Source organism: Nelusetta ayraudi, unplaced genomic scaffold (genome assembly GCF_046127955.1).
Source record: "Nelusetta ayraudi isolate G7.1 ecotype Tasmania unplaced genomic scaffold, CSIRO-AGI_Nayr_v1 ptg000050l, whole genome shotgun sequence".
Classification (NCBI taxonomy): Eukaryota; Metazoa; Chordata; class Actinopteri; order Tetraodontiformes; family Monacanthidae; genus Nelusetta; species Nelusetta ayraudi.
This window is the reverse complement of record NW_027466100.1, coordinates 6,950,630-7,022,718: the sequence shown is the minus strand read 5'-3', so window position 1 is coordinate 7,022,718 and position 72,089 is coordinate 6,950,630.

Genomic DNA, 72,089 nt, shown 5'->3' with positions numbered 1-72,089 from the left:
ACAACTTAACCGGTGGGCAGCAAAGGCTTCAGGGTGGGCCCAGGCCAAAATAATAAACCAAACTCCAACTAGCTCGCCTTAAGAACTAACTAAAGAAAGAAAGAGAACCCAAATACAGAAAGGCTAACCTCCCTACATACTTAATAAACAGGAGAGAAGAGGGGACAAAGAAAATGGCAGCCCACCCCTACGGCTGTGTGCTCTAACACCATTTCAGAAGTGACTAACTGCAGAGTTGGGAGCGGAGGAGGGATGACCGTCAGGTTGGCTCGACTGCTCCTCCTTCTCAGCCGTGGCGCGTCCAATCAGCAGCCGACATCCAGGACCGCACCTGCAAGGCGTCATCCAATCTCTCACACACAGACACACACACACACACACACACAGACACAAAGATAGAGGCACCTAGACCCACCTGTGGGTCATAACACCCCCTCCCTGAAGAACTAAACCCTATTAACATACCTACAAATAAAAATAAACAAGAAAAACCTCACTTCCCCCGAAATAAGAATTCCGCAGCTAGTCCACATGTACACGTGATAATGCACTTGCCAACACATTATCAACCCGCCTTCCTGTGGCAAATCTGGAGATTGAAGGCTTGCAGGGGCAAAGACCACCACATCTTCGAGGGCATTATGGTCTGTAAAAACCTGACCCCAAACATCAAGATGGGCACTGTCAGAAAGAGAGCCAAAGCTTCTTTCTGAACTTCCCAATATTGACTCTGTGTGCGTGCTGCTTACTTGTGGCATGTCCCTCTACTTTATGTCATGGTGCAAAACTGACGTACGGCGGGGGTGGTCAGAAAACAATAGTGGGTGGCTCTCAATTAATTTAACAATATCATGACGGGCTGATGCAGGCAAATGGGACAAAAACGAGCTTAAATTATTCATAATTTCAGAGTTTCCCAGGCGCGCCGAAAGAACACCGATTTTTTTTTTTTTTTTTTTTTCAATGAGCCCTCCCTCCGCCAATGGGCACGGAGGGGGCGGAGGCTCAGGCGACACATTTTTCCGAGTAACGCACTGGACGGGGAAGCACCACGAAGCGCCGAGCGCTTCCATTCGGCGCCCATGTTAATCAATGTAGTAGTTCACACCAGACGCGAACAGGCGCGCGGCTCCCCTCGCGGATCGCGCCATGCATTTAACGTCAGTTCACTGGACGTGGAAGCGAAGCGCCGCCGAGCGCTTCCATTCGGCGCCCATGTTAATCAATGTAGTAGTTCACACCAGACGCGAACAGGCGCGCGGCTCCCCTCGCGGATCGCGCCATGCATTTAACGTCAGTTCACTGGACGTGGAAGCGAAGCGCCGCCGAGCGCTTCCATTCGGCGCCCACGTTAATCAATGTGGTGGTTCACAGTAGACGCGAACAGGCACGCGGCTCGCGGCATGCATTTGTTGTTTCGGCGTCTGCTCTATTTCGTGCGTGAGCCGCGAGCGATCCTCGTCTACAGTACAGGAAGTCGCTCAATAAAAACGAGAAAATCCGGTGAATTTTCAAAATGAACTAATTTCAAAATAAAAACCGAATGACAAATTCGATCATATATCATATTTCTATGTTATATTTGTCAGTACATTGTATCAGAGTGCGAGAGAGATTAAACACACACACACACACACACACACACACACACACACACACACACACACAGGAAGACTTGATCAAAATACGTCTGTTTGATCCTAGAGATGCCAGTCAATGATCATTATGAAAGAGGTCTTGTCTTGAGATGGACACCTGAGTGCGTGTTTCTATTTATTTACACACACACACACACACACAAAAGTAAGCTACGGGCTGGCTACGGGGCGAGGGGGGGCGAAGAAAAAAAAAAGAAGCTCAAGTGGGAGTGAAAAAAAGACTGCAGCTGAGCAGAAGCGCTTGTCGACCGTCGCGGAGCTGTTCGCGTCTGGTATGAACCAGTTGGAGCCTCGCTCGCGAAATTCGTCGGCGCTCCGCTTCACGGCGCTTCCGCTTCCATTGAAATGAATGGCACGAGCCGCGCGCCTGTTCGCATCTGGTCTGAACCACTACATTCAGTGCCTTTACATGGCACGAGAGAAAATCGAATTATTGCCTTAGTCCGATTATGATCGGAGAACTCACGTGCGTGTAAACACCTTACTCCGATTATGATTGGAGTTTGAGAACTCTGATTGGAATCGCAGAACTCCGATTGAGACACCCAGATAATGCGATTGGAATTCGAATTTCTCGGCCATGTATACGCCTTAATCGGACTATTAACTGGACAATGCGAGTGCGCATGCGCCACGCCTCGCTCTCGCAACTCATGACCGCACAACTACGTCGTCTAACAAAACAGACGGCGCGAAACAACCTGGCAAACGTAAATAAGAATGTTGACATTTGGAGAGAGGATGAGACCGGGGCGATGCTTTCTCTTCTAAAAGAGATGGACATATTAAAATAACGCGCAACGGAGACCTTTTTAAAAAGGGTAGCACAGCAAATGCAGGGCTCCGGCTTTGCGCACCCCTGAACAAATACGTATTCCTTCGTATTTATATTTCTACCTTTTCGTTCACATTTTTTGTAAGTTAGAAGAATTTTAACTTCGTAAATAAAAGCACAGCAAAGACATGTTTTTCTGATTTGTTTTTATTTTGGTAATTTCGCTGTTATTCTGCTGGAAACGGCGTGCAGCGGCACAAGCTTCCTCCACGGTCGGCACTTTAATGAGCGTGTGTATAACTGAAGACACCGTTCCTTTGCAAAACACAAACTCTCCCACCAGTCTGCTCCGAACCCGAATCCAACAAGAACGAGAGTTTGGGGTCCGTAGCGACGGCACAAAGCGTAGCATCGAAGTGTTGTTGTAGCCCTCCAACAGCAAACAACGTTCTTGTCTGCCTTTTAAAATAACCAGGAGCACAAGAAATAGGGTACACCTTATCTGCAAAGCAAGTAACACGTACATTATGAACTATCGTTCCATATCACAATAGATTTAATATGTCAACCGAAAGCAGCTGACTATATATATACATATATATATATATATATATATATATATATATACACACATATATATATATGTATATATATATATATATATATATATTTGTGTGTGTGTGTGTATATATATATATATATATATATATATATATATATATATATATATATATGTATATATATATATATATATATATATTTATATATATATTTTTTTTTTTTTTTTTTTTTTTAATTAACCTCTGTCATTGAACTCCAAAACATACATGGTCAATATCCATATTATTAATATGTTGTTGTTTTTTTTTAAATGCTCATACAAAACAAAAAAAAAGTGTGACATCCACATGTAGTGCATTATTTTTGCCAGCAAGCTTCTCATGTTACGACTGACTAACTAAATTGACCCATATTTTCCATATACTCACCTGAATCAGATGCCCTGCAGATCCCCTGCAAGGGCCCCGAGGGGTGACGCACAACCAGCACGTGACCTCTACCATGTGCTTCCACCCACGGAAGTGCCATAGGAGGACACAGCTTAAATAGTATGGCTTGTCCACTAGAAGGCTGTATTATGGTGTACATAATATAAAACTTCGGCCCACTTCTGCTTGTATTGCAATGGTTGCTGTTCCTGAAGTTTCATTTTCCCCTTTTCACTTTTTCTTTTTTACATCCATGTTTGTGATGAAATAGTATTGTGAATCGCTAGCTCGCATTGCATGCTGGGAAACAGCGTCAATCAAGGAAGTTTTGGCTTCGCTGACACGGTCCTGAAGGGAAGTGGGTTTTAGTGCACTGGAACGGGATGAATGTGTTCAATCAAGCAGTACAAACCTGATTAATTGTCTTAATACTTCACTTCGAATGGCCATATTGTTTAGGATTAGAATTAGATGACAACTTCTTCACAATATTTGCAACTATTCAATTTGACCAGCAGGTGTCAGTAGAGGACGAAATTTCATGTTGACTATTTCCGAATGGAAGTGCTCTCTTTACGTTGGATTTTTCTCATAATTATTTGAAGTGTAGGCCTGTAGTTGATGAGGAATCACGGTGTGCTAACGCTACTCAAACAGCTTAGATGAAAAAAAGGGAGTGTGATTTGGGTTTGTGGTACATTATGACAATCTTGGACTTGCAAGACTGAGGCGACGGTTCAATTCCCATCAATGTGTATTATATATGTGTTATTTAGCTCATCTATTCTACATTTTAAATAGATCACATTTGACATCTGACCCACTGAACACTTACTATTGAACATATCTTTAAACTATGGGCTATTTAGTCTTGTTTTAGGATATAATATAATTCATTGCACAAACTGTCAGGCTAAGTATAAGAGCTATAGTCTACTACAATCAGTCGTGCCAAAAAAGAGACATTGTCTTTATTTTTCATTTTTATTTTATTGTGTCAGCATTGAACCATACAAGCATGTAGTGTTGTCCAACAAAAATGCATGGCGAATCAAATCCCAAACAATCTATGAAACAATGAACACGTTTCCATTGCACTTCATTTTATTGAGCACTAGATGACCTCCTCGAGCACTGTGTCATTGAAGCCTCGAGTAATGAACCATTTTTTGAAACAAGTGTCGAAGCTTCAACAAAGCCTCGATCGGCCATCACTACCTACGGCTGCGTGCTCTAACACCATTTCAGAAGTGACTAACTGCAGAGTTGGGAGCGGAGGAGGGATGACCTTCAGGCTGGCTCGACTGCTCCTCCTTGTCAGCCGTGGCGCATCCAATCAGCAGCCGACATCCAGGACCGCACCTGCAAGGCGTCATCCACTGTCAGACACACACACAGACACAAAGATAGAGGCACCTAGACCCACCCGTGGGTCATAACACTCCGTGTGGATCTTTTCACTCTGGCATTGAAAGGGGGTGCTAGCGCTAGCCGTTTGCTAAGCTATGTACAGACAGCACCACCGCTTGCCGAACCACATAGTCACACCGTTTATATACAACAACTCGTCATCAATATCTCTAAAGTAGAAGTCAAGAACTGTTTTCAAAAACGATAACTAACTCAAACTTTTTTGTGTGTTTATAAAAACAAACTAAAACAAACTTAAATTGAAGTCATATTTCACTTCGTTTACGTCTGTCAAATGAATATTTGCCCAGGAAAATCTTTTAGTTTTACGCAGCAGCACCTAAATGCACGTCGCGTTCTGTGACGTCACCCCTCTTTCACAGCAGTATGTTGACGAGCGACTCGCGGCGGGAAAGTCCGATATGCCACTTTTTCCCAATACGACGAAGAGAGTGACAAAAGCCAATGTCTTGTGGTGGAAAGACACAAAATATGTGGCTTGCTTCTAAAAAGGGAAAAACCCAGACAAACCTCCATTTAAGAAGCAGCAGTGGTGAACATGTTTATTGAGACTGGAAAGTAGACACGACAGTTTGACTCAGTTTGACTCAAATATCCTGTGGCGATGAGAGTGGTTATGGCTATCTGATAAAGCAAGATTTAATATTGGGAATTTAACAAAATGAAAAGGAACTGACAACGCCACCCTGGGAATTTCACCCCAGTTCTACTAAACACAAAAGTAATAATTAGGCACACAGGTAAGTTCTACGAGGAAAGAGTAGGAGACGTGGTTCAGAATGTTTAAAATATCAAACCAACTTTTATTCAACATTTAAAAATAAAAGGAACAAACAGACCAACACTTAAAACGGAGCTACTGAGCTCCTTATTCTTGGTGTAGAAACTGAGGCTAACCGATGAGGGGGCCAAACGGGGGAGGAACCAAAGAAAACAAGGAACACCCCACTCACACGTGACACACCTGCAAAGAAAGTGAAGTGCAAAAAAAAAGAAGAAAACAACCACAATCCCGGGTCACAGCATGCGAAGAGGCCCACCACCCGGGACACCGCCACAACCAGCAGCTCTCAGCGACTACAAAAGAAAAGATAAACAGTTGGTTACTAAAAGTTCCCTAAAATCTGTCACATGTACTGAAATAGCAAGAAAAACAAACAAACAATGCAATTACACACACACACACACACACACACACACACACACACACACACACACACACACACACACACACACACACACACACACACACACACACACACACACACACGTTCCCACCAACCACGCACACGCATACACGCACACACACCACTGTGGCTGGACCGGCGACTTGATAGTGTAACGTCTGCTGTCTGAGGGTCAGCAGTGGCGACGTAAGCAAACGAAGAAAAACACAACGAGAACGGAAAAACAACAAGTAAAACCAAGGCGGGACGGAAGCAACATGCACCGTCCACCGTCTGTACGGGGCGGCTAGCACAATCAAGTGCGGGCGAAGCGGCAGTGTTCCTGCACTTATCTTATAGGACCGAGTTTTGGGCCACAGGTCTTGATCACCAAGCGTCCTCCAGGTGAGGAGAACAACGAGGAGGCTCTGCGCAGCTTTGTGCTCGCAGGCGGCTGTAGGGTGCCGGTGAGGTGTTCAGGAAGCACTGTAAAAAGAACGGACAGGTGAGGTACTACGTACCTATGCTAATAAGCCATAATAATTTAAATGCTAAAATGTCCGCACCTGATCCTCTTACAACTCGGGCACACAAAGCGGATGTTCAGTGTCCCATTGACCACAATGGACCACTAAACAAAGCTTTTAAGAAAAATGCGAAATGAAGCCACTGAGAGCTAAAACAACATGCAAACAATGCCACAGTGCAGCTTTTCTCAAACGGGTCAATTTTGAAATCATTTTAATCAACTCTGTCTTCATTGATCAGAAGCTTTTTGCAGATTTGGAATTAAAAAATTTTAACTGCAGGAATCATAAAATCGTCTCATCAGTGACGTTTATAGAGCCATTAAAAAATTGAATATGTGCTGAACAGACAAACGGAGGTGTAAGAGGCCTGTGTGACCAGCAGGGGGCAGCAGAGGACCGACAGCCGCAAGTTCCTCCTCAGAGAGGCCTGAGAAGGTTCTGCACCTTCAGCTCCTCCAGGAGGTCCTCAGCAAAGTGTCAGAGTTTGTTGGTTTTTTACCTCGGTCGGCAGAGTCACAGTATGAAACTTGTAGCCAGGGGGCGCTGCAGCTCACTCAACACCTACAAGGTTTGAAAAGGAAATTGAGTGGAATTCATCTGGAATAAAAAGAAAAGCACAACTACAGCAGAAAAACTGAACACAAGGACGCACAAAGTTTGAACTACACACTGATTTTCTTCTTCTGTTGATTCAAATGAATTTGACAGAAATAATATCTGAAAAAATAGAAACCAAATGTTAAATTTCGACATTTAAAAAATGGACAGATTCATTTACACCCAGTAAGATAAGAAGATATTTAGCTCTCAGCCAATTAGAGCTGCTGCTCCTGTGTGTGTGTGTGTGCGTGCGTGCGTGCGTGCGTGCGTGCGTGCGTGCGTGCGTGCGTGCGTGCGTGCGTGCGTGCGTGTGTGTGTGTGTGGATGTGGTGGTGTGTGTACCTGAATGTGGGAGTGGGTGTGTTTAAGTACGTCACTGGAAGTAGGCTGCCAATTAGTGCGGCCTCCGAGGCCGCAACCGCCCCATGCCAGCGACGAGCCCAGGGCGGGGGGGCCCGGACACGGCACACCCGCCGCAATGCCGGCCAGGAAGAGGCCCGGAGCAGCAGGCCCCCGGACCGGAGGGCACCCGCCCCACGAGCCAGGGCAAGATGACAGGGAGGCAGATACCCCAAGGAGAAGGGACACCACCCGGGGCGAACAGACAGCAGAGCCCGTCCTCCGGACGGGGCCGCCCCAGGGCAAGCGAGACCGGACTCATCCCCATGACAGGACCCAGCCCCTTCACCCACCGGGAGGATCGGTACCCAAGGCAGGCCCGGGCACCCACATGCCCCCCCCCCTACGGACCCAGTATGGCGCATCGCCGCAAGTGGCGAGGTCCCCATAGGCCCAGCCGGTCTCGCACCCCAGGGGCACCGGACTGCACAGGGCCCATCCAGAGTGGGAAAGATACCGGATCCCGCCCCCGCTAGCAGGCCGACCCCACTGTGTGTAGGGGTGTCAGTGTGTGTATATGTGCACTTGCTGGTGTGTTGAACTATGGTGCGTTTAAAATGGAGGGGTGGTAAGGCCCTGGGGCAACCACACTGCTGCTGAGCAGGGCGGCGGCCGCAGTGCACGAACAACCCCCCAGGCCCTAAGTGTCTATAATGCTATTAAGATTGGAGAGGGTCTTAAGGCCAGAAGGCCGGGCAGCGACCAACCAAGACACAAATCCCCCGAAACAGAAGAAAATAAATAAATAAATTAAAAATTTAGGGGAAAAAAACATTTAAAAACCACCTATTATGTGACCAGGGGGGACTCCCGGTCAGGGCGCCCCCTCAGCGACATCGGGGCCGGGGACACCACAGGGATCCAGGAGCCAAAGGGGGCCCGCCCCCCACCGCACCGCACCACCCGGGCACACAGGAGCGGTAGCCGGCGAACGCGCAGCCCCACCCCAGGCATGCGACCCCACCGCGTACGATCCAGCGCCAGTCCCCAGACACAGGGACGGACCAGCCCTCCCACCAACAAGGGGGCCCCCAGACCAGAGCCAGGGACCCCCCCCCCCCGGAGCACCACCCCCGGAGCACCACCCACCCAACCCGCAAAGCAGCCGAACCTCCCACGGCCCCCCCCACCCAGACCGCACCCGGCCCGCGGCAGCACGACCACGGCTGCCCACATCAACCAGCAGCCTCAGCTATTGATTGATTACTAGTTAGTTATAGGATGAAGCAGACATTCCTACCAAGGAGGTGTGGTCTAACAGTAAGTTCCTATATTGTGCAATGTGCAGGTGTTGTTTTGTTTTCCAGTTTGTGAGGATTGTTTTCTTAGCGATAGATAAGGAGGTGATCAGCATGCGAGATTCTGCCTTATCTGATGTGATATCACTGAGGTCCCCTATGAGACAAAAAGAAGGAGTGGCTGTGATGTTGTAACCAACCTGTGCTGATAGATCATTGCATACTACGTGCCAGAATTTATTTACTGGTGGGCAATGCCATACAGCGTGTAGGTAATTATCTGGGACATTAACTGTGCAGTGTGAGCAGGTAGAGGCGGTCATGCCCATCTGAAACAACCACTGTCCAGTGTAGTGGATCCTGTGGAGTACTTTAAAATGTATTAATTGTAGAATAGGTTGTTTTATCAGTGAAAAGGTGTTCAGGCAAATTGTTCTCCAGAAATTAGAGTGAGGCTGGAGAGACAGGTCTCTTTCCCACTTAACAATTGGGATAGAAATTGTGCAATCTGTATTTGTAAGCAACTCACTCCAATAGAACTGCACTTGTCCTTCTCTCACATTACATTGGATCACAATGACCAAACAACACAACAAAGACAATGATGCCACTGTGCTGCCACATCCAGACTCTGTGTAGGTCTGTAGGCCTCTTGGACCTTCATGTGAACCACTGCGTGTTGACTGGAGGTGAAACATGACTGACTGCTGTCCTCCTCCCTGGACAATGCAATCTCACTTTCAATCTCACAGCCACTAAAAAACCTGATTGTGATTGAGAGGTCCTCAGCAGCCAATCACTGTTGGGAGTCCAGCCTTCAAACACTCCTCCTGAATCCACAGTCACATCTGTGAGCATCTGGAACTTTGGCCCCGATCCTCCACACCACACAACTTGGGATGACAGTGCCACCTACCTGTATACTTTCAGCAGCCAGTCCCATGTTCTGACCCGTTTCCACTGTGGCCTGTTGGCTCATCTGGTCCAAAGTCTGGATCATCAGTGTCCAGGTTCATGGAATCTGTCAGAGTGCCGCCGTCCTGTGATGTAATGATAGAGAATCACTCTATTTATACTAATGTGCAGAACCACTGGAGTGTGGAAGCAGACAGTTACCATAATCCAAATGAAAAAGCAACAGCAGAAATGCTTTTTCATTTTAAGAACGTGGCTGCATTATTTGACTCATAATTAAAATGGTTAATAAATAATCCAAACTGCATTTTCATTTTCTTATTCATGACTGCTCATTCTTGTACTTAATTCAAATGAAGGAAAACACATTTGAGATTTAATTTTCAAAACATGCACCAGCAAAGAGTTACCAAAATTCAATATGAAATGTAAAATTCAAAAATGAAAAAGCAATAGCAGAATGCTTTTTCATTTTAAGAACGAAGCTGCATTATTTGACTCATAATTAAAATCATTAATAAATATTGCTATATGCATTTTCATTTTCTTATTCGTGTCGCACCTTTTATGACACAATCAAAAAGAAAACTGAGAGCATTGCTTTTTAATTTTCGTGGTCCTGCCCTGCACAAGAGTTACCACAACTCGAAAACGAAATCGCAATCTCAAAGTAAGCGCGCGGCGCAGGAAAGTGACGTCAGCAGCTCTCCACCTGTGGCTAATCTAATACCAGTGCCATGATCTGCCACTGCATCTTCACTAGTACTAACTGATGATGGATCACAAATCACATGTGCGAGGCGTAGAACGAGCGGAGCAGTCAAAGGCAACAGAAGAAGAAAGAAAAGCCTCCTTAGCTTAGTTGATCTTCTGTGTTGCCTCCTGGACGGTGCTGGCCTCCTCTGGCTTGGTGCTGGCAACCACGGGAGCCACAGGAACCACGAACACAGCTCTGGTCATCTGTGGCGTCGCCTCCACCTGATTAAAATGAGAAAGATGTGATTTTATGCCAATAAACATAGAAAGGAAAACACTAGGCTTTACATGGTCACGATTTTTGTGCCAATCACCGATCAGTGAGTTTAAATAAACCGATCACCGATCACCGATCCGATCACGTTAGAGGCAATAAATACTTGTTTCTGTACACCCCTTGCCTTCTCACGAGCACCGTCGAAAGTTGTTTGCTTTAGCATCCGTTTCAGAGTTTGCTTTTCTTTTTCTTTCTCCGCGTGTTTCTTGAACTCGACATGCTCCTCCGTGTGTATCTTTTCCAAGCGCCTGATTAAATTTGTGGTGTTGAATTTTTTTACCAAAGTTCCCCCGCGAGGTACTGTAGCGTTGCATATATTGCAGATTCAAAGAAACTTTATTGTCCGTCACATAGCGACAGTACTCAAAACAGGAAGAGGCACAAAGACGAAAATGAAGGTTTTTGAATCATGAACCATTAGCTCTCGGTGTTATGCCCCGGCCTAGGGGGAACCAGGACACAACATAAAGGCTCCCCCCCTTCTCCCAGCTCTCAAGTTAGACAAAGGTGCTTCGTCCACAGGATGGTTTTTATTAAACGTCACCATCATTGCACTGGCGTCAGGGAGGGCATGGCCAAAACAACAAACAAAATGGCTCTCTTATGGATCTTACCTATGAAGAAAACAATCAAATAAATGACAGTCAAACTAACCTCCTTAACTAAAACACAGGAGAAAAGGGTCACAACACAAATGGCTTCCCTCCCCTACGGGCTACGTGGACACAAAGGGAACTGAAATAGATTACAAAACAGAATTGATGGCTGAACACAGAATGCTGCTGCTGCGGCACATGGCCTCTGGTTGGGAGCTGGGAGAAGGACAAAGAGACCGAGGTGTTGAAGTCCTCCTCCTTAAATATTGGCACCAGCCAATCACCTTTCCGCACCTTGAACAAGCAAAAAAAAGGGAACATAGGATCTACTGCGCCATCTAGTGCCCAAACGGACACACAGCAGACAAAAGGAACTGACAACAATGTAAACCCAAATCTATACATTTACATAACACTCGGATACAAACAAATAAACATGTCGATGCTGTGAAACTACTTTGGAGGAAATGAGACAGATTAAAAAAGTTTCAACACGACCATGACGTCATTGATCGGTGATTCATGACATGACGCCCGATCATGAACGTTTCAAAAAATGCCAAATATCGGCCGATCCGATACAGCCGATAAGATCAGTGTAAAGCCTAGAAAACACACACAGGTGATGAAGTGGAAATGAATAAGTACAAACCTGCTGCACTGCTGTGACATTGCTGGAGGCAGACTCAGTCATGTGGACAGTTGAACGTGTTGCCCACACCTGCAAATACAAGGACACAAAGTAACGTTTAAAGAACTGCATTTATTGTCCTATCACAAAGATGCACACAATGAAATACACATATCCCAAATACCAACATGTCACTGGTTTGTTTTGGTTTTTGAGGCAACGCGTGCTGATCCACGTCTCAGGCTGGACATCTGGAAGAACATAAAGAAATTAATTCAGAAACAAAGTAACACACTAATTAAACTGTACATGTACTGTACATATGTGATCTTGTGTTGATAATAGGGGTGGGGCGATACGGCTAACCCACGATTCGATACTGTGACGATATTTGGCCCACGATAATGACAACATCACGACACACGATATCTTCCGACGGGAAGATGAGAGAGGGAAAAAAATCCTTTCACTGCCCCGATTCTGAAAATCAAGAAAAAAATGATGCAGACAAAATAAATAAATAAATAACCGCGTCCCCGAAATATACGGGACAAAGTGAAGTGCGTCCCCCATCAGTTCATTACGGGACAGGCTTTTTTATTTGCAAATATGGGACAATCGCGTATTTTATGGGAGGGTTGGCAACCCTATCTAGACCACAGACGGAAATTAAATGAGGTTTTGTCATTTTCCCTAAAAAACGGGACAAATTGTGTCCCGGGAGAGATTTTGTCTTTCCCGGGACAGGTGGACAGGTGGTGTTTGGAAAAAAATATTGATATTTGCCGTCAGTGTATCGATTATTTATTGCGACAGAAAGCACAACAATATATTGCAATATTGATTTTTTTTGTCACCCACCCCTAGTTGATAAATGTATGAATAATTGTGTGGATGTTACCGTGGCAGCTGGGGAAACCCTGCCAGATGACTCCACAACGGTCTCCATGTGGTCCAACAGCACAGCCTCACTGAACCACACGGGATTGGACGGGATGTCTGTGTGAAATGCAGTCTCAACAGCTGTTGGTACTGTCTATAAAAAAAAGAGAAGAGGAAATCAGAGTCAACTTAGGATAAGTGTTCATTTTTAAAATAAAAAGTTGCACAGTTTGACAAATACACGATTGGGGGGGGAAAAAAAGAGGGATGAACAGGTTACCTCAACCTCCTGTCCAACAAGAGTCCATTCAGGAGCAGGTCCATACACTGGCATGTAGACAGGACCTGTCACAACCACTCTGGGAGACACCCTGGGCGATGATTGGTTGTGGCACAACACCCCTGATCAAGGTGAAGGGGGTACGAGCTGATGGAGCATGCAGCATGCAGACGCTCCACCAAAATCAGTCCTGAGGTGCACCTAAACAGAAAACAACATGTTAACACATATTTGTCATATCAAATGAAGAGCAAGTAAGGCTGAAGAAGGCAAAACTTACACCATCATAATACCACCATGTACAGCTGACGAAGGGGGAGGTAATCGGCCATATACACAAATGTTAAACCTGGAAGAAGTGTCACATAATCAATTGTGTAATCACACAATTCTAAGAAATATCTGTTAGCACAGTGTCACTGAAGAGAAAAAAATACAACAAAAATATGTATTTTACACACCCATGCGTGCAGCAACACGATGATATACTTGACGTAGCGCTGTTTGTAGTTCTGGCTTGACAGTCAGGCGAGATGGAAAGTCAAGCACAAACACCTACAAAAAACCCCAAACAAACATAAAAATGCAAAATAAATTCATGAATATTCTTGTTATTGAACTATGGATCATGGAATTACTTGATATTGATAAAACAAAGCGGCGATGACATTCATGTGTTCAAATTTGTTTGTCACAGCAGATAAACAAACCTTGGGCCAGCGGTCCAACACAGTTGCCAGTAGCGCAGCAAAATCCTGGGCGGAGTCTGTTACAAGCCCATGTTCAAGGTTGTTGCCCGGGGAGAGAACACAAAACCATCCACAAGTGGACAGAGATGTGAGTCTCCCACCACCAGAACAAAAACATAAAGAAACTCGTGGCTTGACAAAATCACGACCCATACCTTCTTGTCTGGTTGCTGGGCCTTAAGAACGAACTTGCACTGTTTTGTCAGTCAGGAGCAAAACGGGCCATCTTCGCACCCAGGTTGCTGACCAGTACCGCGCCCTGTGTAAATTGACAAAAAAGAAAAATCTAAATATGTTTTTGTAAGATTTATTTGGAATACAACATAACAACACAGGCAGAACATGAAATCATGAACGTGGAAGTACTCACGACGTTCAAAGTCCTTCCGAGGTGGAAAAGGTGTCCAATCCCGTTTTTGATCCAGGCGTCGTTTCATGGCCAGAGAGCGACGGAATGCCTTGGTGTTCGGCATCTGAACAATGAAATGAAAGATTGTGTCATTTTCAATGAAGGACAATGATAACACAAGTTTACAGAAAAAAGTGATGTTTTCTCACACACGACATCAAAACACAGAAAGGTTTCTGTACCTTTGCAGCTGGAGACGATGAGCTTAAATCAAAAAAGCAAAAGAAAATGTGTATGTGTACTCTTGGACCCTAACCCTAATGCCATACAAGTCTATGGGGTGAAATTTCAACTTTGTCCTACAGATATGGGGCCACTTGCTTTTTCATCAGGAGCCCCCAAGAAGCGCCCACGCCAAATTTGGGGCTTCTAGTACTTGAGGAACCCCGAAACCCTAACCCTAATTTCAGATAACCCTAACCCTAACCCTAGTTTCAGCCTAATTGTTAACCCTAATTCAATGCAAGTCTATGGGGTGAATTTTCAACTTTGTCCTAGAGACATGGGGACACTTGCTTTTTCATCAGGAGCCCCCAAGAAGTGCCCACGCTAGATTTGGGGCTTCTAGCCAATGAGGAAAAATTTGGAGCAGACACGACAGGGTTACAGCTGAGAAGGCACTTAAGATCCTCAAAGGACTGTTGCCACTCACTAGACCAAAAAAATGGTCTCAATGGACTGGTTAATTCTTCTCTCGTGGCCGGCAGCTCCACTGCCTTAGTGCTGGAGATGAACGCTCAGGGGCGCCGCCAGGAATTTTGGGCCCCCTGAAAAAAAACAAAAACAAATGGGCCTCCTTTGCGCAGCGCTTGTCAAAAGCTTCACATCACTCAAAAAATACAGTATAGTTCAATAATAGTGCTTGAGTCCATCTTTGACAGTGTCAATGTATTTTTATTGTGAATTCTCCACAAAGCAAACTCTTAACATTGATGAATGATTCATGAAAAAAACACTTGATGTTTCTCGGACAAAGTTGAGCTTTGACCTTCATAGACTTGCACTGCATTAGGGTTTAGCGTTAAGGCTGGAATTAGAGTGAGGGTTTCGGGGTTCCTCATGGGCTAGAAGCCCCAAATTTGGCATGGGTGTGTCCAGGAGGATCCTGATGAACCTGAAAGTGGCCCCATGTCTCTAGGACAAATTTGACCTTTGACCTCCATAAACTTGCATTGAATTAGGGTTAACGATAAGGCTGAAACTAGGGTTAGCTGAAATTAGGGTTACGGTTTCGGGGTTCCTCAAGAACTAGAAACCCCAAATTTGGCGTGTGCGCTTCTTGGGGGCTCCTGATGAAAAAGCAAGTGGCCCCATGACCTTTGACCCTCATAGACTTGTATGGCATTAGGGTTATCGATAAGCGATACAAACCTGGTGAGTTTAAGACTTAGTGACTCTACGTACATGAATGTATGGGGTACCCCGTCCTTACCTTGTTCCAACCTTCCCTCCACAAACCTGGCTGTCCAGTGCAGAAGTCAAAGTGAGAGAGAGAACAAAGAAGGAGGAGGGCCTGTGACGCCGCTGCTGATTGGCTCGTTGGTCGGTTGAATGAGCCAATTCTAGAGCTCCCCTCGGTGTCCACACACTGCAAAATATATCTAAGAAATAAACACTTAATTTGAGAAAGAACAGGCTAGAAACAAGTCAAATTATCTGCCAATGCAGTAAGACATTTAGACTTGGTAAGATTTCTACGATATATCTAGGCATTTGAAGAATGGAAAAACTCTTGAAATAAACAGTAAAGCACTCATTCCAAGGACTGTACTCTGTACTGTAAGTCAAATAAACTTGATACTAGCTTCTCAATTCTTTTTTCACGTTTGCTTCTTTCTTAATTTGAATGAAAAGATCTTAAAACCAGACCTACTAACAGTGCAATTCTTCTTAATTTAAGTGTTCACAATATTAGCTTTTTTTTCTCAAAATGAGACAAAGCATCCACCCCCCCTACGCCCACTCCCCCCAAAAAAAATAATTAAGCAAACAGAATTAATATAGTCAACAACTATTTATTCACTTAAATTGCTGACAGTGCCTTCACTGCCTTGTAATAAAAACGTCACTACGGCATTGCATCTTAAAACAACCTCAAGCAATCATTTCTAGAACGCAAGTAACAATTGTTACAATATTCAACGTCATCATTATTGAATATTGATTCAGATTCCCTGACACTCAGTTACACAAAAAAAAAAAAAAAAAAACAGTATGGGGACAGCATATAGTGTTCCTATCACCACTGATAACATGTTTGTTCCAACAGACTCCCACCCACCCTCAAGTTACAACTACCAGGGGAGTGTATCGCTACCTATGCCTAGTACACAGCTCTACTCCCCAATAAAATCTTTCCATTCTGCCATGGTCTTTTTTGTATGAGGCTGTGGTGTCTCACTCATGGATAGTGTCCTGTAGCACTTCTGTCTGAATGACAGAGAGAAGGGTTGCCACACACTTTTGGATATGTGAGGTGCAGGGCATAGTCGTAACCCATCAGATGAAGCAGACCGTCACTCAAGTCTTCCTTGGCAAGCGTGGTGGCAGGAGTGGCTCCAAGACAGATGAGACAGCGGGTCCCATCAAACAGCAACACAGGGGTGCAGAAAGACCTCTTCTGCGAGTACATTGTGGGATCTTCTGTTAGCTAAAGAAAAAGAAGAAGGAAACGCCACATCCATGCATGGAACTATGAAGTGTTGAATGTGAGAAAATGCAAACAAACTTTCACCTGAATGACATGAAGCAGTGCCTCACTGGCATGTCCCAGCTTCTTCGGTGGTGGACTTGGTGAAGGAAAGAGTGTGGGGAGTGCCCTGAGCAGCGCGATGGAATATTCCACTGGAATAGAACAAATCAACTTTGAGTTCAAAGTTAGTCTTCCTAAAAATGAGTCTTATTAGGTTTGTGTTGATCACAAAAAAAATCTTATTTTTTCAGCATGAAGAGTATTACCATTCTGCATCTATTCATTCAGCGCAACATAAACCATCCTATGTCCAAGGAAACAGCTACACAGTCAATTAGAGACACAGCAAAATGACTCTACTGAACTACATCCAGCCTTATGCGTGGCTTCATCACTTCATTTTTTTTCCAAACACCATAAAATTACACATTGGTGCAGAAGTCTTCCCATCTCTTTTTTTAGTTCATCAATGAATTTTCTGTTGCCCTTATCCAGAATGCGCCACAGCTCATTCATCGCCTATAATGCAAGTCAATGTTAAAATCTGCAAAAATGCTTGCTTTTCATCATAAACCAAAACAAGTTAATCACTTACATGATAAAGATCCTTGACACATGGATATGCATCCAGGATCTTTGTTGGCCTTGTCCTGTTCTTTCAGAACATCACTATCAATGAAGGATCTTCTTGCTTGAAACTGCAGGTCAAGAATTTGGGAGACAGCATCTTGGTTGGGTTTTGGTTTCTTGTACAGCTCCTGCAGGGTCTGATAATGTCTGGCCTGTGCTGTCAGACCATCTTTGGCTGATGAAATGGAGGAGACAAATCAGTAAATCAGTCAAATGGATGAAATTGTTTGGAGCATCAAAATATATCAAATGACAATTCAAATGTAAAAATGCCTGTGATATATCATGATATCCAAAACTATCATAACATTGCCTAGCTTTCATACATTATCATTATTGTTAAAATGGCCATTATCAGAACTGCGCCCTGGTGTGTGACACAAAATAATTGTTGATCCACCAATTGAGTCTGCATCATGATCTTCTTCTTGGTCACTTGCTGAGAAGTCAATGCGATGCCTTTTCTTCTTGTGGCCCCTCTCTGGTGAATCTCTTGTGAAGATTCTTCTAAGTGCTCGCCTGTGGTAAATAAGATTTCACTCCCCCCCCATGCTCCTCACTTTGTACATATATATATGACTTGAATACAGAACTGTCCATTTGTGATGTTTTGCACTTGGAGTAAAGAGCCTATAGGTTTATTTAAATAAAGATGGAAAGTGAACATGCACAGATAAAAAAAAGTATCAGCCAAAAATAACCACACGCTTCAAAATCTAAGTGCGCAAAATAATATAATCACTTACATGTTTCATTGTTTTGTCTTAATCCTTCAGCATGGGATAATACTCCACTAGTCTTTTAGCCATTGCAGTGACTTCATGCTTAGAAGGGTACCAGACCCCCTCTCCTTGCTGACTGGCTCTCAAGATAGAAATCATGCTGGTGACAGTGTTTGTCACCAGCCTGCATCTCAGCTCTTTGAACATGACACATTTCCCCTCACTGGCAGGGCGGGCCATCTGGAAGTAGTGCTTACGAGCTTGCTCCAACTCACTGTCTGTATAGAGGGTGGGCAAACTTTTTTAGCAACGGGCCACATGACAGACCTGCATCGAGTCGGCGGGCCACGGAAGGGGGGGTTGTAGGTAGGTACAGAATTCATACTTCAGTGCCTTGGAGCGAATAGCTTCGCCACTCAACTGGCCAAGAGACATGTGGCCTGTCCTTCTCCAATGCAAGTCGGTGGGAAAAGCACAGGAGTTGGTGTCTGCTCTTTTCTTAGAAGACAGCCTGCAATATGATGTTGTAAAGGAAGCAATTTTTCCTGCTTATGAGCTTGTTCCTGAGCCCTACCGGCAAAAATTTAGGAACCACAGAAAATCTAGTGGTCAAACCTTTGTCGAGTTTGCATGGGAGAAAAGCAACCTCTTTGATAAATAGTGTGCAGCTAATGATGTCAAAAATGACTTTGAGTCACTCCGTGAGCTCGTTCTTTTAGAAGATTTTAAAGACTCTTTGCCAGAGAAGGTGGTCATGTTCTTGAATGAACAGAAAGTGTCGTCATTGTCCAAGGCTGCTGTCCTCGCAGATGAGTTTGTGTTGACCCACAAAAATGTCATCTCATCTTCCCCCCCGATCGGACACGCCTTCTGCTTCTCGTCCCACAAGAGCCGAGTCTAGCCACCTCCCCCTTGAAAAGGCTAGAGGGAAGGGACTTCTGGTTTGGCCATAAAGCGGTAGACTGCGCGACACCAGGGCTCTCGACCGTCTAGGGTAAAAAGTCCCCGAAAACTTGAATAACTATTGTCAGATATCATATTAACTACAAAGTGATCAGGGGAACGTTGAAATGGGAAGGAAAACTTGATTCAACCAAAAGAGAAACACGGTAACATATGGCGGAACTACCAGCTTGCTCTGAAACAGAGGGAGATGGCGAAACAAACTCCTCGTGACTAACGACGCGGAAAAGGGCTCGGACATAGAAATTATTAGCAAGGAGATAAGGGATTTAAAAACGAAATCAAAAGAAGTCCTTCGCACGTTTGGAGAAACACTGAGGAACGACGTGGAAAAAGACTTGGATGACTTCAAACACGAAATAAATCAACAACTTGCGAAAGTCATCACCGAACAGGAGCTCCAGACCGGCAAGATCAACGAGGCTGAGTCGCGGATTGAAAAGCTAGAACGTTGGGCACAGGAAGCTAATGACGCTCTGGTCATATCATTGAGAGAACAAAAAGCTCTTCAGGACAAGTTAACTGACCTGGAGTCCAGGCCGAGGAGAAACAACCTACGTATCTATGGAGTCACTGAAGGAGAGGAGGGAGAATCTGTGGCCAAGTTTGTGGAAGACCTGCTGAAAAGCGAACTGCACCTGCCAGCAGATTTTAATTTCCAAATTCAGAGAGCACACCGCTCATTTGCACAGAAGCCAGCGGACGGTGCCCAACCGAGACCCATCATTGTTAACTTTCTGGAATTTACTACCAAAGAGAGGGTCCTGAGAGAGCTATGGACAAAGAAAATAGAACTGGGGAAGAAAGTACCGTCATTCCATCACGATTACGCGACAGAGATGGTCCAAAAGATAAAGGAGTACAACACTGCTAAAAGAATCCTGAAGGAGAAGGGCATCCGCTTCCAGATGCCATTCACCAAGATGAGGACCCACTGGGATACGGAAACTCGAACCTACAACAGCGCAGAGGAGGTAAAGGAGGAATTGGCGAGATGCGGCCTGGCGTCGAAGACGGCGGTGGCGACGGGTGCGGAGGGGCCTGCGGCACTCGGTGCCCCACACTACGACGGAGTGGCAGTGCAAGGAGGGATCCTGGAGGGGCTACGCATCAGCATGACGCATCAATACGCATAGATCATCATCTATCAAAAAAAGACTAGATGTGGCGAGGGGGAGGGTCTGGCGGAGGTGGAGACAATTCAGATGGTGGGTATAAAGGAAAATTGGGGGGGAGAGTGGGGGGGGGGGGGGGGGGTTGCCTGACAATGCCACCTGGGGAGTTGCACCCCAGGAAATAAACTATAATAAAATTCCTCGGGCTACACAGGTTCGTTACGCTTTGAAATTTAAGAGGACGAGACGGACTTCCTATGAAACAGCTTTATTTGACAACAATTTAAAATAGACCAGGTTTAGCTGCCTGAGTGTCAAGGAAATAAGTACCATACCAAAAAGACTGTTCAACATAAGAAAATAAGGGGTGTAGTATCTGAATCTATGTATATGACATCATGTGATCTTATGTATATGGCCTGATGTGAACTCAGCAGTGAACCTGCTGCACTTCTTCCCTAAGGGCGTCTCAGGGTCCATATATGGTCTTGTTGTTGCCAACGGCCACCAAATTGAAACCAGATGGTCATTGGGGGTGCAACTGTGGAATGTATACATTCTCCCCCACTTCTAGCATCTTCCTCCCTGGTTGCTGGGAGGTATAAAAGGTGATGGGAACAAAGCATCATCGGAGTTGCTCACATCTGGCCCAGAGACATCCCCAGGCTTTCCATGGTGCCTGTCTGACTTTTGACTTCTTTGCAAATAAACCAGTTTTTATACAACTAAGTCTGTGTCAATGAAGACTCCTTCAACATCTACATCACTTGAATCCACCAGAAGAATTCACCACAGGGGAACAGGGCCAAAGAAACCAAAGAAAACTCAAAAAAGGGAATAAACAAAGCTAGGGGAATCACTACAAACCAAAATTCACGCTACGCCAACTCCTGTCCTAAAGAAAAGAGAACAAAATGAACATACTAATACCTTGAGACACCCAGGCAAGCGTTAAACAGTTAGAACGAAAGGAAAACTTTTATTTAGTCTTTGCACACACACACACACAAAACAAAACTGCCTGGGTGCAGTCGCTCCAAGTCGCTGCCTCCCCGCCGAGCGCCAGAGGAGGAGAGGGGGCGGGGGGCTTCAGCTTTAACAGCCAAGCGGTGAATGCACAATGATCACGCACACACAGCACCACCTCCCGATGAACGGGCACCCGCCAGGGTTCCTCCTCCAGCTGCGCTTATGGCCCAGCCCGCTCTGGGATTGCTAGCCGAAATGCTAAGAACTGCGAAGGACAGAGTTCTCAGCGTGGACACGCCAGAGGACAGAGTGCTGACTCCAGCCTGCGCTTGTTTTTAAAAGAGCTGCTTTCACTCTGCACTCTGGCGCAGGTGTAATCAGTGCGTTTACATGCAGAGCTTAATCGGACTAAGCAATAATTCGGTTTTCTCGTCCAATCGGAGTTCTCACGTTGTCCCCCTACACATGCAGCTGAAAAATTTGAATTACTGACGGGAACGTGTCCTCCTCCCAACAGTAGGGGGTGGAGTGAGCCTTTTCAGCCGGTCAGCTGCTTTCGGTTGACATATTACATCATTATGATATAGAATGATAGTTCATAATGTACGTGTTACTTACTTTGCAGATAAGCTGTACCCTATTTCTTGTTCTCATGGTTATCTTAAAAGATAACCATGAGACAAGACAATTCTGATGGTGGGTATAAAGGAAAATGGGGGGGGGGGGGGGGGGTTGCCTGACAATGCCACCTGGGGAGTTGCACCCTAGGAAATAAACTATAATAAAATTCCTCGGGCTACACAGGTTCGTTACGCTTTGAAATTTAAGGGGACGAGATGGACTTCCAATCAGTCAGCGTTTTTAACAGGTAGGCAGACTCAAGAAGACATTAGACGGGTCCTATACATAATAGATCAGATCCAAAAGCAGGGCCTGCGAGCTGTTACTGGTGAGCCTTGGCTGTGTGAATTGGAGATTTCTGTATCAAGTTCTTGGGAAACTGGGGTTCCAAGAAAAGTTAATACAGTGTATTCAAGGTCTCTACCAAGAACCTATGGCAAGGATAAAGATTAATGGTACTCGTCAAGGATGTTGCCTAAGCGCTACATTGTTTGCTATGTTCATTGAGCCGCTGGCACAAATGATCAGACAAAGTAACAATCTAAAAGGAATACATATAGGAGAGCAGGGATATCTAACAGGGCTTTTTGCTGATGATATTATTTTGGTTCTCCAAGACCCGGACAGAACCTTACCTCATTTGATGTTGATAATAGAAACCTATGGTAAATACACAAGCAACAAGTTAAACATAGCAAACACAGGAAAATATAAAATCAAATGGAATTCCAAGGTTATCAAATATTTGGGTGTGCTATTGGCAAAAGATCTTTTGAAAAGGTTTGAAATCAATTAGAATGTTATTATCAATAATCTATAAGAGATCTAAGAAGAGTTTATGATTATTTTTTTTTACCCTGTGCATCTTTTGTTTTGTTAGTAGTACTTGTCATTGCTCCAACACGAATAAACATGCTGCATCCCACTAGATGGCGCATTTGCCTTATTTACAAGCACCACGGTCATCAGAGCTGATTGCTGCCACTCTCAGCAAGGTCTACTAAGATTCCACAATCTATTACACCTCGTGAGCAAAACAGGCTACAGGTAAAAAAAGCAACTCAGGCAAGTTAAACTGATTTAAAAACAAACAAACACTATAATACTAGGAAAAGAATCCTCTATATGTCAATAAATACAACAGATTGAGTATTCATTAAAAAAAAATGCTTACTTTAAATAAGAAAATCCAACAAACCAACAAGTGCAACACTAAAAAGCAAACCAACAATCAAAATAATGCTTAATTGCCTTAGTTTCATCCCACACTTATCAGCTTAGCTACTAAGAATAACACACATTATTCACCTGGACAGAAGGAGGTTCTGAGGAATGTGTTGGTCCTGGAGCTTCCTGGTCAGGATGTTCGGGAGATCCCTCTGGCTCAATGTCTGGAGTGCCAACATATTTTAGAATTGCTCCTGCAGAGACAAAGCTCATTAGATCATCAAGCAAAATAGATCAGAAGCGCATTTCCTATTCTATTATTACAGTGATGTTGCAGTGATATAGGAAAATTAAAAATGAATTTGTTTTTAAATTAAACATTATGGTTGCAGTGTCCCTTTAAAACTTTTACCCAATTACAAAACTGTCATTTTTAAGAGTTTTTGGCATTACTTTACACACTGTACTAGTTAAAGTAATAAAACTAAGATAAATGACCCACTGCCACAACAGTCTAAAATAGTCAACACCATGCCAAATAAAGTATTTCCATAAAATATTTCTTTGAATTATAAAACAGTAGCACATTTCTAATTAAGGGCCTACAAAATACAAACTAAGCTTAGTAAATTCATCCTAAGTTAAGGCTAAAATAACATTAAGAGTCAAATATGTGAGAGACAACTTCCACTGAACAATAACAGGGGACTGACTACAACAACTACTACAACATGCCCTCCCTCCTGCCCTCCCTGTTAGAATGTGAATAAACGGGTGTGGAGTCAATCACTCATTCCCATGGCAGGATAGGCCAACATGGCAGGATATGATCAACTTTCATAAAACAAACAAAAACGCTGATTCATGACGAACAAATATTAGCCAGCCAGCTAACATTTATCCGACGCTAGCTAGCTGGCTAGCAGGACAAATAAACAAACTTGGGGGGGGGACAACAGCGTTTCCCCTCCACCTCTCCAGCCCACATCACAAACAAATAACTTACCTTTCCCTTTTGCAAGTTTTTCTTGATCAGTTTTCTTTTCCTTCCATTTTTCCGCACCGCTGGGATAACTCCTTTTTGATGCCATTATGGTGTCTGTTTGTTTTTAATCCTCTCGCTAACGGGAACGAATGGTAGCTGTCAATCATTCACGTCATACCTGTGCGTCGCCGGCCCGCTCCGTCACAACCTGCGTGACAGTGCGGCAAGCCCCCAGAGTCCAAGATGGCCTTTCCTTCAATGAAGTTGCTCACCCAGCGCATGGTTCCCAAAACCTTTTTGACTTCCGCATTGATGGGATAATAGAGCATGCGCAGTTGTGTCAGTGTGGAGACCGTCACTGACAGACGTGCGCGCTCACGAACCGTACAAAATTCAACATGGAAATCAATGTATTTTTTACGGAACAACTGACGATTGTTGTTTGGAAATTTTAGAAATAATAATAATGATGATGATGATGATGATGATGATTATTATTATTATTATTATTATTATTATTATTATTATTATTAATAATAATAAAATAGTATTATTATAATAATATACTATTATTTGTGTATTAAACAAGTGAGCAATGTGCCACTGAATAATAAATGATAATTCTTTGAAGCAACTCTCTATGGACCATAACAGCACTGCCACACATATTTTTTAATTAATAACCTCTTTGGAAAGCAGACAAAGGAATGAAATGATTGGTCTATTTATTTCATCAGAACTAAAAAAAATTAAAAATAAAAACTCAACGATCTTGAAAGTTCCTCCCTGAAAGTTCCTCCCTTTCTCTTGCACCTGTCGATGTGTGTAGCTAACACAAATTTGCAAATATTTTGTCGTCCTCGTGGAATTAAACAGCACACCATGTTAATTTATCAGCGAGTGCTCTCTCTTTTCATGCAATTCATCATGCTTAACATGTAATGCTGAATCATGAAAGCTATGGAGCAAAAAATAATAATTACATAAACCACGAGTGAAATAAAATGTGTCATTCATTCAATAAAGATTTCATTCATTCATCTTCTATACCCGCTTATTCCTATTCAGGGTCACGGGGGTCTGCTGGAGCCTATCCCAGCTGTCTTAGGGCGAAGGCAGGGTGACACCCTGGACAAGTCGCCAGTTCATCGCAGGGCCACATAGAGACAAACAACCATTCACACTCACATGCACACCTACGGACAATTTAGAACGTTCAATTGACCTCACATGCATGTTTTTGGAGTGTGGGAGGAAGCCGGAGAGAACCCACGCAGACACAGGGAGAACATGCAAACTCCACACAGAAAGGTCCCAGGTCCAGGCCCCGGAATCAAACCCACGACCTTCTTGCTGTGAGGCGGCAGCGCTAACCACTGCACCACTGACTATTTTATTACTTAGTTGAAAATGCCATTTTATTTTATTTAACAAAGCATATCATTATTTCATCATGCATTTAATTGTTTTGTGGTCCTGTGTTTTAGTGCTTCATAATTGTATTCTGTTGTCAAATTTGCCCATCAAAGTCAGACTAGTAATCCTGTACATCAGTTTAAGGAAAACCAATTCTAGGTAATGGATTGCAGATCTTGTAGTGACCTGTTACAATGGAAAGAAATGTATACATAATAAGTACGTCTGTGTGCCGATATTTTAGCTAACACTAAACTGTCTGCATTGTGCTTTTTCTTCGGCCACAGAGAACAGAAAGGTCTGTAGTTCTTTGTTCACCCATGGTAAAGTTTCATAAGCTTTTCAGTTTTTAATACGTTTTAATGTAAAAATCCACACGCGAGGCATTTAAAAATGGCGGTTTTGGTCTTTCGTGAAAGACTGCCTTTGGCCAATCAGTGTCCTGAACGTTGCTACGTCACCCTTATGGTCTCAGCTCTGCTCGCTTCGAACCCCAACGAGGCAGGTACCAAAATCCTAACCCCTGGGAACGTGACAATTGTTTTTTTCAATTTAAGTTTTTGTTATTTTGTTCGTTTTCGTTAACTATTATAACCGTGGTCAGGACCTCCAGTGAGAAGATCCACTGGAGGACATTTAGAGCAAACAGTCAGACAACAGCAGCTTCACCACATCAGCTGAAAAATGGAGTTTGGATGCTTTCAGCTTCAAGTCGTGGACAGAAAATGATGCTCACACTGTCACACTGATGTTTTCTTCTCCAACCTTCTCTCAGCTCCAGAGGTTGGTGGTCTGCAGGAGCTTCTACAGCAGCAGAAGATCAGTCTGGAGAGGAGATGTGAACGTGTGACTGAAGGTGAAGAAGCAGGAAGTCAAACTCTCCTCAACAGCATCGACACTGAGCTCTACATCACTGAGGGACTGGGTGAGGAGGTCAACAGAGAGCATGAGGTCAAACAGCTGGAGACCAAGAAGACCAAGAAGACCAAGGAGATCCTCCACGACCGTCTAATCAGGTGCAGCCAGATCTTTGAAGCCTCACCTGAGCAGCAGGGACTCAGGGAGTCAGAGTGGTGCTGACCAGGTCTCTGGGCTGGACTGGGAAGCATTGGGGTCCCACTGGAGGAGCTGGAGGAGGTGACTGGGTCCAGGGAAGTCTGGGGGTCTCTGCTGAGGCTGCTGCCCCCGAGACCTGACTCCGGATACGGCAGTAGAAGATGGATGGATGGATGGATGGCTGGATGGATGGATAGATGCCAGGTAATAGAACATTTCATAAAAACAGACTCTGCATTATAACTTCTATTACACTCTAAAAAACTCACTCCAATATAACTGCACTCGTCCTTCTCTCACATTACATTGGATCACAATGACCAAACAACACAACAAAGACAATGATCCAACTGTACTGCCACGTCCAGACGCAGTGTAGGTCTGTAGGCCTCTTGGACCTTCATGTGAACCACTGCGTGTTGACTGGAGGTGAAACATGACTGACTGCTGTCCTCCTACCTGGACAATGCAATCTCACTTTCATTCTGCTGCAGATGGCCATTTTCATTTTACACCGTCCAAATTTACAGCTCAGGGCGCTGGGACGAATTCCAAATTGTGTGCAGATACAGGCCTACACTTCAAATAATTATGAGAAAAATCCAACGTAAAGAGAACACTTCCATTAGGAAATAGTCAACATGAAATTTCGTCTTCTACTGACACCTGCTGGTCAAATTGAATAGTTGCAAATATTGTGAACAAGTTGTCATCTAATTCTAATCCTAAACAATATGGCCATTCCAAGTGAAGTATTAAGACAAATAATCAGGTTTGTACTGCTTGATTGAACACATTCATCCCGTTCCAGTGCACTAAAACCCACTTCCCTTCAGGACCGTGTCAGCGAAGCCAAAACTTCCTTGAGTGACGTTGTTTCCCAGCATGCAATGCGAGCTAGCGATTCACAATACTATTCCATCACAAACATGGATGTAAAAAATAAAAAGGGACGAAAAATGAAACTTCAGGAACACCAACCATTGCAATACAAGCAGAACTGGGCCGAAGTTTTATATTATGTACACCATAATACAGCCTTCTGGTGGACAAGCCATACTATTTAATCCGTGTCTTCCTATGGCACTTCCGTGGGTAGAAACTCGTCGTAGAGGTCACGTGCTGGGTGCTCGTCACCCCACCAACCACCTCGGGGAAGGTCTAACAGGAGAAGCTTGCTGGCGGAAATGATGCACTACAAGTGGATGTGACGCTCATGAGTGCGATGGATGAGGTAGAGCAATGCTCCACAACCCGATTCAGACTACTCTCCCTCCACTTTTTTTGTTTTGTATGAGCGTTTAAAAAAAACAACATAATGATAATCGAATAAGCTTTAGTTTATTAATCAGAATTAAAACAAGTAGGTTTTGCCCTTACAAGGTTGTAGATTTGTTAAAGATGAGTTCCTTTGTTGTAGTTTGGCGCTTGAAAAACTATATATGGGATGTACCATGACCTGAGGGATTTCCTCATCCCATCCCAGCTTGGTTCTGATGCTGAATGTGAATGTATCTTGCTGTCCATCCCACTGAGCTCCAAGGGCCCTCTCCATAGGGAGCTGGTCTCTGTCAAGGTTAATTGTTTTTACCTCTTTAGCTCTCTGCTCTTCAGGAATGGCGGCCAGCACCGAGCGATGATTGCTCACCCACTTATTGAGCTTAAATCCACCTCTACCGCACAGGTCTGTTAGCTGCTGGTACAGATGTATTGCTTGTTCTACCGTGCTGACGGCCTTTAGAATATCATCCACGTAGAAATTTTGACCAACAGTGTTTATAACCTCGGCTGGGAAGTCATGCTGATTGTCGTCGAATGAAGCACAGCTTGGGGATGACACTGCCCCAAAGATGTGGACCAGCATCCTGTGCTCTTGTAGGTCCTTTGTAATGTCCCCATCTGGCCACCAGAGGAAGCGTAAGAAGTTTACATCCTGGTTGGAAACTCTTACTTGATGAAACGTTCCCTCAATGTCAGTCATGAATGCTACAGGGCCTTGGCGAAAACGAAGCAGCAAACCTAGCAGTGTACTTGTCAAATTGGGACCCTGCAGGAGCTCTTTATTTAATGATGTTCACTCACTTTCAATCTCACAGCCACTAAAAAACCTGATTGTGATTGAGAGGTCCTCAGCAGCCAATCACTGTTGGGAGTCCAGCCTTCAAACAATCCTCCTGAATCCAGACTCACATCTGTGAGCATCTGGAACTTTGGCCCCGATCCTCCACACCACACAACTTGGGATGACAGCGCCACCTACCTGTATCCTTTCAGCAGCTAGTCCATCCTCTGACCCGTTTCCACTGTGGCCTGTTGTGTCATCTGGACCGGAGTCTGGATCATCAGTGTCCGGGTTCATGGAATCTGTCAGAGTGCCGCCGTCCTGTGATGTAATGATAGAGAATCACTCTATTTATACTAATGTGCAGAACCACTAGAGTGTCATTTCTTCACTGCTGTCAGCAACAAGCATTTGGTGTCACACTGGTGTACAACACTTATGGGCTAATTAATAAGAAATGACATATTTATGAATCACCCGCAATGCCCAGATTGTTGCTGCTTATCTGCTGATATGAGCCGTCAACTGTTGCAATATAGAACCACGGGCAGGAAATTACAATTAGTGTAGAGTGTATTATAATTTAAAAGTTTACTAACGGTAGTTCTTTAAAGAATTTAGCAGGGATGGAACAGGCTAATGTGACGATGTCACCTCTAACACGGTAGGAGCTCAACCTTCTGTCACGGCGAAAACTCTGTGTTACGTCCCGTCTAGGGGGACCGAGACGCAACATGTGGGACACCTTCCCCCACTCCCAAGCCTCATTAATTTTTCACTGCAGTTGGCAGTTTCAACAAAAAACATTTTATTAATCAGTAAATGAAATAAACAAAACAACTTAACTGGTGGGCAGCAAAGGCTTCAGGGTGGGCCCAGGCCAAAATAATAAACCAAACTCCAACTAGCTCGCCTTAAGAACTAACTAAAGAAAGAAAGAGAACCCAAATACAGAAAGGCTAACCTCAGAAGTGACTAACTGCAGAGTTGGGAGCGGAGGAGGGATGACCGTCAGGCTGGCTCGACTGCTCCTCCTTCTCAGCCGTGGCGCGTCCAATCAGCAGCCGACATCCAGGACCGCACCTGCAAGGCGTCATCCACTCTCTCTCACACACACACACACACACACACACAAAGATAGAGGCACCTAGACCCACCTGTGGGTTAATTTAACAATATCATGACGGGCTGATGCAGGCAAATGGGACAAAAACAAGCTTAAGTTATTCATAATTTCAGAGTTTCCCAGGCGCGCCGAAGGAACACCGATTTATTTATTTATTTATTTTTTTTTCAATGAGCCCTCCCTCAGCCAATGGGCACGGAGGGGGCGGAGACTCAGGCGACACATTTTTCCGAGCAACGTAACGCCCGGTTCACACTGGACGTGGAAGCGCCACGAAGCGCCACGAAGCGCCGAGCGCTTCCATTCGGCGCCCATGTTAATCAATGTAGTAGTTCACACCAGACGCGAACAGGCGCGCGGCTTCCCTCGCGGATCGCGCCATGCATTTAACGTCAGTTCACTGGACGTGGAAGCGAAGCGCCGCCGAGCGCTTCCATTCGGCGCCCACGTTAATCAATGTGGTGGTTGCGCGGCTCGCGGCATGCATTTGTTGTTTCGGCGTCTGCTCTATTTCGTGCGCGAGCCGCGAGCGATCCTCGTCTACAGTACAGGAAGTCGCTCAATAAAAACGAGAAAATCCGGTGAATTTTCAAAATAAACTAATTTCAAAATAAAAACAGAATGACAAATTCGATCATATATCATATTTGTATGTTATATTTGTCAGTACATTGTATCAGAGTGCGAGAGAGATTAAACACACACACACACACACACACACACACACACACACACACACACACACACACACACACACACAGAGGAAGACTTGATCAAAATATGTCTGTTTGATCCTAGAGATGCCGGTCAATGATCATTATGAAAGAGGTCTTGTCTTGAGATGGACACCTGAGTGCGTGTTTCTATTTATTTACACACACACACACACACACACACACACAAAAGTCAACTACGGAGCGGGCTCGCGAGGGGGGAGGGGGGGGCGATGATGAAAATGTTTTTTTTTGTTTGTTTTTTTTCAAAGAAAAAAAAAAAGAAGCTCAAGTGGGAGTGAAAAAAAGACTGCAGCTGAGCAGAAGCGCTTGTCGACCGTCGCGGAGCTGTTCCCGTCTGGTGTGAACCAGTTGGAGCCTCGCTCGCGAAATTCGTCGGCGCTCCGCTTCCATTGAAATGAATGGCACGAGCCGCGCGGCTGTTCGCGTCAGGTCTGAACCACTACATTCAGTGCCTTTACATGGCACTAGAGAAAATCGAATTATTGCCTTAGTCCGATTATGATCGGAGAACTCACGTGCGTGTAAACACCTTACTCCGATTATGATTGGAGTTTGAGAACTCCGATTGGAATCGGAGAACTCCGACTGAGACACCCAGATAATGCGATTGGAATTTGAATTTCTCTGCCATGTATACGCCTTAATCGGACAATTAACTGGACAATGCGAGTGCGCATGCGCCACGCCTCGCTCTCGCGACTCATGACCGCACAACTACGTCGTCTAACAAAACAGACGGCGCGAAACAACCTGGCAAACGCGAATAAGAATGTTGACATTTGGAGAGAGGATGAGACCGGGGCGATGCTTTCTCTTCTAAAAGAGATGGACATATTAAAATAATGCGCAACGGAGACCTTTTTAAAAAGGGTAACGCAGCAAATGCAGGGCTCCGGCTTTACGCACCCCTGAACAAATACGTATTCCTTCGTATTTATATTTCTACCTTTTCGTTCACATTTTTTGTAAGTTAGAAGAATTTTAACTTTGTAAATAAAAGCACAGCAAAGACATGTTTTCCTGATTTGTTTTTATTTTGGTAATTTCGCTGTTATTCTGCTGGAAATGGCGTGCAGCGGCACAAGCTTCCTCCACGGTCGGCACTTTAATGAGCGTTTGTATAACTGAAGACACCGTTCCTTTGCAAAACCTGTACACAAACTCTCCCACCAGTCTGCGCAGAACCCGAATCCAACAAGAACGAGAGTTTGGGGTCCGTAGCGACGGCACAAAGCGTAGCATCGAAGTGTTGTTGTAGCCCTCCAACAGCAAACAACGTTCTTGTCTGCCTTTTAAAATAACCAGGAGCACAAGAAATAGGGTACACCTTATCTGCAAAGCAAGTAACACGTACATTATGAACTATCGTTCCATATCATAATAGATTTAATATGTCAACTGAAAGCAGCTGACCGGCTGAAAAGACTCACTCCACCCCCTAGTGTTGGGAGGAGGACACGTTCCCGTTTTCTATCAGGAGTGTGCACTACATAATCTGTATCGGAAAGTTTGCGCTCCACGACATACGGACCAGAAAAATGAGCCTGCAAACGGGAACCGGGTAACGGCAACAATACCAACACTCGGTCTCAAGACACGCCTGTCTCAAAAACTCGAGCCACAGCTTTCTTGTCAAACTGCCGCTTCATTTTAGACTGGCTGGCGACAAGAGTTTTGTGAGCAGTTTCACAAGCACGATGCAAGCATTCACGAAAAAAAATGACGTAATCTAACACATTATTCTCTACTCATTTAACATCGGAAAGTCACTTACCCCTTAACAGACGCGAGGGTCCTCTCACCGAACACTAAATCAGCTGGGCTGAAGCCGAGGGACTCCTACACATACAATCGACGACTGAAGATATACTTTATGCTGCGGAACCATCACTGTGCTCATTTTAACCCCCCCCCCCCCACACACACACACACACTAAAATATACGAATTGCAGTAGGTTGGTTTTGTTGCTCTTGGTTGTCTGTTAGTTTTTTGAGAGTTAGTAGTAGATAGATCCCTAGATAGTAAGTTTGATAGATGGATAGAAATAGATAAGTTAGTTAAAGTTACACACACACACATGCACACACATATATGTATATATATATATATATATATATATATGTATATAAACCTCTTTCAATGAACTCCAAAACATACATGGTCAAAATCCATATAATTATTATGTTGTTTTTTTTAAATGCTCATACAAAACAAAAAAAAATGCGTGACATTCACTTGTAGTGCATTATTTCCACCAGCAAGCTTCTCTTGTTACGACCTACCACATTGACCTATGATTTCCATGTACTCACCTGAATCAGATACCCTGCAAGGGGAACGATCTTGTCTCGGACCTTCCCAAGGTGATCGGTGGAGTGACGTGCAAACCAGCACGTGACCTCTACGATGAGCTTCCACCCACGGAAGTGCCATAGGAGGACACGGCTTAAATAGTATGGCTTGTCCACCAGAAGGCTGTATTATGGTGTACATAATATAAAACTTATATAAAACTTCGGCCCAGTTCTGCTTGTATTGCAATGGTTGGTGTTCCTGAAGTTTCATTTTTCGTCCCTTTTTATTTTTTACATCCATGTTTGTGATGAAATAGTATTGTGAATCGCTAGCTCGCATTGCATGCTGGGACACAACGTCACTCAAGGAAGTTTTGGCTTCGCTGACACGGTCCTGAAGGGAAGTGGGTTATAGTGCACTGGAACGGGATGAATGTGTTCAATCAAGCAGTACAAACCTGATTAATTGTCTTAATACTTCACTTCGAATGGCCATATTGTTTAGGATTAGAATTAGATGACAACTTGTTCACAATATTTGCAACTATTCAATTTGACCAGCAGGTGTCAGTAGAAGACGAAATTTCATGTTGACTATTTCCTAATGGAAGTGCTCTCTTTACGTTGGATTTTTCTCATAATTATTTGAAGTGTAGGCCTGTCGTTGATGAGGAATCACGTTGTGCTAACGCTACTCAAACAGCTTCGATGAAAAAAGGGAGTGTGATTTGGGTTTGTGGTACAATATGACAATCTTGGACTTGCAAGACTGAGGCGACGGTTCAATTCCCATCAATGTGTATTATATATGTGTTATTTAGCTCATCTATTCTACATTTTAAATAGATCACATTTGACATCTGACCCACTGAACACTTACTATCGAACATATTTTTAAACTATGGGCTATTTAGTCTTGTTTTAGGATATAATATAATTCATTGCACAAACTGTCAGGCTAAGTATAGAGCTATAGTCTACTACAATCAGTCGTGCCAAAAAAAGAGACATTGTCTTTATTTTTCATTTTTATTGTATTGTGTCAGCATTGAACCATACAAGCATGTAGTGTTGTCCAACAAGAATGCATGGCGAATCAAATCCCAAACAACCTATGAAACAATGAACACGTTTCCATTGCACTTCATTTTATTGAGCACTAGATGACCTCCTCGAGCACTGTGTCATTGAAGCCTCGAGTAATGAACCATTTTTTGAAACAAGTGTCGAAGCTTCAACAAAGCCTCGATCGGCCATCACTACCTACGGCTGCGTGCTCTAACACCATTTCAGAAGTGACTAACTGCAGAGTTGGGAGCGGAGGAGGGATGACCGTCAGGCTGGCTCGACTGCTCCTCCTTCTCAGCCGTGGCGCGTCCAATCAGCAGCCGACATCCAGGACCGCACCTGCAAGGCGTCATCCACTGTCAGACACACACACAGACACAAAGATAGAGGCACCTAGACCCACCCGTGGGTCATAACAATCCGTGTGGATCTTTTCACTCTGGCATTGAAAGGGGGTGCTAGCGCTAGCCGTTTGCTAAGCTATGTACAGACAGCACCATCGCTTGCCGAACTACATAGTCACACCGTTTATATGCAACAACTTGTCATCAATATCTCTAAAGTAGAAGTCAAGAACTTTTTTCAAAAACGATAACTAACTCAAACTTTTTTGTGTGTTTATAAAAACAAACTAAAACAAACTTAAATTGAAGTCATATTTCACTTCGTTTACGTCTGTCAAATGAATATTTGCCCAGGAAAATCTTTTAGTTTTACGCAGCAGCACCTAAATGCACCTCGCTTTCTGTGACGTCACCCCTCTTTCACAGCAGTATGTTGACGAGCGACATGCGGCGGGAAAGTCCGATATGCCACTTTTTCCCAATACGACGAAGAGAGTGACAAAAGCCAATGTCTTGTGGTGGAAAGACACAAAATATGTGGCTTGCTTCTAAAAAGGGAAAAACCCCGACAAACCTCCATTTAAGAAGCTTGCACAAAGCAGTAGTGAACATGTTTATTGAGACTGGGAAGTAGACACGACAGTTTGACTCAGTTGACTCAAATATCCTGTGGCGATGAGAGTGGTTCTGGCTATCTGATAAAGCAAGATTTAATATTGGGAATTTAACAAAATGAAAAGGAACCGACAACGCCACCCTGGGAATTTCACCCAGGGAGTTCTACTAAACACAAAAGTAATAATTAGGCACACAGGTAAGTTCTACGAGGAAGGAGTAGGAGACGTGGTTCAGAATGTTTAAAATATCAAACCAACTTTTATTCAACATTTAAAAATAAAAGGAACAAACAGACCAACACTTAAAACGGAGCTACTGAGCTCCTTATTCTTGGTGTAGAAACTGAGGCTTACCGATGAGGGGGCCAAACGGGGGAGGAACCAAAGAAAACAAGGAACACCCCACTCACACGTGACACACCTGCAAAGAAAGTGAAGTGCAAAAAAAAAGAAGAAAACAACCACAATCCCGGGTCACAGCACGCGAAGGGGCCCACCACCCGGGACACCGCCACAACCAGCAGCTCTCAGCGACTACAAAAGAAAAGATAAACAGTTGGTTACTAAAAGTTCCCTAAAATCTGTCAAATGTACTGAAATAGCAAGAAAAACAAACAAACAATGCAATTACACACACACACACACACACACACACACACACACACACACACATTCCCACCAACCACGCACACGCATACACGCACACACACCACTGTAGCTGGACCGGCGACTTGATAGTGTAACGTCTGCTGTCTGAGGGTCAGCAGTGGCGACCTAAGCAAACGAAGAAAAACACAACGAGAACGGAAAAACAACAAGTAAAACCAAGGCGGGACGGAAGCAACATGCACCGTCCACCGTCTGTACGGGGCGGCTAGCACAATCAAGTGCGGGCGAAGCGGCAGTGTTCCTGCACTTATCTTATAGGACCGAGTTTTGGGCCACAGGTCTTGATCACCAAGCGTCCTCCAGGTGAGGAGAACAACGAGGAGGCTCTGCGCAGCTTTGTGCTCGCAGGCGGCTGTAGTGTGCCGGTGAGGTGTTCAGGAAGCACTGTAAAAAGAACGGACAGGTGAGGTACTACGTACCTATGCTAATAAGCCATAATAATTTAAATGCTAAAATGTCCGCACCTGATCCTCTTACAACTCGGGCACACAAAGCGGATGTTCAGTGTCCCATTGACCACAATGGACCACTAAACGAAGCTTTTAAGAAAAATGCGAAATGAAGCCACTGAGAGCTAAAACAACATGCAAACAATGCGGGTCAATTTTGAAATCATTTTAATCAACTCTGTCTTCATTGATCAGAAGCTGTTTGCAGATTTGGAATTAAAACATTTTAACTGCAGGAATCATAAAATCGTCTCATCAGTGACGTTTATAGAGCCATGAAAAAATTGAATATGTGCTGAACAGACAAACGGAGGTGTAAGAGGCCTGTGTGACCAGCAGGGGGCAGCAGAGGACCGACAGCCGCAAGTTCCTCCTCAGAGAGGCCTGAGAAGGTTCTGCACCTTCAGCTCCTCCAGGAGGTCCTCAGCAAAGTGTCAGAGTTTGTTGGGTTTTTTTACCTCGGTCGGCAGAGTCAAAGTATTAAACTTGTTGCCAGGGGGCGCTGCAGCTCACTCAACACCTACAAGGTTTGAAAAGGAAATTGAGTGGAATTCATCTGGAATGAAAAGAAAAGCACAACTACAGTAGAAAAACTGAACACAAAGACGCACAAAGTTTGAACTACACACTGATTTTCTTCTTCTGTTGATTCAAATGAATTTGACAGAAATAATATCTGAAAAAATAGAAACCAAATGTTAAATTTCGACATTTAAAAAATGGACAGATTCATTTACACCCAGTAAGATAAGAAGATATTTAGCTCTCAGCCAATTAGAGCTGCTGCTCCTGTGTGTGTGTGTGTGTGTGTGTGTGTGTGTGTGTGTGTGTGTGTGTGTGTGTGTGTGTGTGTGTGTGTGTGTGTGTGTGTGTGTGTGTATGTGGTGGTGTGTGTACCTGAATGTGGGAGTGGGTGTGTTTAAATACGTCACTGGAAGTAGGCTGCCAATTAGTGCGGCCAGGAAGAGGCCCGGAGCAGCAGGCCCCCGGACCGGAGGGCACCCGCCCCACGAGGAGCCAGGGCAAGATGACAGGGAGGCAGATACCCCAAGGAGAAGGGACACCACCCGGGGCGAACAGACAGCAGAGCCCGTCCTCCGGACGGGGCCCCCCAGGGCAAGCGAGACCGGACTCATCCCCATTACAGGACCCAGCCCCTTCACCCACCGGGAGGATCGGTACCCAAGGCAGGCCCGGGCACCCAGAGGCCCCCCCCCCTACGGACCCAGTATGGCGCATCGCCGCAAGTGGCGAGGTCCCCATAGGCCCAGCCGGTCTCGGACCCCAGGGGCACCGGACTGCACAGGGCCCATCCAGAGTGGGAAAGATGCTGGATCCCGCCCCGCTAACAGGCCGACCCCACTGTGTGTAGGGGTGTCAGTGTGTGTATATGTGAACTTGCTGGTGTGTTGAACTATGGTGCGTTTAAAATGGAGGGGTGGTAAGGCCCTGGGGCAACCACACTGCTGCTGAGCAGGGCGGCGGCCGCAGTGCACGAACCACCCCCCCAGGCCCTAAGTGTCTATAATGCCATTAAGATTGGAGAGGGTCTTAAGGCCAGAAGGCCGGGCAGCGACCACCCAAGACACAAATCCCCCGAAACAGAAGAAAATAAATAAATAAATTAAAAATTTAGGGGAAAAAAACATTTAAAAAACACCTATTATGTGACCAGGGGGGACTCCCGGTCAGGGCGCCCCCTCAGCGACATCGGGGCCGGGGACACCACAGGGATCCAGGAGCCAAAGGGGGCCCACCCCCCACCGCACCCGGGCACACAGGAGCGGTAGCCGGCGAACGCGCAGCCCCACCCCAGGCATGCGACCCCACCGCGTACGATCCAGCGCCAGTCCCCAGACACAGGGACGGACCAGCCCTCCCCCCGGAGCACCACCCCCCACCAACCCTGCATTAACTGTGCAGTGTGAGCAGGTCTGAGAGGCGGTCATGCCCATCTGAAACATCCGCTGCCCGGTGTAGTGGATCCTGTGGAGTACTTTAAAATGTATTAATTGTAGAATAGGTTGTTTTATCAGTGAAAAGGTGTTCAGGCAGATTGTTCTCCAGAAATTAGAGTGAGGCTGGAGAGACAGGTCTCTTTCCCACTTAACAACTGGGATAGAAATCATGCGATCTGTATTTGTAAGCAACTCACTCCAATAGAACTGCACTCGTCCTTCTCTCACATGACATTGGATCACAATGACCAAACAACACAACAAAGACAATGATGCCACTGTGCTGCCACATCCAGACTCTGTGTAGGTCTGTAGGCCTCTTGGACCTTCATGTGAACCACTGCGTGTTGACTGGAGGTGAAACATGACTGACTGCTGTCCTCCTCCCTGGACAATGCAATCTCACTTTCAATCTCACAGCCACTAAAAAACCTGATTGTGATTGAGAGGTCCTCAGCAGCCAATCACTGTTGGGAGTCCAGCCTTCAAACACTCCTCCTGAATCCACAGTCACATCTGTGAGCATCTGGAACTTTGGCCCCGATCCTCCACACCACACAACTTGGGATGACAGCGCCACCTACCTGTATACTTTCAGCAGCCAGTCCCATGTTCTGACCCGTTTCCACTGTGGCCTGTTGGCTCATCTGGTCCAAAGTCTGGATCATCAGTGTCCAGGTTCATGGAATGAGTCAGTGTGCCGCCGTCCTGTGATGTCATGATAGAGAATCACTCTATTTATACTAATGTGCAGAACCACTGGAGTGTGGAAGCAGACAGTTACCATAATCCAAATGAAAAAGCAACAGCAGAAATGCTTTTTCATTTTAAGAACGTGGCTGCATTATTTGACTCATAAAGAAAATCGTTAATAAATAATCCAAACTGCATTTTCATTTTCTTCTTCAAGACTGCTCATTCTTGTACTTAATTCAAATGAAAAAGGAAAACACATTTGAGATTTAATTTTCAAAACATGCACCAGCAAAGAGTTACCAAAATTCAATATGAAATGTAAAATTCAAAAATGAAAAAGCAATAGCAGAATGCTTTTTCATTTTAAGAACGAAGCTGCATTATTTGACTCATAATTAAAATCATTAATAAATATTCCTATATGCATTTTCATTTTCTTATTCGTGTCGCACCTTTTATGACACAATCAAAAAGAAAACTGAGGGCATTGCTTTTTCATTTTCGTGGTCCTGCCCTGCACAAGAGTTACCACAACTCGAAAACGAAATCGCAATCTCAAAGTTTGATTAATAATGCAGCTTCGTTCTTAAAATGAAAAAGCATTTCTGTTATTATATTCTTATTTTAATTTGGATAATGGTAACTGCCTCCATATAAAACAAATACATCCATAAATATATACAATGTGAGAATTGTTTCTTGCAAGAGCTGTACTTCAACCCATGACCATCGATAAAAGTGTACACATCTAATCGTAAACAATCTGCTGCAACCTGAATTTCCACTTCTGTGTCTATAAACCAGTCACAGCTTGACTGATGGCTCTGAAGAAGCAGTTTCCATCAGCCTCTACATTCTCATTTGTACACGGCGAACCTAATGGGCCATTGCAATCAGAAATTGGAAAACTCGCACGGTCCAAATGAATCTTCAAGGTTTTGCTAAGGTCTAAACAAACATCAACATCAAGGGGAGAGAAGTAACACTCTTCATTGGTCACAGCACTGACAAACTCTACGTCAGAATTATCCATGTCAAAGTGAGGAGTTTTGCTCTTCTGAAGTGACTCACTGTTGCCAGCTGGTGCTGGAATTTTAAACCGTGACCGGTTTCGCCTTGATGAAAAGAACCATGCAGAACCTTGGCTAATCTAATACCAGTGCCATGATCTGCCACTGCATCTTCACTGGTACTAACTGATGATGGATCACAAATCACATGTGCGAGGCGTAAAACGAGCGGAGCAGTCAGAGGCAACAGAAGAAGAAAGAAAAGCCTCCTTAGCTTAGTTGATCTTCTGTGTTGCCTCCTGGACGGTGCTGGCCTCCTCTGGCTTGGTGCTGGCAACCACGGGAGCCACAGGAACCACGGGCACAGCTCTGGTCATCTGTGGCGTCGCCTCCACCTGATTAAAATAAGAAAGATGTGATTTTATGCCAATAAACATAGAAAGGAAAACACTAGGCTTTACATGATCACGATTTTTGTGCCGATCACCGATCAGTGAGTTTAAAAAATCAGATCACGTTAGAGGCAATAAATACTTGTTTCTGTACACCCCTTGCCTACTCACGAGCGCCGTCTAAAGTTGTTTGCTTTAGCATCGGTTTCACAGTTTGCTTTTCTTTTTCTTTCTCCGCGTGTTTCTTGAACTCGACATGCTCCTCCGTGTGTATCTTTTCCAAGTGCCTGATTAAATTTGTGGTGTTGAAATTTTTTGCCAAAATTCCCCCGCTAGGTACTGTAGCGTTGCATATATTGCAGGTAGCTTGTGCTATGTCTGTTTCTCTCACTTTGAAAAACTTCCACACTCCCGACACGTTTGTTTGTGTCGCCCATGGATGTTGCTGTCGTGAAGATTCAAAGAAACTTTATTGTCCGTCACATAGCGACAGTACTCAAAACAGGAAGAGGCACGAAGACGAAAATGAAGGCCTTTGAATCATGAATCATTATGTCTCGGATACAAACAAATAAACATGTCAATGCTGTGAAACTACTTTGGAGGAAATGAGACAGATTAAAAAAGTTTCAACACGACCATGACGTCATTGATCGGTGATTCATGACATGACGCCCGATCATGAACGTTTCTAAAAATGCCAAATATCGGCCGATCCGATACAGTCGATAAGATCGGTGTAAAGCCTAGAAAACACACACAGGTGATGAAGTGGAAATGAATAAGTACAAACCTGCTGCACTGCTGTGACATTGCTGGAGGCAGACTCAGTCATGTGGACAGTTGAACGTGTTGCCCACACCTGCAAATACAAGGACACAAAGTAACGTTTAAAGAACTGCATTTATTGTCCTATCACAAAGATGCACACAATGAAATACACATATCCCAAATACCAACATGTCACTTGTTTGTTTTGGTTTTTGAGGCAACGCGTGCTGATCGACGTCTCAGGCTGGACATCTGGAAGAACATAAAGAAATTAATTCATAAACAAAGTAACACACTAATTAAACTGTACATGTACTGTACATATGTGATCTTGTGTTGATAATAGGGGTGGGGCGATACGGCTAACCCACGATTCGATACTGTGACGGTATTTGGCCCACGATAATGACAACATCACGACACACGATATCTTTGATATCTTCGAAATTTTGCAGACGATATTGTCATAACCCGGCTCAAGAGTTATGACAATAACGGAAGGGACACTGCGGATTGCGATTAATCAAAAGGTTTATTATAACAAAATAGATAATTGTAAGCAAAATAATGAAATATATGGTGTGTGTTTGTCAGTATTCATCAGTAATGTAAGTGTGGATGAGTGAATAATAGGATGTGGGGTGTTGTCAGGTGAAAAACAGAACAAAAGAAGCTGAGAGTCGGCCAGACGCCCATGGCTGCTGGATGGAGAATGGGGAAGAGACCGAGCGGCACACGCAGTCGGCCTTTTATCCTGCGGGGGGCATCGGCACAGGTGTCCTAATCGGAAGATGCCACTCCCACATCCACCGCTACCTAGAAATGGGAAAACAGCTGGGAGCCACAACAAGTTATATAGAGACAGGGTCGTCACAATATGTGACTGAAAAAGAAAAAAATACCCATAAAAAGGAAAATGCCTGTGATCTTGCATTTATTCCAAAACTTTGTATAATGTACAAACAAACGTGCACTGCACAAGCAAACATATTAAAGTGCATGAACATTAATAACTTTCATGTAAACAAGGACAGTGCTTTCTGGTAATGTAAAGTCAGTAGCAACTTGTCTTATCTCAACTTGGGGACTTGGGATATACAAACCGACGGGAAGATGAGAGAGGGAAAAAAATCCTTTCACTGCCCCGATTCTGAAAATCAATAAAAAAAAAATGATGTAGACAAAATAAATAAATAAATAAACGCGTCCCCAAAATATACGGGACAAAGTGAAGTGCGTCCCCCATCAGTTCATTACGGGACAGGCTTTTTAGTTGCCAAATATGGGACAATCGCGTATTTTACGGGAGGGTTGGCAACCCTATCTAGACCACAGACGGAAATTAAATGAGGTTTTGTCATTTTCCATAAAAAACGGGACAAATTGTGTCCTGTCCCGGACCTGTCCCGGGAAAGATAAAATCTCTCCCGGGACAGGTGGTGAAAAAAGAAAACAATTCTGGGAAAAACGGGACGGGTGATAGCGAACGAGGCAGCTCTGCAGATTCGTAGTGTTGCCATTGTATTTTACCTTCGCAAAACAGTTGTTGCAGATTGCATATTCTTTATGAAGTTTCCTCCTGTCATCCGTCTCGTAAAAGCCAAAGTGGGTCCACACTTTAGACTGGTAACTTGCGGGTGGGTCTTTGATTTGTTTTCCGTTGTTGGTATTTTCCGCCGTTCTTGCATGTGCTCTTCCGTTGTTAACTCGTCTTATTCACCGGCCGCTGCTTACGCCTACTTGACTCTTACGGGATTAGCGCCCCCACAAACAGGACAGGAGAGATTAAGCCTTAGCCTCACTGAACCACACGGGATTGGACGGGATGTCTGTGTGAAATGCAGTCTCAACAGCTGTTGGTACTGTCTATAAAAAAAAGAGGAGAGGAAATCAGAGTCAACTTAGGATAAGTGTTCATTTTTAAAATAAAAAGTTGCACTGTTTGACAAATACACAATTGTGGGGGGGGAAGAGGGATGAACAGGTTACCTCAACCTCCTGTCCAACAAGAGTCCATTCAGGAGGTGTATGTGGACAGGACCTGTCACAACCACTCTGGGAGACACCCTGGGCGATGATTGGTTGTGGCACAACACCCCTGGCCTAGGTGAAGGGGGTGCGAGCTGATGGAGCATGCAGCATGCAGACGCTCCACCAAAATCAGTCCTGAGGTGCACCTAAACAGAAAACAACATGTTAACACATATTTGTTATATACACAAATGTTACATCTGGAAGAAGTGTCACATAATCAATTATGTAATCACACAATTCTAAGAAATATCTGTTAGCACAGTGTCACTGAAGAGAAAAAAATACAACAAAAATATGTATTTTACACACCCATGCGTGCAGCGACACGATGATATACTTGACGTAGCGCTGTTTGTAGTTCTGGCTTGACAGTCAGGCGAGGTGGAAAGTCAAGCACAAACACCTACAAAATAGTTGTATAAAAAAAACAAACCCAAACAAACATAAAAATGCAAAATAAATTCATGAATATTCTTGTTATTGAACTATGGATCATGGAATTACTTGATATTGATAAAACAAAGTGGCGATGACATTCATGTGTTCAAATTTGTTTGTCACAGCAGATAAACAAACCTTGGGCCAGCGGTCCAACACAGTTGCCAGTAGCGCAGCAAAATCCTGGGCGGAGTCTGTTACAAGCCCGTGTTCAAGGTTGTTGCCCGGGGCGAGAACACAAAACCATCCACAAGTGGACAGAGATGTGAGTCTCCCACCACCAGAACAAAAACATAAAGAAACTCGTGGCTTGACAAAATCACGACCCATACCTTCTTGTCTGGTTGCTGGGCCTTAAGAACGAACTTGCACTGTTTTGTCAGTCAGGAGCAAAACGGGCCATCTTCGCACCCAGGTCGCTGACCAGTAGCGCACCCTGTGTAAATTGACAAAAAAGAAAAATTTAAATATGTTTTTGTAAGATTTATTTGGAATACAACATAACAACACAGGCAGAACATGAAATCATGAACGTGGAAGTACTCACGACGTTCAAAGTCCTTCCGAGGTGGAAAAGGTGTCCAATCCCGTTTTTGCTCCAGGCGTCGTTTCATGGCCAGAGAGCGACGGAATGCCTTGGTGTTCGGCATCTGAACAATGAGATGAAAGATTGTGTCATTTTCAATGAAGGACAATGATAACACAAGTTTACAGAAAAAAGTGATGTTTTCTCACACACGACATCAAAACACAGAAAGGTTTCTGTACCTTTGCAGCTGGAGACGATGAGCTTAAATCAATAAAGCAAAAGAAAATGTGTATGTGTACTCTTGGACCCTAACCCTAATGCCATACAAGTCTATGGGGTGAAATTTCAGCTTTGTCCTACAGATATGGGGCCACTTGCTTTTTCATCAGGAGCCCCCAAGAAGCACCCACGCCAAATTTGGGGCTTCTAGTCCTTGAGGAACCCCGAAACCCTAACCCTAATTTCAGCTAACCCTAACCCTAACCCTAGTTTCAGCCTTATTGTTAACCCTAATTCAATGCAAGTCTATGGGGTGAATTTTCAACTTTGTCCTAGAGACATGGGGCCACTTGCTTTTTCATCAGGAGCCCCCAAGAAGCGCCCACGCCAAATTTGGGGCTTCTAGTCCTTGAGGAACCCGAAACCCTAACCCTAATTTCAGATAACCCTAACCCTAACCCTAGTTTCAGCCTTATTGTTAACCCTAATTCAATGCAAGTCTATGGGGTGAATTTTCAACTTTGTCCTAGAGACATGGGGCCACTTGCTTTTTCATCAGGAGCCCCCAAGAAGCGCCCACGCTAGATTTGGGGCTTCTAGTCAATGAGGAAAAATTTGGAGCAGACACTTAAGGCACTTAAGATCCTCAAAGGACTGTTGCCACTCACTAGACCAAACAAATGGTTTCAATGGACTGGTTAATTCTTCTCTCGTGGCTGGCAGCTCCACTGCCTTGGTGCTGGAGATGCCCGCTCAGGGGCGCCGCCAGGAATGTTGGGCCCCCTTCAAAAAAACAAAAACAAATGGGCCTCCTTTGCGCAGCGCTTGTCAAAAGCTTCACATCACTCAAAAAATACAGTATAGTTCAATAATAGTGCTTGAGTCCATCTTTGACAGTGTCAATGTATTTTTATTGTGAATTCTCCACAAAGCAAACTCTTAACATTGATGAATGATTCATGAAAAAAACACTTGATGTTTCTCGGACAAAGTTGAGCTTTGACCTTCATAGACTTGCACTGCATTAGGGTTTAGCGATAAGGCTGGAATTAGAGTGAGGGTTTCGGGGTTCCTCATGGGCTAGAAGCCCCAAATTTGGCATGGGTGTGTCCTGGAGGATCCTGATGAACCTGAAAGTGGCCCCATGTCTCTCGGACAAAGTTGACCTTGGACCCTCATAGACTTGTGTGGCATTAGGGCTATCGATATGCGATACAAACCTGGTGAGTTTAAGACTTAGTGACTCTACGTACATGAATGTATGGGGTACCCCGTCCTTACTTTGTTCCAACCTTCCCTCCACAAACCTGGCTGTCCAGTGCAGAAGTCAAAGTGAGAGAGAGAACAAAGAAGGAGGAGGGCCTGTGACGCCACTGCTGATTGGCTCGTTGGTTGGTTGAATGAGCCAATTCTAGAGCTCCCCTCGGTGTCCACACACTGCAAAATATATCTAAGAAACAAACACTTAAATTGAGAAAGAACAGGCTAGAAACAAGTCAAATTATCTGCCAATGCAGTACGATATTTAGACTTGGTAAGATTTCTTAAAATAAGACGATATATCTAGGCATTTGAAGAATGGAAAAACTCTTAAAACAGTAAAGCACTCATTCCAAGGACTGTACTAAGTCAAATAAACTTGATACTAGCTTCTCAATTCTTTTTTCACGTTTGCTTCTTTCTTAATTTGAATGAAAAGATCTTAAAACCAGACCTACTAACAGTGCAATTCTTCTTAATTTAAGTGTTCACAATATGAGCTTTTTTTTTCTCAAAATGAGACAAAGCAGCCACCCCCCCTACGCCCACTCCCCCCCAAAAAAAAATAATTAATCAAACAGAATTAATATTGTCAACAACTATTTATTCACTTAAATTGCTGACAGTGCCTTCACTGCCTTGTAATAAAAACGTCACAAAGGCATTGCATCTTAAAACAACCTCAAGCAATCATTTCTAGAACGCAAGTAACAATTGTTACAATATTCACCGTCATCATTATTGAATATTGATTCAGATTCCCTGACACTCAGTTACACAAAAAAAACAAAAACAGTATGGGGACAGCATATAGTGTTGTGTTCCTATCACCACTGATAACATGTTTAGGGGAGTGTATCACTACCTATGCCTAGTACACAGCTCTACTCCCCAATAAAATCTTTCCATTCTGCCATGGTCTTTTTTGTATGAGGCTGTGGTGTCTCACTCATGGATAGTGTCCTGTAGCACTTCTGTCTGAATGACAGAGAGAAGGGTTGCCACACACTTTTGGATATGTGAGGTGCAGGGCATAGTAGTAACCCATCAGATGAAGCAGACCGTCACTCAAGTCTTCCGTGGCTCCAAGACAGATGAGACAGCGGGTCCCATCAAACAGCAACACAGGGATGCAGAAAGACCTCTTCTGCGAGTACATTGTGGGATCTTCAGTTGGCTAAAGAAAAAGAAGAAGGAAATGCCACATCCATGCATGGAACTATGAAGTGTTGAATGTGAGAAAATGCAAACAAACTTTCACCTGAATGACATGAAGCAGTGCCTCACTGGCATGTCCCAGCTTCTTCGGTGGTGGACTTGGTGAAGGAAAGAGTGTGGGGAGTGGCCTGAGCAGCGCGATGGAATATTCCACTGGAATAGAACAAATCAACTTTGAGTTCAAAGTTAGTCTTCCTAAAAATGAGTCTTATTAGGTTTGTGTTGATCACAAAAAAATCTTATTTTTTCAGCATGAAGAGTATTACCATTCTGCATCTATTCATTCAGCGCAACATAAACCATCCTATGTCCCAGGAAACAGCTACACAGTCAATTAGAGACACAGCAAAATGACTCACCTACATCCAGCGTTATGCGTGGCTTCATCACTTCATTTTTTTTCCAAACACCATAAAATTACACATTGGTGCAGAAGTCTTCCCATCTCTTTTTTTAGTTCATCAATGAATTTTCTGTTGCCCTTATCCAGAATGCGCCGCAGCTCATTCATCGCCTACAATGCAAGTCAATGTTAAAATCTGCAAAAATGCTTGCTTTTCATCATAAACCAAAACAAGTTAATCACTTACACGATAAAGATCCTTGACACATGGATATGCATCCAGGATCTTTGTTGGCCTTGTTCTGTTCTTTCAGAACATCACTATCAATGAAGGATCTTCTTGCTTGAAACTGCAGGTCAAGAATTTGGGAGACAGCATCTTGGTTGGGTTTTGGTTTCTTGTACAGCTCCTGCAGGGTCTGATAATGTCTGGCCTGTGCTGTCAGACCATATTTGGCTGATGAAATGGAGGAGACAAATCAGTAAATCAGTCAAATGGATGAAATTGTTTGGAGCATCAAAATATATCAAATGACAATTCAAATGTAAAAATGCCTGTGATGTATCATGATATCCAAAACTATCATAACATTGCCTAGCTTTCATACATTATCATTATTATTAAAATGGACATGTTTCTACTTACGTGAAGTGTGGCCATTATCAGAACTGCGCCCTGGTGTGTGACACAAAATAATTGTTGATCCACCAATTGAGTCTGCATCATGATCTTCTTCTTGGTCACTTGCTGAGAAGTCAATGCGATGCCTTTTCTTCTTGTGGCACCTCTCTGGTGAATCTCTTGTGAAGATTCTTGTAAGTGCTCGCTTGGTAAATAAAATTTCACTCATTGAAAGAACAAATAAAGATGGAAAGTGAACATACACAGATAAAAAAAAGTATCAGCCAAAAATAACCACACGCTTCAAAATCTAAGTGCGCAAAATAATATAATCACTTACATGTTTCATTGTTTTGTCTTAATCCTTCAGCATGGGATAATAATCCACTAGTCTTTGAGACATTGCAGTGACTTCATGCTTAGAAGGGTACAAGACCACCTCTCCTTGCTGACTGGCTCTCAAGATAGAAATCATGCTGGTGACAGTGTTTCTCACCAGCCTGCATCTCAGCTCTTTGAACATGACACATTTCCCCTCACTGGCAGTGCGGGCCATCTGGAAGTAGTGCTTACGAGCTTGCTCCAACTCACTGTCTGTATAGAGGGTGGGCAAACTTTTTCAGCAACGGGCCACATGACAGACCTGCATCGAGTCGGCGGGCCACGGAAGGGGGGGTTGTAGGTAGGTACAGAATTAGTCCGGGTGCAGAATCGTTCTGGGCGTAGTGACTGCCCGATACGGCAACTCCATTGGGACATACCTCTACATCGCGGTCGAAAGTGATATATGGATAGATCACGGTCAAAACGCTATTTCGCGGGTGATAGATAGATAGATATATAGATAGATAGATATTGTGTGTTGAATACATACATTCGTATATATATGTATATATGTATATATATATATATACACATATATATATGTATATATATATATATACATACATACATATATATATATGTGAAGAGAGAGAGAGAGAGAGAGAGAGAGAGAGAGAGAGAGAGAGAGAGAGAGAGAGAGAGAGAATTTCGGGGGGTGCGCTGTTGGGGGGTTATGACTGGCTTCACGCGGGCCGGATAGAGATACGCAGCGGGCCGGGGTTTGCCCATGTCTAGTATAGACAACATATTGTGGAGGAGCAGGAAGCTGTAGGGTCCTCTTTTGGCTGCTTTTCACCAAAGGAGTGGAAGTCTGAGGACAGATTGAAGATGTTCCTCCTGGTGAAGACACAGTTCCTGGCTTCATTCGGGGCAGCCTTGTCTGGTACGGTGGAATTCTCAGCCGAGAGGAAACCAGATCCAAAACATTATGAACAAGAGAGAAACAATAGACACAATTAGGAAAAAAGAAAAAAAAAGTGTTATGCTAGATGTTTTCAGAGCAAAGTAGGTAACCAATCACATCTACACTAATAAGGGCCCAAATCCTTTTCCTCCTGAGAAAGTGTTCTGGTCCAGGAAAAAGGTCTCTCAAATCATCACGACGGAGGGTGTGGAGCAAGACTTCATCGATGTTGGCAGCTATAAAGACAGTCCAATCATGAACAAACCTTTTAAACTTAACAACTCATACATTTTTTTGACTAATGAATTTAATTCAACTTGACAAGTCAAACCAAGTTTGTTTTGTGCCAATTTCTGTTATCAGAATTAATTGTAAATGCAATTCAGTTTAGACATTTTGTGTCAAATTTGTAAAATACTTCTTTTTGAAATCAGTGTCAGCATACAGTTATTTTAATTACTTAGCGGACAAATCACAGTAATGGAAATTTTTTCATACCTACACATGACATACCATTTAAAATTGATACTGTGACATCATCCAGCTCATCCATTATTGGCCCCGGTTTGGATGTCCATTTAATTTCTCCTCAATCTGGCAGGGAAAAAAAATCATCATATTAAGGTCACAATTAGGACAAGCTAGCCTTCCGACTCAAGATCCGTTTTTTTACAATGCCCATCTGCCATGGATCCCAAAGTTCCCATGCAATTAAAAGTTGTGACACCTTATCTGAATGATAACCATAGACAGCTCAACGGATTGCTAGTCATACAGACAACAATCAAAATTGGAGTGAAACTTGTAACCACAATGCCTGCAACATGGTGGTACTTATGGTAATAATCATCAAATACCAGTGTTCTTCGTGACCAAATGACAACATCTGATAGGATTGTGCCACCTTGAACTGCAATCAACTTAAATTTTGATAAAAACAAGCAAATTGTACCTAAACTACATCTTCAATCAATCCAATTTGAGCACCCTCTACCCCATAAACTGAAGATACTGCAATACAAACTTGGTAGTACAGTATTTCGTCATGCCACATATAACTAGGAATGCTAATTGCTTGTTCACATGACTAGAATTGCAGTACATCAATCCAATACAAAATACACACTTGTCATCAAGCTCATAAATCCATCGAGTCGAGATGAGCACGTGCACGGAGTCGGACTCCGTGAGTTCACATAAACAGAGCATTGCGTTTGCATAAATTATGCACGGCTATCGAGCTAGAAGCCGAGTCCGATTTGGTGCACACAACCACACTATAATGCCTCTCAATGTCCTAACCCATGCCACGCAACACAAACGTGAGGGACCGATTTGAGTTTCTCACGGGACCAGCAGTGAAGTCACAACCGTCGCCCCACATGAAATGTCGCAGCAGGAGCCTGAGGATTTTCTGAGTCAACATGCTGATCAACAGGTAACGTAATGTTGGCTTCCTTGACGACATTAGACAACTCCCTGTTTATATTTTATCCATATTTTAGGACAAAGCCTCCTTGTTTTCTGATCTGCTCCTGTTTGACTTGTTCGGTTTTTGTTTTGACATTATGCTGTTAGTGTTTATTTCAAATTAACAAGAAGTACCGGTAAAGATAGTAGGAAATTAATATAACACTTGCGTCAAACAAAGAATAACTAACTGTACATATCATGTCTACAGGAAGGAGCTGGTACATTAAGTGAGAATATTCAAGAATATTAAGAGAAGATATATTCAAGGTTGTCCTGAGGTCAACTGTACCAACCATTGCCAGAGCTTATGGAGCAATTTGATGTTATTGTACAGTAAAAATGGAATATTGGAGCTGTCGCAAAACAAAACAAAAAGCCAACTTTAAGGCTTATTATCTCCAAAATGATACAGTAATCAATCACATTTAGAAATCAAATGTTTCTAAATGTCAAGTCAGTAATGTCAAGTCAGTGCTTGATGTGTCATCAGCAGGCGTCGGCGTCAGTAATGGGGCATCGGCGGGTTTTCGGGCGGAATCGCCAGGCGTTGGGAAGCGTCGGCAGGTGTCGGGGGCTCGTGGCCAGGTGGCGGACGTCACGGCAGGCAGTGGCCAGGTGGGCTCAGTCCCGCAAACGCTGCTTACAGCTTTAATTTTGTATTGCTTTGATAACATTGTTTAAGTTGAGTTTAAATTTACACTATTTTTTTTTTTCTTATCTGCTAGTTGTTCAAAAATGCTGATGTTAATAGTGTGTTTGCACAGTAAATGTTATGGCACTTTAATTCATATGGCAGTACATTTAAAATAACTGGCCGTCAAGTTCCAGGAACTGACAAACTGCACTGAGTTGAGTGAGATTCTCCAAAGGAACTCCAGTATAAATGTGGACTTTACATTCTAGTCCCCTGTGAAGAAAAACCCAAAAGTGAACGTTTTTGTGCCTCACCCTTTCTAACTGGGACATTTGCAAGGGAACGCAGACTGGTTATGCTGCTCCCTGATAAAAGAAAAATGTTTCTGCTGTTACCTCAGAAATTGCCTGTTATTATTGTGGCTCAGGATTTTGGAGGTAGATTTTTTTTTATTTTTCATAAGGAACAGGATAACAGTAATGCCCTGGCATTGGCAATAAGCTTTAATTTTGTATTTGCATTTTTTTTAACTTTAGATTTACATTAAAAATGTTTCTGTGTAAAGTGCTGATGTTAAGTGTTTGCACGATAAATGTTATGGTGCTTTCGTTTATATGGCAGAACATTTAAATTAAAGTGTATGAAAGACTTCTTTTAAATTCATTATTGGCTTTTGCGTATACGACGTGATTAATCGTGATTGATCAGGTAAATCATGCGATTAATTGCGATTAAAATTTTTAATCGTTGCCCAGCCCCAGTAAAAACATTTTTCTGGTGCCAGCATTTCGTGAGGCAGAAGTTGATTCATACTTCAGTGCCTTGGAGCGAATAGCTTCGCCACTCAACTGGCCAAGAGACATGTGGCCTGTCCTTCTCCAATGCAAGCGGGTGGGAAAAGCACAGGAGTTGGTGTCTGCTCTTTTCTTAGAAGACAGCCTGCAATATGATGTTGGAAAGGAAGCAATTTTTCCTGCTTATGAGCTTGTTCCTGAGCCCTACCGGCAAAAATTTAGGAACCATAGAAAATCTAGTGGTCAAACCTTTGTCGAGTTTGCATGGGAGAAAAGCAACCTCTTTGATAAATGGTGTGCAGCTAATGATGTCAAAAATGACTTTGAGTCACTCCGTGAGCTCGTTCTTTTAGAAGATTTTAAAGACTCTTTGCCAGAGAAGGTGGTCATGTTCTTGAATGAACAGAAAGTGTCGTCATTGTCCAAGGCTGCTGTCCTCGCAGATGAGTTTGTGTTGACCCACAAAAATGTCATCTCATCTTCCCCCCCGATCGGACACGCCTTCTGCTTCTCGTCCCACAAGAGCCGAGTCTAGCCACCTCCCCCTTGAAAAGGCTAGAGGGAAGGGACTTCTGGTTTGGCCATAAAGCGGTAGACTGCGCGACACCAGGGCTCTCGACCATCCAGGGTAAAAACTCCCCGAAAACTTGAATAACTATTGTCAGATATCATATTAACTACAAAGTGATCAGGGGAACGTTGGAATGGGAAGGAAAACTCCATTCAACCAAAACAGAAACACGGTAACAGACAATACGGCAGAACTACCAGCTTGCTCTGAAACAGAGGGAGATGGCGAAACGAACTCCTCGTGACTAACGACGCGGAAAAGGGCTCGGACATAAAAATTATTAGCAAGGAGATACGGGATTTAAAAATGGAATCAAAAGAAGTCCTTTGCACGTTTGGAGAAACACTGAGGAACGACGTGGAAAAAGACTTGGACGACTTCAAAGACGAAATAAATCAACAACTTGCGAAAGTCATCACCGAACAGGAGCTCCAGACCGGCAAGATCAACGAGGCTGAGTCGCGGATTGAAAAACTAGAACGTTGGGCACAGGAAGCTAATGACGCTCTGGTCATATCACTGAGAGAACAAAAAGCTCTTCAGGACAAGTTAACTGACCTGGAGTCCAGGCCGAAGAGAAACAGCCTACGTATCTATGGAGTCACTGAAGGAGAGGAGGGAGAATCTGTGGCCAAGTTTGTGGAAGACCTGCTGAAAAGCGAACTGCACCTGCCAGCAGATTTTAATTTCCAAATTCAGAGAGCACATCGCTCATTTGCACAGAAGCCAGCGGACGGTGCCCAACCGAGACCCATCATTGTTAACTTTCTGGAATTTACTACCAAAGAGAGGGTCCTGAGAGAGCTATGGACAAAGAAAATAGAACTGGGGAATAAAGTACCGTCATTCCATCACGATTACGCGACAGAGATGGTCCAAAAGAGAAAGGAGTACAACACTGCTAAAAGAATCCTGAAGGAGAAGGGCATCTGGTTCCAGACGCCATTCACCAAGATGAGGACCCACTGGGATACGGGAACTCGAACCTACAACAGCGCAGAGGAGGTCAAGGAGGAATTGGCGAGACGAGGCCTGGCGGAGAAGACGGCGGTGGCGACGGTTGCGGAGGGGCCTGCGGCACTCGGTGGCCCGCACTACGACGGAGTGGCAGTGCAAGGAGGGATCCTGGAGGGGCTACGCATCAGCAGCGACACGAGCCAGAGAAAAGCTACAAGAGTTTCAAAGATTCTTTGATTAAATTCAGAGAATAAAGGGAAGAAAGCTGGTAGGGATGTTCTAGTATGACCGGTGTTTTTAGTTGACAAATTCTTAAAATTGAATTCCCATGTTAATAGAAAAGAGACTGTGGGAAGTCCGGGTCGCTCCTTTTTTTCTAACGTTGGACTCATTTAGAACGACTAAAATACTCATTGCAGGTTCAAGTGTCATTTCTAAGTTAGGTTAGATTTTTGACTGCCTTCACGCGGGCCGGACAGAGACACGCCATAGTTTGGCCATGCCTGATCTACAGGAAACACATCTCTCTCAGCAAGAGCTAAATCAACATGATTTAAAAGCTAAACTCGACACAACTAATGGCAACAGAAGTCAGACCCACCTGTCGAAACTTGTCAACGTCTCTCTAGCCGAACTCGGGATGGTTGATGTTTGGAGGGACCTCCACCCGTTACAGAGGACTATTTTTTTTATTAACATTACAGACAGATACAGAATAGAGGAATGTAAAATAGGAACGATTGACTTGTACTGACACAGTATTAATTACCTTATTATTTGTCTAAATAAGAGGAAGAAAAACACACTTTGGAGATTAAATGTGGGTATGCTAAATAATCCAAAAACACTGGAGGAGGTTAAGAAAGAGATTAAATGCTCTATGGAGGAGAACATAGATAGTCCAGTAGACACTACCAAACTGTGGGACACAATTAAAGCTGTGATGAGAGGGAGGTTAATAGCGAGGGCAGCCTATCAAAAAAAGACTAGATGTGGCGAGGGGGAGGGTCTGGCGGAGGTGGAGACAATTCAGATGGTGGGTATAAAGGAAAATTGGGGGGTGGGGGGGGGTTGCCTGACAATGCCACCTGGGGAGTTGCACCCCAGGAAATAAACTATAATAAAATTCCTCGGGCTACACAGGTTTGTTACGCTTTGAAATTTAAGAGGACGAGACGGACTTCCAATGAAACAGCTTTATTTGACAACAATTTAAAATAGACCAGGTTTAGCTGCCTGAGTGTCAAGGAAATAAGTACCATACCAAAAAGACTGTTCTACATAAGAAAATAAGGGGAACAGGGCCAAAGAAACCAAAGAAAACTCAAAAAAGGGAATAAACAAAGCTAAGGGAATCACTACAAACCAAAATTCACGCTACGCCAAGTCCTGTCCTAAATAAAAGAGAACAAAAGGGGGGGCTTCGGCTTTAACAGCCAAGCGGTGAATGCACAACGATCACGCACACACAGCACCACCTCCCGATGAACGGGCACCCAGCAGGGTTCCTCCTCCAGCTGCGCTTATGGCCCAGCCCGCTCTGGGATTGCTAGCCGAAATGCTAAGAAGAACTGCAAAGTTCTCAGCGTGGACACGCCAGAGGACAGAGTGCTGACTCCAGCTTGCGCTTGTTTTTAAAAGAGCTGCTTTCACTCTGCACTCTGGCGCAGGTGTAATCAGTGCGTTTACATGCAGAGCTTAATCGGACTAAGCAATAATTCGGTTTTCTCGTCCAATCGGAGTTCTCACCTTGTCCCCCTATACATGCAGCTGAGAAATTTGAATTACTGACGGGAACGTGTCCTTCTCCCAACAGTAGGGGGTGGAGTGAGCCTTTTCAGCTGGTCAGCTGCTTTCGGTTGACATATTACATCATTATGATATAGAATGATAGTTCATAATGTACGTGTTACTTACTTTGCAGATAAGCTGTACCCTATTTCTTGTGCTCATGGTTATCTTAAAAGATAAGATAATGGTTATCTTAAAAGATAACCATGAGACAAGACAATTCTGATGGTGGGTATAAAGGAAAATGGGGGCGGGGGGGTTGCCTGACAATGCCACCTGGGGAGTTGCACCCTAGGAAATAAACTATAATAAAATTCCTCGGGCTATACAGGTTTGTTACGCTTTGAAATTTAAGGGGACGAGATGGACTTCCAATCAGTCAGCTTTTTTAACAGGTAGGCAGACTCAAGAAGACATTAGACGGGTCCTATACATAATAGATCAGATCCAAAAGCAGGGCCTGCGAGCTGTTACTGGTGAGCCTTGGCTGTGTGAATTGGAGATTTCTGTATCAAGTTCTTGGGAAACTGGGGTTCCAAGAAAAGTTAATACAGTGTATTCAAGGTCTCTACCAAGAACCTACGGCAAGGATAAAGATTAATGGTACTCGTCAAGGATGTTGCCTATGCGCTACATTGTTTGCTATGTTCACTGAGCCGCTGGCACAAATGATCAGACAAAGTAACAATCTAAAAGGAATACATATAGGAGAGCAGGGACATCTAACAGGGCTTTTTGCTGATGATATTATTTTGGTTCTCCAAGACTCGGACAGAACCTTACCTCATTTCATGTTGATAATAGAAACCTATGGTAAATACACAGGCAACAAGTTAAACATAGCAAACACTCAAATTCTCACGCTGAATTATCATACAGGCCGAGAAATTAGAGGAAAATATAAAATCAAATGGAATTCCAAGGTTATCAAATATTTGGGTGTGCTATTGCCGAAAAATCTTTTGAAAAGGTTTGAAATCAATTAGAATGCTATTATCAATAATCTATAAGAGATCTAAGAAGAGTTTATGATTATTTTTTTTACCCTGTGCATCTTTTGTTTTGTTAGTAGTACTTGTCATTGCTCCAACACGAATAAACATGCTGCATCCCACTAGATGGCGCATTTGCCTTATTTACAAGCACCACGGTCATCGGAGCTGATTGTTGCCACTCTCAGCAGCGTGCGTCTACTAAGGTCTACTAAGATTCCACAATCTATTACACCTCGTGAGCAAAACAGGCTACAGGTAAATTTAAACATCTTCAGTTGAGCAACTCAAGCAAGTTAAACTGATTTAAAAACAAACAAACACTATAATACTAGGAAAAGAATCCTCTATATGTCAATAAATACAACAGATTGAGTATTCATAAAAAAAAATGCTTACTTTAAATAAGAAAATCCAACAAACCAACAAGTGCAACACTAAAACGCAAACCAACAGTCAAAATAATGCTTAATTGCCTTAGTTTCGTCCCACACTTATCAGCTTAGCTACTAAGAATAACACACATTATTCACCTGGACAGAAGGAGGTTCTGAGGAATGTGTTGGTCCTGGAGCTTCCTGGTCAGGATGTTCGGGAGATCCCTCTGGCTCAATGTCTGGAGCGCCAACATATTTTAGAATTGCTCCTGCAGAGACAAAGCTCATTAGATCATCAAGCAAAACAGATCAGAAGCGCATTTTCCTATTTTATTATTACAGTGATGTTGCAGTAATATAGGAAAATTAAAAATTCATTTGTTTTGAAATTAAACATTATGGTTGCAGTGTCCCTTTAAAGCTTTTACCCAATTACAAAACTGTCATTTTTAAGAGTTTTTGGCATTACTTTACACACTGTACTAGTAAAGTAATAAAACTAAGATAAATGACCCACTGCCACAACAGTCTAAAATAGTCAACACCATGCCAAATAAAGTATTTCCATAAGATATTTCTTTGAATTATAAAACAGTAGCACATTTCTAATGAAGGGCCTACAAAATACAAACTAAGCTTAGTAAATTCATCCTAAGTTAAGGCTAAAATAACATTAAGAGTCAAATATGTGAGAGACAACTTCCACTGAACGATAACAGGGGACTGACTACAACAACAACAAAATGCCCTCCTTCACTCCCTCCCTCCCTGTTAGAATGTGAATAAACGGGTGTGGAGTCAAAAAGGTCATTCCCATGGCAGGATAGGCCAACTTGGCAGGACATGGTCAACTTTCATAAAACAAACAAAAACGCTGATTCAAGTTTTTCTTGATCAGTTTTCTTTTCCTTCCATTTTTCCGCACCGCTGGGATAACTCCTTTTTGATGCCATTATGGTGTCTGTTTGTTTTTAATCCTCTCGCTAACGGGAACGAATGGTAGCTGTCAATCATTCACGTCATACCTGTGCGTCGCCGGCCCGCTACGTCACAACCTGCGTGACAGTGCGGCAAGCCCCCAGAGTCCAAGATGGCATCCCATTCCTTTCAATGAAGTTGCTCACCCAGCGCATGGCTCCCAAAAACTTTTTGACTTCCGCATTGATGGGATAATAGAGCATGCGCAGTTGTGTCAGTGTGGAGACCGTCACTGACAGACGTGCGCGCTCACGAACCGTACAAAATTCAACATGGAAATCAATGTATTTTTTACGGAACAACTGACGATTGTTGTTTGGAAATTTTAGAAATAATAATAATGATGATGATGATGATTATTATTATTATTATTATTATTATTATTATTATTATTATTATTATTATTATTATTATTATATTAATAAAATAGTATTATTATAATAATATACTATTATTTGTGTATTAAACAAGTGAGCAATGTGCCACTGAATAATAAATGATAATTCTTTGAAGCAACTCTCTATGGACCATAACAGCACTGCCACACATATTTTTTTTAATTAATAACCTCTTTGGAAAGCAGACAAAGGAATGAAATGATTGGTCTATTTATTTCATCAGAACTAAAAAAAAAAACAAAAAACAAAAACTCAACGATCTTGAAAGTTCCTCCCTGAAAGTTCCTCCCTTTCTCTTGCGCCTGTCGATGTGTGTAGCTAACAAAAATCTGCAAATATTTTGTCGTTCTCATGGAATTAAACAGCACACCATGTTAATTTATCAGCGAGTGCTCTCTCTTTTCATGCAATTCATCACGCTTAACATGTAATGCTGAATCATGAAAGCTATGGAGCAAAAAATAATAATTACATAAACCACGAGTGAAATAAAATGTGTCATTCATTCAATAAAGATTTCATTCATTCATCTTCTATACCCGCTTATTCCTATTCAGGGTCACAGGGGTCTGCTGGAGCCTATCCCAGCTGTCTTAGGGCGAAGGCAGGGTGACACCCTGGACAAGTCGCCAGTTCATCGTAGGGCCACATAGAGACAAACAACCATTCACACTCACATGCACACCTACGGACAATTTAGAACGTTCAATTGACCTCACATGCATGTTTTTGGAGTGTGGGAGGAAGCCGGAGAGAACCCACGCAGACACAGGGAGAACATGCAAACTCCACACAGAAAGGTCCCAGGTCCAGGCCCCGGAATCGAACCCACGACCTTCTTGCTGTGAGGCGGCAGCGCTAACCACTGCACCACCGACTATTTTATTACTTAGTTGAAAATGCCATTTTATTTTATTTAACAAAGCATATCATTATTTCATCATGCATTTAATTGTTTTGTGGTCCTGTGTTTTAGTGCTTCATAATTGTATTCTGTTGTCAAATTTGCCCATCAAAGTAAGATTAGTAATCCTGTACATCAGTTTAAGGAAAACCAATTCTAGGTAATGGATTGCAGATCTTGTAGTGACCTGTTACAATGGAAAGAAATGTATACATAAGTACGTCTGTGTGCCCGATATTTTAGCTAACACTAAACTTTATGTATTGTGCTTTTTCTTCGGCCACAGAGAACAGAAACGTCTGTAGTTCTTTGTTCACCCATGGTACAGTTTCAGAAGCTTTTCAGTTTTTAATACGTGTTAATGTAAAAATCAACACGCGAGGCATTTAAAAATGGCGGTTTTGGTCTTTCGTGTGAAAGACTGCCTTTGGCCAATCAGTGTCCTGAACGTTGCTACGTCACCCTTATGGTCTCAGCTCTGCTCGCTTCGAACCCCAACGAGGCAGGTACCAAAATCCTAACCCCTGGCAACGTGATAATTGTTTTTTTCAATTGAAGTTTTTGTTATTTTGTTCGTTTTCGTTAACTATTATAACCGTGGTCAGGACCTCCAGTGAGAAGATCCACTGGAGGACATTTAGAGCAAACAGTCAGACAACAGCAGCTTCACCACATCAGCTGAAAAATGGAGTTTGGATGCTTTCAGCTTCAAGTCGTGGACAGAAAATGATGCTCACACTGTCACACTGACGTTTTCTTCTCCAACCTTCTCTCAGCTCCAAAGGTTGGTGGTCTGCAGGAGCTTCTACAGCAGCAGAAGATCAGTCTGGAGAGGAGATGTGAACGTGTGACTGAAGGTGAAGAAGCAGGAAGTCAAACTCTCCTCAACAGCATCTACACTGAGCTCTACATCACTGAGGGACTGAGTGAGGAGGTCAACAGAGAGCATGAGGTCAAACAGCTGGAGACCAAGAAGACCAAGGAGATCCTCCACGACCGTCCAATCAGGTGCAGCCAGATCTTTGAAGCCTCACCTGAGCAGCAGGGACTCAGGGAGTCAGAGTGGTGCTGACCAGGTCTCTGGGCTGGACTGGGAAGCCTTGGGGTCCCACTGGAGGAGCTGGAGGAGGTGACTGGGTCCAGGGAAGTCTGGGGGTCTCTGCTGAGGCTGCTGCCCCCGAGACCTGACTCCGGATACGGCAGTAGAAGATGGATGGATGGATGGATGGATGGATGGATGGATGGATGGATGGATGGATGCCAGGTGATAGAACATTTCATAAAAACAGACTCTGCATTATAACTTCTATTACACTCTAAAAAACTCACTCCAATAGAACTGCACTCGTCCTTCTCTCACATTACATTGGATCACAATGACCAAACAACACAACAAAGACAATGATGCCACTGTGCAGCCACGTCCAGACTCAGTATAGGTCTGTAGGCCTCTTGGACCTTCATGTGAACCACTGCGTGTTGACTGGAGGTGAAACATGACTGACTGCTGTCCTCCTCCTTGGACAATGCAATCTCACTTTCAATCTCACAGCCACTAAAAATCCTGATTGTGATTGAGAGGTCCTCAGCAGCCAATCAGTGTTGGGAGTCCAGCCTTCAAACACTCCTCCTGAATCCACAGTCACATCTGTGAGCATCTGGAACTTTGGCCCCGATCCTCCACACCACACAACTTGGGATGACAGCGCCACCTACCTGTATACTTTCAGCAGCCAGTCCCATGTTCTGACCCGTTTCCACTGTGGCCTGTTGGCTCATCTGGTCCAAAGTCTGGATCATCAGTGTCCAGGTTCATGGAATGAGTCAGTGTGCCGCCGTCCTGTGATGTAATGATAGAGAATCACTCTATTTATACTAATGTGCAGAACCACTGGAGTGTGGAAGCAGACAGTTACCATAATCCAAATGAAAAAGCAACAGCAGAAATGCTTTTTCATTTTAAGAACGTGGCTGCATTAGTTGACTCATAATTAAAATGGTTAATAAATAATCCAAACTGCATTTTCATTTTCTTATTCATGACTGCTCATTCTTATACTTAATTCAAATGAAGGAAAACACATTTGAGATTTAATTTTCAAAACATGCACCAGCAAAGAGTTACCAAAATTCAATATGAAATGTAAAATTCAAAAATGAAAAAGCAATAGCAGAATGCTTTTTCATTTTAAGAACGAAGCTGCATTATTTGACTCATAATTAAAATCATTAATAAATATTGCTATATGCATTTTCATTTTCTTATTCGTGTCGCACCTTTTATGACACAATCAAAAAGAAAACTGAGAGCATTGCTTTTTAATTTTCGTGGTCCTGCCCTGCACAAGAGTTACCACAACTCGAAAACGAAATCGCAATCTCAAAGTAAGCGCGCGGCGCAGGAAAGTGACGTCAGCAGCTCTCCACCTGTGGCTAATCTAATACCAGTGCCATGATCTGCCACTGCATCTTCACTAGTACTAACTGATGATGGATCACAAATCACATGTGCGAGGCGTAGAACGAGCGGAGCAGTCAGAGGCAACAGAAGAAGAAAGAAAAGCCTCCTTAGCTTAGTTGATCTTCTGTGTTGCCTCCTGGACGGTGCTGGCCTCCTCTGGCTTGGTGCTGGCAACCACGGGAGCCACAGGAACCACGAGCACAGCTCTGGTCATCTGTGGCGTCGCCTCCACCTGATTAAAATGAGAAAGATGTGATTTTATGCCAATAAACATAGAAAGGAAAACACTAGGCTTTACACGGTCACGATTTTTGTGCCAATCACCGATCCAATCACGTTAGAGGCAATAAATACTTGTTTCTGTACACCCCTTGCCTTCTCACGAGCACCGTCTAAAGTTGTTTGCTTTAGCATCCGTTTCAGAGTTTGCTTTTCTTTTTCTTTCTCCGCGCTGCGTTTCTTAAACTCGACATGCTCCTCCGTGTGTATCTTTTCCAAGTGCCTGATTAAATTTGTGGTGTTGAATTTTTTTACCAAAGTTCCCCCGCGAGGTACTGTAGCGTTGCATATATTGCAGATTCAAATAAACTTTATTGTCCGTCACATAGCGACAGTACTCAAAACAGGAAGAGGCACGAAGACGAAAATGACGGTTTTTGAATCATGAATCATTAGCTCTCGGTGTTATGCCCCGGCCTAGGGGGAACCAGGACACAACATAAAGGCTCCCCCCCTTCTCCCAGCTCTCAAATTAGACAAAGGTGCTTCATCCACAGGATGGTTTTTATTAAACGTCACCATCATTGCACTGGCGTCAGGGAGGGCATGGCCAAAACAACAAACAAAATGGCTCTCTTATGGATCTTACCTATGAAGAAAACAATCAAATAAATGACAGTCAAACTAACCTCCTTAACTAAAACACAGGAGAAAAGGGTCACAACACAAATGGCTTCCCTCCCCTACGGGCTACGTGGACACAAAGGGAACTGAAATAGATTACAAAACAGAATTGATGGCTGAACACAGAATGCTGCTGCTGCGGCACATGGCCTCTGGTTGGGAGCTGGGAGAAGGACAAAGAGATCGAGGTGTTGAAGTCCTCCTCCTTAAATATTGGCACCAGCCAATCACCTTCCCGCACCTGGAACAAGCAAAAAAAAGGGAACACAGGATCTACTGCGCCATCTAGTGCCCAAATGGACACACAGCAGACAAAAGGAACTGACAACAATGTAAACCCAAATCTATACATTTACATAACACTCGGATACAAACAAATAAACATGTCGATGCTGTGAAACTACTTTGGAGGAAATGAGACAGATTAAAAAAGTTTCAACACGACCATGACGTCATTGATCGGTGATTCATGACATGACGCCCGATCATGAACGTTTCAAAAAATGCCAAATATCGGCCGATCCGATACAGCCGATAAGATCGGTGTAAAGCCTAGAAAACACACACAGGTGATGAAGTGGAAATGAATAAGTACAAACCTGCTGCACTGCTGTGACATTGCTGGAGGCAGACTCAGTCATGTGGACAGTTGAACGTGTTGCCCACACCTGCAAATACAAGGACACAAAGTAACGTTTAAAGAACTGCATTTATTGTCCTATCACAAAGATGCACACAATGAAATACACATATCCCAAATACCAACATGTCACTTGTTTGTTTTGGTTTTTGAGGCAACGCGTGCTGATCGACGTCTCAGGCTGGACATCTGGAAGAACATAAAGAAATTAATTCATAAACAAAGTAACACACTAATTAAACTGTACATGTACTGTACATATGTGATCTTGTGTTGATAATAGGGGTGGGGCGATACGGCTAACCCACGATTCGATACTGTGATGGTATTTGGCCCACGATAATGACAACATCACGACACACGATATCTTCGATATCTTCGAAATTTTGCAGACGATATGTGACTGAAAAAGAAAAAAATACCCATAAAAAGGAAAATGCCTGTGATCTTGCATTTATTCCAAAACTTTGTATAATGTACAAACAAACGTGCACTGCACAAGCAAACATATTAAAGTGCATGAACATTAATAACTTTCATGTAAACAAGGACAGTGCTTTCTGGTAATGTAAAGTCAGTAGCAACTTGTCTTATCTCAACTTGGGGACTTGGGATATACAAACCGACGGGAAGATGAGAGAGGGAAAAAAATCCTTTCACTGCCCCGATTCTGAAAATCAATAAAAAAAAAATGATGTAGACAAAATAAATAAATAAATAAACGCGTCCCCAAAATATACGGGACAAAGTGAAGTGCGTCCCCCATCAGTTCATTACGGGACAGGCTTTTTAGTTGCCAAATATGGGACAATCGCGTATTTTACGGGAGGGTTGGCAACCCTATCTAGACCACAGACGGAAATTAAATGAGGTTTTGTCATTTTCCATAAAAAACGGGACAAATTGTGTCCCGGGAGAGATTTTATCTTTCCCGGGACAGGTGGTGAAAAAAGAAAACAATTCTGGGAAAAACGGGACGGGTGATAGCGAACGAGGCAGCTCTGCAGATTCGTAGTGTTGCCATTGTATTTTACCTTCGCAAAACAGTTGTTGCAGATTGCATATTCTTTATGAAGTTTCCTCCCGTCATCCGTCTCGTAAAAGCCAAAGTGGGTCCACACTTTAGAGTGGTAACTTGCGGGTGGGTCTTTGATTTGTTTTCCGTTGTTGGTATTTTCCGCCGTTCTTGCATGTGCTCTTCCGTTGTTAACTCGTCTTATTCACCGGCCGCTGCTTACGCCTACTTGACTCTTACGGGATGAGCGCCCCCACAAACAGGACAGGAGAGATTAAGCCTTAGCCTCACTGAACCACACGGGATTGGACGGGATGTCTGTGTGAAATGCAGTCTCAACAGCTGTTGGTACTGTCTATAAAAAAAAGAGGAGAGGAAATCAGAGTCAACTTAGGATAAGTGTTCATTTTTAAAATAAAAAGTTGCACTGTTTGACAAATACACGAATGGGGGGAAAAAAAAAAAGAGGGATGAACAGGTTACCTCAACCTCCTGTCCAACAAGAGTCCATTCAGGAGCAGGTCCATACACTGGCATGTGGACAGGACCTGTCACAACCACTCTGGGAGACACCCTGGGCGATGATTGGTTGTGGCACAACACCCCTGGCCTAGGTGAAGGGGGTGCGAGCTGATGGAGCATGCAGCATGCAGACGCTCCACCAAAATCAGTCCTGAGGTGCACCTAAACAGAAAACAACATGTTAACACATATTTGTCATATCAAATGAAGAGCAAGTAAGGCTGAAGAAGGCAAAACTTACACCATCATAACACCACCATGTACAGCTGACGAAGGGGGAGGTGATCGGCCATATACACAAATGTTAAACCTGGAAGAAGTGTCACATAATCAATTATGTGATCACACAATTCTAAGAAATATCTGTTAGCACAGTGTCACTGAAGAGAAAAAAATACAACAAAAATATGTATTTTACACACCCATGCGCGCAGCAACACGATGATATACTTGACGTAGCGCTGTTTGTAGTTCTGGCTTGACAGTCAGGCGAGGTGGAAAGTCAAGCACAAACACCTACAAAATAGTTGTATAAAAAAAAACAAACCCAAACAAACATAAAAATGCAAAATAAATTCATGAATATTCTTGTTATTGAACTATGGATCATGGAATTACTTGATATTGATAAAACAAAGTGGCGATGACATTCATGTGTTCAAATTTGTTTGTCACAGCAGATAAACAAACCTTGGGCCAGCGGTCCAACACAGTTGCCAGTAGCGCAGCAAAATCCTGGGCGGAGTCTGTTACAAGCCCGTGTTCAAGGTTGTTGCCCGGGGAGAGAACACAAAACCATCCACAAGTGGACAGAGATGTGAGTCTCCCACCACCAGAACAAAAACATAAAGAAACTCGTGGCTTGACAAAATCACGACCCATACCTTCTTGTCTGGTTGCTGGGCCTTAAGAACGAACTTGCACTGTTTTGTCAGTCAGGAGCAAAACGGGCCATCTTCGCACCCAGGTCGCTGACCAGTACCGCGCCCTGTGTAAATTGACAAAAAAGAAAAATCTAAATATGTTTTTGTAAGATTTATTTGGAATACAACATAACAACACAGGCAGAACATGAAATCATGAACGTGGAAGTACTCACGACGTTCAAAGTCCTTCCGAGGTGGAAAAGGTGTCCAATCCTGTTTTTGCTCCAGGCGTCGTTTCATGGCAAGAGAGAGCGACGGAATGCCTTGGTGTTCGGCATCTGAACAATGAAATGAAAGATTGTGTCATTTTCAATGAAGGACAATGATAACACAAGTTTACAGAAAGGTTTCTGTACCTTTGCAGCTGGAGACGATGAGCTTAAATCAATAAAGCAAAAGAAATTGTGTATGTGTACTCTTGGACCCTAACCCTAATGCCATACAAGTCTATGGGGTGAAATCTCAACTTTGTCCAAGAGACATGGGGCCACTTGCTTTTTCATCAGGAGCCCCCAAGAAGCACCCACGCCAAATTTGGGGCTTCTAGTCCTTGAGGAACCCCGAAACCCTAACCCTAATTTCAGCTAACCCTAACCCTAACCCTAACCCTAGTTTCAGCCTTATTGTTAACCCTAATTCAATGCAAGTCTATGGGGTGAATTTTCAACTTTGTCCTAGAGACATGGGGCCACTTGCTTTTTCATCAGGAGCCCCCAAGAAGCGCCCACGCTAGATTTGGGGCTTCTAGCCAATGAGGAAAAATTTAGAGCAGACACGAAAGGGTTACAGCTGAGAAGGCACTTAAGATCCTCAAAGGACTGTTGCCACTCACTAGACCAAACAAATGGTTTCAATGGACTGGTTAATTCTTCTCTCGTGGCCGGCAGCTCCACTGCCTTGGTGCTGGAGATGCCCGCTCAGGGGCGCCGCCAGGAATTTTGGGCCCCCTTCAAAAAAACAAAAACAAATGGGCCTCCTTTGCGCAGCGCTTGTCAAAAGCTTCACATCACTCAAAAAATACAGTATAGTTCAATAATAGTGCTTGAGTCCATCTTGACAGTGTCAATGTATTTTTATTGTGAATTCTCCACAAAGCAAACTCTTAACATTTATGAATGATTCATGAAAAAACACTTGATGTCTCTCGGACAAAGTTGAGCTTTGACCTTCATAGACTTGCACTGCATTAGGGTTTAGCGATAAGGCTGGAATTAGAGTGAGGGTTTTGGGGTTCCTCATGGGCTAGAAGCCCCAAATTTGGCGTGGGTGTGTCCAGGAGGATCCTGATGAACCTGAAAGTGGCTCCATGTCCCTAGGACAAAGTTGACCTTTGACCCTCATAGACTTGTATGGCATTAGGGTTATCGATAAGCGATACAAACCTGGTGAGTTTAAGACTTAGTGACTCTACGTACATGAATGTATGGGGTACCCCGTCCTTACCTTGTTCCAACCTTCCCTCCACAAACCTGGCTGTCCAGTGCAGAAGTCAAAGTGAGAGAGAGAACAAAGAAGGAGGAGGGCCTGTGACGCCGCTGCTGATTGGCTCGTTGGTCGGTTGAATGAGCCAATTCTAGAGCTCCCCTCGGTGTCCACACACTGCAAAATATATCTAAGAAATAGACACTTAATTTGAGAAAGAACAGGCTAGAAACAAGTCAAATTATCTGCCAATGCAGTAAGATATTTAGACTTGGTAAGATTTCTTAAAATAAGACGATATATCTAGGCATTTGAAGAATGGAAAAACTCTTGAAATAAACAGTAAAGCACTCATTCCAAGGACTGTACTAAGTCAAATAAACTTGATACTAGCTTCTCAATTATTTTTTCACGTTTGCTTCTTTCTTAATTTGAATGAAAAGATCTTAAAACCAGACCTACTAACAGTGCAATTCTTCTTAATTTAAGTGTTCACAATATTAGCTTTTTTTTCTCAAAATGAGACAAAGCATCCACCCCCCCCTACGCCCATTCCCCCCCAAAAAAAATAATTCAGCAAACAGAATTAATATTGTCAACAACTATTTATTCACTTAAATTGCTGACAGTGCCTTCACTGCCTTGTAATAAAAACGTCACTAAGGCATTGCATCTTAAAACAATCTCAAGCAATCATTTCTAGAACGCAAGTAACAATTGTTACAATATTCAACGTCATCATTATTGAATATTGATTCAGATTCCCTGACACTCAGTTACACAAAAAAAACAAAAAAACAGTATGGGGACAGCATATAGTGTTGATATATACTGATAACATGTTTGTTCCAACAGACTCCCACCCACCCTCAAGTTACAACTACCAGGGGAGTGTATCACTACCTATGCCTAGTACACAGCTCTACTCCCCAATAAAATCTTTCCATTCTGCCATGGTCTTTTTTGTATGAGGCTGTGGTGTCTCACTCATGGATAGTGTCCTGTAGCACTTCTGTCTGAATGACAGAGAGAAGGGTTGCCACACACTTTTGGATATGTGAGGTGCAGTGCGTAGTAGTAATCCATCAGATGAAGCAGACCGTCACTCAAGTCTTCCTTGGCAAGCGTGGTGGCGGGAGTGGCTCCAAGACAGATGAGACAGCGGGTCCCATCAAACAGCAACACAGTGGTGCAGAAAGACCTCTTCTGCGAGTACATTGTGGGATCTTCTGTTGGCTAAAGAAAAAGAAGAAGGAAACGCCACATCCATGCATGGAACTATGAAGTGTTGAATGTGAGAAAATGCGAACAAACTTTCACCTGAATGACATGAAGCAGTGCCTCACTGGCATGTCCCAGCTTCTTCTGTGGTGGACTTGGTGAAGGAAAGAGTGTGGGGAGTGCCCTGAGCAGCGCGATGGAATATTCCACTGGAATAGAACAAATCAACTTTGAGTTCAAAGTTAGTCTTCCTAAAAATGAGTCTTATTAGGTTTGTGTTGATCACAAAAAAAATCTTATTTTTTCAGCATGAAGAGTATTACCATTCTGCATCTATTCATTCAGCGCAACATAAACCACCCTATGTCCAAGGAAACAGCTACACAGTCAATTAGAGACACAGCAAAATGACTCACCTACATCCAGCGTTATGCGTGGCTTCATCACTTCATTTTTTTTCCAAACACCATAAAATTACACATTGGTGCAGAAGTCTTCTCATCTCATTTTTTAGTTCATCAATGAATTTTCTGTTGCCCTTATCCAGAATGCGCCGCAGCTCATTCATCGCCTATAATGCAAGTCAATGTTAAAATCTGCAAAAATGCTTGCTTTTCATCATAAACCAAAACAAGTTAATCACTTACACGATAAAGATCCTTGACACATGGATATGCATCCAGGATCTTTGTTGGCCTTGTTCTGTTCTTTCAGAACATCACTATCAATGAAGGATCTTCTTGCTTGAAACTGCAGGTCAAGAATTTGGGAGACAGCATCTTGGTTGGGTTTTGGTTTCTTGTACAGCTCCTGCAGGGTCTGATAATGTCTGGCCTGTGCTGTCAGACCATCTTTGGCTGATGAAATGGAGGAGACAAATCAGTAAATCAGTCAAATGGATGAAATTGTTTGGAGCATCAAAATATATCAAATGACAATTCAAATGTAAAAATGCCTGTGATATATCATGATATCCAAAACTATCATAACATTGTCTGGCTTTCATACATTATCATTATTATTAAAATGGACATGTTTCTACTTACGTGAAGTGTGGCCATTATCAGAACTGCGCCCTGGTGTGTGACACAAAATAATTGTTGATCCACCAATTGAGTCTGCATCATGATCTTCTACTTGGTCACTTGCTGAGAAGTCAATGTGATGCCTTTTCTTCTTGTGGCCCCTCTCTGGTGAATCTCTTGTGAAGATTCTTGTAAGTGCTCGCTTGGTAAATAAAATTTCACTCATTGAAAGAACAAATAAAGATGGAAAGTGAACATGCACAGATAAAAAAAGTATCAGCCAAAAATAACCACACGCTTCAAAATCTAAGTGCGCAAAATAATATAATCACTTACATGTTTCATTGTTTTGTCTTAATCCTTCAGCATGGGATAATAATCTACTAGTCTTTTAGCCATTGCAGTGACTTCATGCTTAGAAGGGTACCAGACCCCCTCTCCTTGCTGACTGGCTCTCAAGATAGAAATCATGCTGGTGACAGTGTTTCTCACCAGCCTGTATCTCAGCTCTTTGAACATGACACATTTCCCCTCACTGGCAGTGCGGGCCATCTGGAAGTAGTGCTTACGAGCTTGCTCCAACTCACTGTCTGTATAGAGGGTGGGCAAACTCATTTAATTTCTCCTCAATCTGGCAGGGGAAAAAAATCATCATATTAAGGTCACAATTAGGACAAAATGGCCTTCCGACTCAAGATCCGTTTTTTTACAATGCCCATCTGCCATGGATCCCAAAGTTCCCATGCAATTAAAAGTTGTGACACCTTATCTGAATGATAGCCCTAGACAGCTCAACGGATTGCTAGTCATACAGACAACAATCAAAATTGGAGTGAAACTTGTAACCACAATGCCTGCAACATGGTGGTACTTATGGTAATAATCATCAAATACCAGTGTTCTTCGTGACAAAATGACAACATCTGATAGGATTGTGCCACCTTGAACTGCAATCAACTTAAATTTTGATAAAAACAAGCAAATTGTACCTAAACTACATCTTCAATCAATCCAATTTGAGCACCCTCTACCCCATAAACTGAAGATACTGCAATACAAACTTGGTAGTACAGTATTTCGTCATGCCACATATAACTAGGAATGCTAATTGCTTGTTCACATGACTAGAATTGCAGTACATCAATCCAATACAAAATACACACTTGTGACACTTGTCATCAAGCTCATAAATCCATCGAGTCGAGATGAGCACGTGCACGGAGTCGGACTCCGTGAGTTCACATAAACAGAGCATTGCGTTTGCATAAATTATGCACGGCTATCGAGCAAGAAGCCGAGTCCGATTTGGTGCACATAACCACACTATAATGCCTCTCAATGTCCTAACCCATGCCACGCAACACAAACGTGAGGGACCGATTTGAGTTTCTCACGGGACCAGCAGTGAAGTCACAACTGTCGCCCCAAATGAAATGTCGCAGCAGGAGCCTGAGGATTGACGACATTAGACAACTCCCTGTTTATATTTTATTCATATTTTAGTACAAAGCCTCCTTGTTTTATGATCTGCTCCTGTTTGACTTGTTCAGTTTTTGTTTTGACATTATGCTGTTAGTGTTTATTTCAAATTAACAAGAAGTACCGGTAAATATATAATATAACACTTGCATCAAACAAAGCATAACTAACTGTACATATCATATCTACAGGAAGGAGCTGGTACATTAAGTGAGAATATTCAAGAATATTAAGAGAAGATATATTCAAGGTTGTCCTAAGGTCAACTGTACCAACCATTGCCAGAGCTTACGGAGCAATTTGATGTTATTGTACAGTAAAAATGGAATATTGGAGCTGTCGCAAAAAGGCTTAATATCTGCAAAATGATACTGTACATATGCTTGATAATGACTGAGGATATAGTCAGGGTGTTCCTTAGGTCAACTGTACCAACCACTGACAGAAATTATGGAGCAAAGCAATGTTACTGTGCAGTAAAAAATTGAGTACTGGGCCCTTTTTGCCTGTTTGAAAAGCTAAAAAAAAAAAAAAGGAAAACAACAACTTTGAGGCTTAATATCTCCAAAATGGTACATTAAATATGCCTTATAATGATTGAAGATATATTCAAGGTTGTCCTGAGGTCAACTGTACCAACCATTGACAGAGCTTATGGAGCAATTTGATGTTATTGTACAGTAAAAATGGAATATTGGAGCTGTCGCAAAACAAAACAAAAAGCCAACTTTAAGGCTTATTATCTCCAAAATGATACAGTAATCAATCACATTTAGAAATCAAATGTTTCTAAATGTCAAGTCAGTAATGTCAAGTCAGTGCTTGATGTGTCATCAGCAGGCGTCGGCGTCAGTAATGGGGCATCGGCGGGTTTTCGGGCGGAATCGCCAGGCGTTGGGAAGCGTCGGCAGGTGTCGGGGGCTCGTGGCCAGGTGGCGGACGTCACGGCAGGCAGTGGCCAGGTGGGCTCAGTCCCGCAAACGCTGCTTACAGCTTTAATTTTGTATTGCTTTGATAACATTGTTTAAGTTGAGTTTAAATTTACACTATTTTTTTTTTTCTTATCTGCTAGTTGTTCAAAAATGCTGATGTTAATAGTGTGTTTGCACAGTAAATGTTATGGCACTTTAATTCATATGGCAGTACATTTAAAATAACTGGCCGTCAAGTTCCAGGAACTGACAAACTGCACTGAGTTGAGTGAGATTCTCCAAAGGAACTCCAGTATAAATGTGGACTTTACATTCTAGTCCCCTGTGAAGAAAAACCCAAAAGTGAACGTTTTTGTGCCTCACCCTTTCTAACTGGGACATTTGCAAGGGAACGCAGACTGGTTATGCTGCTCCCTGATAAAAGAAAAATGTTTCTGCTGTTACCTCAGAAATTGCCTGTTTTTATTGTGGCTCAGGATTTTGTAGGTAGATTTTTTTTATTTTTCATAAGGAACAGGATAACAGTAATGCCCTGGCATTGGCAATAAGCTTTAATTTTGTATTTGCATTTTTTTAAACTTTAGATTTACATTAAAAATGTTTCTGTGTAAAGTGCTGATGTTAAGTGTTTGCACGATAAATGTTATGGTGCTTTCGTTTATATGGCAGAACATTTAAATTAAAGTGTATGAAAGACTTCTTTTAAATTCATTATTGGCTTTTGCGTATACGACGTGATTAATCGTGATTGATCAGGTAAATCATGCGATTAATTGCGATTAAAATTTTTAATCGTTGCCCAGCCCCAGTAAAAACATTTTTCTGGTGCCAGCATTTCGTGAGGCAGAAGTTGATTCATACTTCAGTGCCTTGGAGCGAATAGCTTCGCCACTCAACTGGCCAAGAGACAT